The 72,089-nt window shown below is 38.0% G+C and overlaps 1 long non-coding RNA gene across 4 annotated transcripts; it reads left to right on the forward strand.

Annotated features, from left to right (window-relative positions):
* The first annotated feature begins 2,508 nt into the window (after window positions 1-2,508).
* Window positions 2,509-47,213, forward strand: LOC103879337. Of its 4 annotated transcripts, XR_004178755.1 has the most exons (8): window positions 2,509-3,935; window positions 8,410-8,506; window positions 9,749-9,974; window positions 10,423-10,488; window positions 12,341-12,503; window positions 33,377-33,454; window positions 45,190-45,295; window positions 46,905-47,213. It is a non-coding gene; the product is annotated as an uncharacterized LOC103879337 (long non-coding RNA). The 4 variants fall into 4 exon arrangements; XR_002518431.2 differs by having other exon boundaries at window positions 45,190-47,213; XR_004178756.1 differs by having other exon boundaries at window positions 9,787-9,974; window positions 45,190-47,213.
* Window positions 47,214-72,089: the final 24,876 nt, after the last annotated feature.

Consider the following 72,089-nt stretch of genomic DNA (forward strand, 5'->3'; position numbering starts at 1 on the left):
GCTGGAGTACAGTGGCGCGATCTTGGCTCACTGCCACCTTCACCTCCCAGGTTAAGCGATTCTCCTGCCTCAGCCTCCTGAGTAGCTGAGATTACAGACGCCCGCCACCACGCCCAGCTAATTTTTGTACTTTCACTAGAGACGGGGTTTCACCATGTTGGCCAGGCTAGTCTTGAACTCCTGACCTCAGGTGATCCACCTGCCTCAATCTCCCAAAGTGCTGGGATTATAGGTGTGAGCCACTGCACCCGGACTTCACTGCTTTTCATAGAGCTCGGTAAGGATTTAGTAATGAAAAATGTCAGCTACCTTAAAAACAGTGTGTTGTCGGTAAATTATCAGCCTACTTCCAGAATCCAATCAAATATATCAGTATAACTGGAGACTACTACGTGTTCCATGAAAACATAGCGTCTGAATGATGAATGGTCTTTGCCTTCAAGAGATTTATATTCTACTAACAAGAACATATTGAAAATAAGAGCAATAATAATTTTCTTTAAATTATCTTTATTAATTGAATTGTTTAAGCTATTTAGGTACACAACGGGGGCAGCTGCTTTAATTTGAACTTCTCCAGTGGGAAACCTGAACCACAAAGTAGATAGGTGACCTGCTTCAGTCTCCTGGTGGGATCAGGCAAGATTCACTGCTGCTGAGGCCTCCTGCTTTCTGGCAAGCTGGGCCTGTGTGCCTGGCCATATCTCATTTATGACAGATCCAAGGGAAGATTGTGAAATATTTACTCCTAGGAATCTCTATTGACAATTGATGAACTTCTTGGGAATTTTCCCAAATTTGACAACTACATTAAAGGACACAGTAAATTCAATAAAATTTTAAATGAACTATAACACCTTGCACTTATGATTAGATGACCAGGTTTATTTTTATTTATTTATTTTTTTTATTTTGATGCCCCAGACTAGCTATGCTATATGGACAAGTGTTTCAAGTTAGTCTCACAATAAGAAATCATCAAGCAGTTCAATAAGTATTTCCTGAGGGCCTATAAGGAGCTAGGTACAGTGTGAAAAACACAGGCAAAATCTCTGATCTCATAGAGCTTCTATTCTAGTTGAGGTGGGGTAAAATGGGGAAGATGGCAATCACCAAGTAAACTATTAAGAATTTGCCCTAAAGGAAATAAAATAAGACTATGTGATAAAGGAAAAATAGGAGACTAATGTAGCCAGAGTGGTTGGGAAGTTCTCACTTAGAGATATGCCTTGTGAGCTGAAACCTGAGAGGAGAAAGAAACAAGCCATGTGAATACCTAGGGGTACTCTTCTAGGTATTTAGAACAGCAAGTGCAAGGGCTCTGTGGCAGTGAGGAACTTAGCATGTGCAGAGCAAAAGGACAGTGTGGCTGGAGCAAAGAGAGGGGAGAGTAGCAAGAGAAAAGGAAAAGGACTCATTATTGGAGACATGATTTTGGCTCTTGTTCAGTGAGAAATAAAGAATAGGGTTTAGTGGAGAAGTGTTTTGTTTTGAGAGTTGTTGTACATCGAGAGGATCATCTGTCTCTTGTGTTGAGAATAGACTGTAGAGGGGTAAATCAAAAATAAAATTCTAAACCCCTCAGCTGACTGAATGGATCCCTTCTGTCAGCCAAGGACATTCCAAGTAAACCTGAAAAGCTAGTTCTGGCCATGATGGGAAGCAGGGGTTAGAGATGCCTCATTATACCCTTCTCCCTCTGGAATTCAGGCCAACTGCCCAGCATTAACATTAAAACAGAGATCTTAAGACTGGCAAAACAGACTTTTTCTAGCAATAAGATACCAAAATCCAACCTGACCAGTATAACATCACATGACAGATAGCAGACCCTGAAAAAAATCAAAGTATTTTACTCCAAAATACTTTTCTTGAGAATGACCCTGCAAAGCTGTCTCTTGTAGGGAAAATCTACATTCTGCAGAGAATCCCCTTCATCTTCCAGGTCTTCTACTAATCCAGGAGAGAATTAACTAAGAGGCTGGAACCTTTACCGTTTATTCTCTGAAGCCTGCTATCTGGAGGGTTTATCTACATAATAAAATCCTTGATTCCACAATCTCTTATCTTAACCCAGATACTCCTTTCTGTTGGTTCCAGGTCTTTAGATAATAACTTAACTCTTTCAACCAATTGCCAATCAGAAAATCCTTGAAACCGGCCGGGCACGGTGGCTCAAGCCTGTAATCCCAGCACTTTGGGAGGCCAAGACGGGCGGATCACGAGGTCAGGAGATTGAGACCATCCTGGCTAACACAATGAAACCCCGTCTCTACTAAAAATACAAAAAAATTAGCCGGGCGTGGTGGCGGCGCCTGTAGTCCCAGCTACTTGGGAGGCTGAGGCAGAAGAATGGCGGGAACCCGGGAGGCGGAGCTTGCAGTGAGCCGAGATCGTGCCACTGCACTCCAGCCTGGGCGACAGAGCGAGACTCTGCCTCAAAAAAAAAAAAAAAAAAAAAAAAAAAAAAAGAAAATCCTTGAAACCACTTATTTCCTGGAACCACAACACCATCCTCCTCCACTTCAAGTTATTCCACTTTTCTGGATTCAAACCATGTGTACCTTTGAGGTACTGATTGATGTCTGCCTGTAATTTCTGTCCCCGTAAAATGTATAAAATCAAGCTGTAACCCACTAACCTTGGGCACATGTTCTCAGGACCTCCTGGGGCTATGTCATGGGCCTTGGTTACTCATATTTGGCTCAGAATAAACCTCCTTAAATATTTTAGAGTTTGACTCTTTTCATTGACAGAGGGCCAAGGAAAGGCAGGACATAACACTTGTTGTTTAGGATATTACTGAAATAGCTCAGGAGAGGGAGAGGTGGCTTGGATTTTATGGTAACTGTATTAAGATGTGGTCAGAGTCTGGACTTGCTTGAATAATATCTTCATGTAAAAGAGAGATAGGAGTCAAAAAGTATTCTAAAGTTTCTGGCTTAAACAATTAGAAGTTGGATATTGCCATTGACTGAGATTGTAAAGGCTAAAAGTGGAACAGTTTGGGGGGATGATCAAGAGTTCAGTTTTGGGCATGTGAAGGATGAAGTGTCCAAGTGGAGGTATCCAGTAAGTCACTGGATATAGAATTCTGGAGTTTGGGGAGAGATCTGTCCTAGTGATGTGCATTTGGGCATTGATCGCACATGGGTGGTGTTTAAAGCTATCAGACTAGATGAGATTGCCAAGAGAGTACCAGGTCATGCGGAAGGCATGGAGAACAGATGAGGAGTGTGTCTTCATGTCTTACTTTCTAGGATGTATCTAGGAAGATTCTGGAGTCTCTGGCTTGTGAGCCTCTCCTTTCCTCTTGGTTGATTTGTTTGTATTTCAACCACTTTTCTTGAACTAGTCTGTGGCTTTAGTATCAGATGACAGTATTCACTAATTCCTGAAATAGCATGAATAATTAACACCAGGATAAAAAAATAGATCATAAGTGATTGGGACCCATCTAAGTATTTGGAGGAATCACCTAAATGGAATAAGATATATATATATATATACACACACACACACACACACGCACACACACATACACACACACACAATGTCAGAGGACAAAATTACAACAAATTGTTTAAAAATCTCAATTGGCTTTATTGTGATTCCAGAATTCTATTCTATGATTCCAGAATTCTATTCTGTGGAACAGAGTAAGTGTTCCAATGAGTTGACCAGTAGAGATTGGCTTTATAGACAAAGAAGGCCTGAAGAAAGCAGAAATAAGTGGATTGGTCATTTCAAAGTTACTTTCCTTGTAAGGTGGGGACAGGGAGACAGAATAATAGAAAAATAACTGATTGGTTAATGTCAGATTACTTCAGGTTATGGATTAAAAGAGAGGAAACTTCATTATCATGCCCATTGAAGACTGAAACTGATCTGTTTGGGAAATTGGCTGTTACCTCTCTCTCCTGATTTTTCTGAAGGTCAGACAAAAGTTTAATTTAGGTTTGGTGACATAGAACTTTGGCATGGGTGACTCCATTTTGACCTTTAATCTGTTCTATTGAGGCCTAGCGCAGGAGCTTGGTATGAAACAATGTTTTCCTATAACTTGTATTCAACAATGTTCAGTGGAGCCAGGACATCTCTTCTACTATGTTGTTAATAGAACATTTTTGAATTCGTGGAATCTAGGAGTAAAGACAGTTCTGCTGTAACATGTCTGCTTTGGCTTTGAAGTTGCTTTCTTGGCCCTGTCAATTATGGAGTCCCCAAGTCCAAGTTTTATTAGGCTTGGAAGATGGTAGTCACACCTGTGGATTTTTAAATTATGGGTTTGAATATTTCAATGCATTAAAAATTGTGCTTTCTCGGAGCCAGCGAACACATGAGTTATTTCTGTTTTAACTGTAAAATGATAATGTAAGGATAAATTCAAATTAAAGATAAGAGGCTTAATTATCCCTGTTGAAAAATAAGAGAAAATATTTCCCTCTTTTCCATTTTCTTTGAGCATTTACTTTAGAAAACTTGTAATTGTACATACTTGCTCCTCTCTTTGAAATGTGCATAAATCATTTTGAAGACTATATTGGCATATTGTCAGCTTTTTGACCTGAGAATGTCTTTCTCAGGGACCTGGGAGCCATCTCTTTAAAACGTGAACATCAAGGGAGATGGCACCCCTACCCATTTCTGTGGAAGGGTAGAATCCTAACTTGGAGGTGAATGGGGCATCTTACTACAAGTTACAAAACTACCCTCTGTCATAAAGATATGAGAAGTTCCTTTTTTCTCTGGATAAAGTCAATTAGCTAACCCAGATGGCCACTTTAATTATCAGGTAAAGTTAGAACAAGCTATGTGTGACAAATGGTGCTGTCAAGTTCTATTACTTGAGGACTAGTTATTGTTTATCTTGATAACACGCATGCAATGGGTTTTTATCTGGGTAGCTATATAGAAGGTGACATTTCGTTCTGTCTTTGCAGTCTCTTAGTGGATTGCCTGTGATGCACATCACATTCTGCTTTAATGCATATTCAATAATAAAACTGTTTTCTTTCTGTACTATCTTTGTGGAGAGGATTTATGAACTGGGAGATTTTGCTTTTAATTAGATTTTTCCAATGTTTGTTTATGATACATATCCAAATTACTGACATGTTTTGGTTCTCTAAAATCTCCTTTCAAACATTCATGCATGATTCATTTCCATTGGATAGTTTAACTGACTTTTTGCCCCCAAAAGTAGCATTAGTGTTTGAAGACTGGATTCTTTCTTTCTGAGGGATAGCTCTGATCACTGTATTCTTGGTATAATTAATTTTTGGTTCTTTTAAAATATTATGCTTATTTTCTGAAAATAATCACTAAATAATTGAGGGCCCTATTAAAGGGTGTTCTGTAGGTACACATGTTAATGCCACAACAAACTACCACAGACTAGGTGGTTTACATAACAGAAATATATTTTCTCATAGATCTGGAGGTTAGAAGTCTAAAATTAAGGTGTCAGTAGGGTTGGTTTTTTCTGAGCATTCTCTCCTTGGTTTGTAGATGGCTGCCTTCTCTCTGTGTTGTCTCATGGTCTTCCCTCTGAGCATGTCTGTGTCTTAATCTGTATCTGAATTAGTCATACAATATGACTAATGTTCTTTTCACAAGAACATTAGTATTAGAACCATATTGTATTAGGGCCTACCCTAATGACCTCATTTTATCTCAATTACCTCTTTAAAGGCCCTGTCTCCAAAGAGTCACATTCTGAGGTACTGGGGGTTAAGACTTCAACATAGGAATTTTTGGCAGACATAATTTAGTGTGCACCTATTCAATTTGTTATTTAAATATGTGCAAAAGTAGTTTCATCAAAATGCCCTAAACCACAGAATGTGACTGTCACTTAAACTAGTTTTTATGAGCTTAGCATTCAGCATTCTAGTTGTCTTAGTCACTAGAACCAGTATGTCCAAAATGATGCCCTATATTTTGTTTCTTGTTTGTTTCTAAGAATATAGAATTGTTTTTGAATAACAATATGTATTGCTGACTAGTTCCTTCAAAGAAAGAACAAACTGTTTTATGGAAAATGTGCCCCAAATCTTAAATTGAACTTCAGTAATCTGAAAAGTATTCCCAGGTCTCTTTTCTGGCCTTAAGTTGGTAGAGTAAATTTCCTCTTAAACATAAATAAAAATAAATAAAATGTCTTTATGGTCAGCTCCACCCTAAATGACGTGCATGCAATGTTTGCCCCCCAAATGGTACTTATGACCATTAATTAAAATTCAATTCTCTCAGTGTTCACTATTGCATGTATAAGGGAAGAGATAACACATGTCCACATTTTCTGACCTTTGCATACACTTGCATTTATTAAGAGATTAGTGCCCCCCTACAAGCACACTTTGGTGACCCACAAAGTAACTTGCCACCAGACCTGAGCCTTGGAAGTAGAAGAAGGAAGAAACATTAAAAGGTGGACATATTTTCTCCTTAGACGTTGTATTTGTCTCCTTCTATTAGATTTATTTTTGGCACACAGAAGAGCACGTCCATATGGGGAACATTTTAAAATTGCTTGTGAAGAACAGGCATATTTCCAAGAGGAAATGTAACCTTGCCTTCATCTGGTGTATCAGATCAATGCGCTGTAAAAGATCATGTTCAGTTACCTCATTTTTTTTTTGAATTAGAATTAATGGCTCATTAGTCTTGATCATATCAATATTATAACACCACTTACATTTGATAGAAAAGGGAAGAAGGCTGATAGAGTGCACTTATTCCCTTTTACTCTTAGTGAGTAGATTGTGTGCCAGCCTCAGGGAAAACCAGCAGGATCACGGAGGTGGCCCTTTTCAAATGGGCCATTTAGGGTAAATGTGGATTCTTTTGTATGAGACTCTTGGAAAAAGAGTTAAAAGGTTCTCAGGGTTTGGGTCACTTGGGACATATATCAGTGTCTCCACCCCCTACTTTGGGCAGCTGGCCAGAGTGAGGGAACCAGACACCCTCAGCCTTTCTTTGGCCACATGTTGGACCATATGTTGGAAACTGAAAAAATAGACATTAAGAATCTCTTGAACATCTCTCCAACGAGGAATTCCATCTACAAAAAAGCACATATTTATTCAGGGCTCAGAGAGAGATGCAGATGTACTCTTTTGAAATAAAAATAAGAAATATTGCCAGGTACTAGATGACATTAAGATTTATCTCTGCTCCCATCCCTACATTTTGCCAAAAAGGAATAGTAATGAAATAGACTCTCAAATTAAAGCAAACGAAAGCAAACCAAAAACTAACCTTATGGAAGGAAACACTAGACTAGGAGCCAAGGACTCTAGCTGCATTGTTGATGGCCATGATCTCATCATGTGGCTGTGGGTAGTGAGTACTCCTTGGTTTTTATCTGCACAGCACTTTTTTTGTCTTGGGAACTGCCGGCTTCCCCCAGTCATAAGCATGCCTTACTGAGTTGTGAATCTATACGATATAAGTTAGTATCTTATCTCTTTGTCCACAGGGATTGGCTTAAAGATGAATGACCTTCATGCTAATTTAGTCTAATTAACGACTTCCCTGGGACTTTGCTGAGACTATCAGGAAACTGGCACTTGCTTTCCATTGGGTTTATGAATTGAAATGATAATCTAAATTGGTAGCTGCTGGTCTTCATCTTTGCCACATAAAGGCAACACCAAGAAAGGCAGCCTGAGAAATGCCCAGAGAGAAGCAGAGCTGGATGACACATATTTGAATCTTTGACTTCTACTGGGCCTGGAGCTGCTCACCCTTGGAGTTAGGCAACACATTTCCCTAGTTTTGGGTGGGACCTTGCCGCTGGGAACCTGATGATTATACTTTGTATATTCAGATTCATTGAGTTTCTTTTTACTCATTTGTGAAGGAACAATCCATTTAGTGTATTTCAACGTTTCTATCTCTGAACTTTTAAAGACTAAATCTATATATTTTGGCACACTTTACATAGTAATTTATTGTGAGAATCTTTATCCTAAGGCAGAGTGTAAGTCTCAGAAATTTCCAAAATTTATCTCAAAAATTTCTTCCAGTTATTTGGAACTTATATGTGGAGTTAAATTTATCTTCATATTAACAATGAATGAAATATTTGATGAGAAAATTGATAGTATAAACAGGATCAGAGAGTAATATTTAAAACCTTTTTAGGAATATAAACAGCTTTTAGAAGAGAGAGAGACGTGAAAATCTAACATCTATTAATTAAAGTATGCTCCAGTGTTAAATATAGCTATTACCTCTACTTGAAAGCAATAAAACGAAACATTTTTCTAAAATCATAATGAATAATTAAGACTGGGCAATTCCTCCAATTATTTTAACTCTCTGCACCAATCAACATATAGAGTCAAAATTCCATTATGCAAATGTCCTAAATTTTTTTTTTTTTTTTTTTTTTTTTTCCAGTGACGTGACTACATGCTGGCAAAGAAATACCTTTTCGGTAGAGAAGGGAACACACAATTTGCCTTGAGAAAAGACAGTCAAGAACTTTGCAGTGTTGGTAAATATTAATCAACATGATTTAAAAAGTAAATAAAAGGAGGTGTCCAGAGTTCAGACTTCTTTCATTGCTTCTTACCCAGCCTTCTTAAACTTAGGCAAGGAAAAAACTGAAATAAGAAGTAACTAATAGGCTGGGTATGGTGGGTTATGCCTGGCCTGTAATCCTAGCATTTTGGGAGGCCAAGGCAGGAGAATCACTTGAGCCTAGGAATTCGAGACCAGCTGGGCAACATAACAAGACCCCATCACACACACACACACACACACACAGATTAACCAGGCCTGGTGGTACACGCCTGTAGTAACAGCTACTCAGGAGGTTGAGGTGGGAGGATTACTTGGAGCCCAGTGTTTGAGGCTGCAGTAAGCTATTGTGTCACTGTATTCCAGCCTGGGCAACAGAGGAAGACCCCCCAACTCAAAAAATAAAAATAAAAACGAAACGACCTATATAAATATTCTTTTCTCTCTTAACCCTTGGAGAAGCTCACGAAATTTTACTAAGCTAATTTTTAAATGGAATTCAATCTCACTAGAAAAGTCATTTTGATAGCATTGAAAGTATGGCATCACTCTGCAAAACAGGCTCAAAAGAACAGTAGCACTTAGCCGTTGTAGTACTTGAAAGCTGTTTACCAGTATACTTAGCACGCCTTCATGATACGAAAGTGTGGACTGTGAAATAAGGATAATAATAATCAGAGTGGAGGAAAAAAGGCTTGAATAAGTAGGACCAGTTTTAAAACTCATAGCTTTTGATAATGTGTTTGTACTGTATGTTGGAGATCTGCTGTTTATTTAGATGGGGTCTTGCTGTGTTGCCCAGACTGGAGTGCGGTGGTACGATCATGGCTCACTTCAGTCTCAGACTCCCAAGTAGCTGGGACCACAGGCATATGTCACCACACCTAACTTATTTATTTATTTATTTTTGTAGAGATGGAGTCTTGCCATGTTGCCCAGGCTGGTCTTGAACACCTGGGCTCAACCATTCCTCCCACCTCATCATCTCAAAGTGCTGGGATTACAGGCATGAGCCACCTTGCCCAGCCAAGACTTACTGTTTTGTATTGCCCTGTGAGCACTTTGCCTGAGGTTTTGGGAAAATGGCCTTGCTTTAGCTGTGGGGTCTCTAATGTATTATTAGGAGCCAGAGGGAGAAAGATAATCTATCTTCTAATGCAGAAGTGACTTAGGAAATCCCTAATGGGTAAGTTCATCTCTTAACTATTTTTGAAAGTGTTTTCCAGTGCTAATTTATAAAAGTAGACTATGTAGTTTGAGTGCCTCTGCAGAAAATATCACAGACGAAGCATCTGAGCAGTGAATGGATATTTGTGCATTATAAACTTTCTGTGGCTTTGTGGACGCAAGCAGACATAAAAAGAAAAGTGACCATGTTCAATTCCTAACACACATCTGGCAGGCTTCCTCTTCATAAGCAGAGAATGCATTCATCCAACAAGGTTAGTGGCTCTTCAACTTTGATGTAAATGAGAATCACCTGGGGAGTTTATTAAATTATCTATTCCTAGGTCCCTCCCCAGAAATACTGGTTCATCCAATCTGGAGCAGAGTTTAGGAATCTGATTTCCATGTGAGAGGTTCACAAGCAGGGTTGGTTCCCTAACACCACTGCTCTAAGTGCTGTGGGGAGAGTGTAAATTCCTTGATGAGAATCACTTAGTCACAATGCCCACATGAGGACCAGTGGAACATACAGGTGAACCACATAATGGCAAAAACCCAAAGACCAGAAGGGGCTATTACCCAGGAATACACAGCTTCGGGAATTTTAGGTTATCATGGGCTAGAGTTGGACATGAAATAGTTGTAGGCTGGATTTAAAAAGTAACCTGGGCTTTAAAAGAAGTCAAATCTGATCCAACCTTTCTATCTTTTTTTTTTTTCTAGATAAGATAAAGGAGATGCACAGAGGTTAAATGACTGGCCTATGACCACTCAGCTAAGAGTTGAAAGGTGAGAATTGGAAGCAAAGTCTTCTAACTGTATCCAAGCTACTTGTGGCTACAAGCAGCCCTTTCAGTTTGCCCTGGATACAATGCCAGAAAGTACACAGGACAATATCCTATTAAAGAGACATGGGAAAAGATGGCTAAATATTGATACTGTTTTTAGATTTGAGTTTACACAGCAGAGGAGATAGTCAATAATTTTCAGCGACATGCAGATTGTGTTCCACCTGGAAGAAAGGGATTCTATTCCATACATTTTCCTCACTGACTTTGATACACATAGATGATATATTAACTAACAATTATTAAATGCCATTAGCTTTTTACATGAATAAAATTATCTAATCTTCTTAAAAACAGACTGTACAAGACAGATAGTATTATCCTTAATTTTTAGTGGCTAAAACTGAGATACAGGGCTAAGAAGCTTGTTGAAGTTTGCACAGCCAGTAATGGCAGAAGTGTGGATGCAAGTAAAGGCTGTTTGCCTTCCCAGCCCTCTCTAAACCACCACTCTATACAGAAGCTCATAAATCTACATACAATTACTCCATGCTTGCAGGAGTGGCCAAATTATTAAATGACAGGATGAAGATTTTGAAAAGGTTCTGTTCGATTGAAACTAATGATGTAACTTAATAGGTATAAACGTACATTTCTACATTTGAGTTAAAGAAATCAGCTGCATATATATAAGGATGCTAGTAAGACCTGACTGAAACACCAATCCTATGGAAGTCTTAGAGGTTTCCTCTGACTTTACACTCCTATGAACATGTAATGAAAAGTGGCTGACAAAAGCTTATGTAATCTTAGGCATAAGCCGGAACAAGGTAGATAAGAGTCCCACTGCATTTTAGGTATGTTAGATCTCAACAGAAGTTAACTGGAAAATAAAACAAATCTGTTCTGTTTTTTAATAAAACACAACAACAAGTTGAGTTCAGACGTGGAGGTCTTTCATGTGGTAGAGATTTGTTAATTTTGGTGGCTCAGTATCTACTGTCTCAATTCTCTTTTCTTCTTCTTTCTCTTGATAACAGCACTGTATTTTCTTATGTGTAGGACATGAGACACATGTCCTACACCAGATTACATTGCACACACTCTTTCTCTCTTCTACTTTTGCTTTCTAATCAGTGTCTCCTGGGCCTGGTCTGCTATTCATGTAGATTTACTGGGTGGAAAATCTGGAGTGCTCATAAACTGCATCACTTGTCAGTCACTAACAGCCCTCTCAGCCAACCAAAATGCAGGTGGCTATGTTCTGACCAGGTCTGTTGTTCTTCAACGTGAAATCAAAGCCCACCCTCACTGCATCTTGGTCATCATGATTCAACTCATAGTGCCCTTGCGCTTCATCGTCCATTCCTGCCCTTTAGCCAAGGGGCAAGTCCATGGTCCAAACTGGCCATACTTTATCTTTTTGGGGATTGTATTTTATTTTTGAACAAAGTGATACATGAGAAAAAGTGGTTGGAGCAGAATGATTCTGATATTGGCATCTGCAGGAGACTATCGGTGCACCCCTCACTGGATTTCTGTACACCACTACCCTGGTTCCTGTGTTTTCTGAGGCTGAAAGCCCAATATGAACCTGGGTACTTTTGCATAGTTCACTCTTTATGAGCTATCAGCCCATTTATTGAAATGACATTAGCACTCATCATAAAGTCTCACAAATATTGGCTTCTACTTTTGCTTCTTCTCATCCTCTTCATCCTCTTTCTCTTCCTCTTTCTTCTTTAGAAAAGTGCTAGGTTCCAAACTTGTGTATAGAGGTGAATATAAATATGAAAAGTAATTTCTTCTTAGTAAATTTAATAACACGAAATTGTGTTTCTGAACTGTTTCAGATATAAGAGGTCATGTGTCTGGCCCCAGGTGGGTGATGGACTGATCGAGAAAAGCCTAACTCATGTACCAATTGAGGAAAGAAAGAAACAATTTCCAAGGCTGACATAGAGTTCTGCATAAAAACTCCCACCCTAATTGAAAAGAAATAATCAAGAAAAAGAGGTAAAATTATAAAAAGAGAAAGGGTAAGAGAGTGATGATGACAATGATGATGACTAAAAGTGTGTTTTTAGTTTGTCAACAACTGTCACAGATTTCCTTTCTTGCTCCTTGTGAACTCTTTAAGGTCCCAGTTTTCTAGGCTAGCATCCAGAGGGCTGGACAATTTGACTTGCTTAAAGCCCTAGAGTGATGAGATTTACATGGTTAAATCACCCACTCACACGCACCCTCCTATCCTCCACCATATCTTCCTGCCAACCCCTTTCCTTTTCCCACCTTTCAACCCTTCTAAGTGTGACTGCCTGTTAAAATAAAACTATTTTAGAAATCCCTGAGCTTCCTCTGTCTTTCCCTCTTTGAACATGCTCTGTGCCTCTCATTTTGTTTCGGACCAATTACAAAATTTATCTTTCACTCATGAAGCACGTATCCTACACCAGATTATACTGCACTCACTCTTTCTCTCTTCTACTTTTGCTTTCCAATCAGTGTCTCCTGGGCCTGGTTTGCTACTCTTGTAGATTTAATGGGTGGAAAATCTGGAGTGCTCATAAGCTGCACCACTCGTCAGTCACTAAGAGCCCTCTCAACCAAGCAAAATGCAGGCGGTTGTATTCTGACCAGGTCTGTGGTTCTCCAACACAAAATCCAAACATTGTGATACTGTGCCCCTGTGACTGAGCTTTCAGGGGCTGAAAGAAAGGAAATGTTTTTTAGCAGTAGCTAGAGATGTTTCTGAAAGCAAAAGACCTAAGCAAAGAGATGGTGTTCTGAGTGGAGTTTGTATTAAGTACCTGATTCCTGCTGTAAACAGTGAAATGTGGTTGTTTTATAAATTAGCCACATTTGAATTCTAAATCACTATAGGTGCAGCAGAGCCTTTGATATAAGACTAAGCTTATTTTTCAGCCAACAAAATAATTGCTCAACATTGGTGAGTTGGTTGGTGGGGGAGGGGAAAGTCAGCTTTTTGAAAAACTATACCTGCAACCCAGATAATATTCTAAATACCTGACAGTACAAAATAATGGTATTGATAAGATGAATAAATCTGATCCTGGCTATTTTATGTCAAATGGGTAGAAGACAAATTTTTTATGCAAGTATGCAGAAAAGTAATAAACCTGCTTAAGGAACAAATTTAATGGTTTCTAAGACAATATATTTCTAATAATTGTTTATATTTTTAATGTAATACTACTATTCCTAGCAGGAAGCTTGTTTCAAGTTGTGGAGAGATTGGAATAAAACGGAAGAATCAGAATTTTCCAGAAGGCAGTTTTTCCAGAATTTTCCAGAATTTTCAAAGCAATTCAATGTGATTAGATCCATTTCCTGTCATGTTCAATTCTTCTTTGTCTCAAAGATTTTTTTTTGTAATAAACCATGGACAGTCTCCAGTAGCTAGCTCTCCCCTGTCCTCCCTCATGGATGTGAGAGATGAGAAAGGAGGGGTGGGTATTAGATGATTTTTTTTAAAATTATTTTTTTGCTTCTTACTAAAGGCATGTCCACAATTCACATTCATACATTTTGGGTCTATTTTAAGATGTTAAAAACATCAAGCCTTAACCTGATGGTATTTTCAAAAATCCCATGAATGTTTGGCAGCAGTCAGCAGAGAGCTGCTAAAGGAAGTTAAATGAGGCATCAGGCAATCAAGATAATCATTTCTGGGTTTTCTTTGGTTCATGAGAAATTAATTTGGATTCACCTAGTTGTACCATCACACCTTCCAATTCAAATCACCTCTCCTGGCCCTACAATTAAAAGTAAAAAAGTAAGCTTTACAAATCAAGCTGGAAGTCTCTTGGCAAGCCTTTGTGGAAAACTCCTGCTGCTATTGCATAGCTTCTGTCTCTTCTGGGGATATTTAAAACCCTCTGTGTCCAGGGTTGCCAAGTCAGCACTTTCCAGGAGCACTTAGAAATGAGGCATCCCCACCTCTCCATCAACGACAGCCGAACGCCCCAGCTACTAGTAATAGCATAAGGAGGAGCAAGGGGGAACTTTAGAAAGGGTCTCAGGAAATAGTTTCCTAGAGCAAGTCAATACAAATGTGAGGTTGTCTTTCAGAGTGAGCAGTGAAGTCCTATCTTTGGGATTCTGCCTACTTGCACTCTTAATACTGCTACTGCTCTTTTGGCTCTGCACGTTGATCAAGCACCACTCCTGCATTAGGCTCCCATGGAACAGGCTTAGACAGAGTGTCTGCAAGACGAAGCACTCTGAAATGTTCCACAGGAAACAGCCTCACGCTGACAGGGAGAGAGGAATGGATGGTTTCCTTCTCAAGTCTCTGGTTCTATTATAAATTAGATGCCTACTTAAAAAATGAGCCAAGTATAAATAATTTAAAACAAATCAAAGGCCTTTATTACCACCATTGTACCCAGGCTTCTGAAGATGACTCATATACCCTGGTACATTTATGGATGCTTGCTCTGCTTTGCTCTCCCCTATTTCTCTCATAAGGACTCGTCTGCTATTAAAAACAAACAAACAAAACGTAACAAAAAGAATGAACAGAAAACACCCAGTACTGTCTTTAGTCTAATATCACTTACAAGTCCGAGGCTCCAAGGGAGCCAGGGTTTATTCTTGAAATAGTCCACATCTGCATCTAACGTAAGTCTATCTCCCCTTTACTCCCCAAAGGGATGGGAGATCCCAGGGAAAGCCACCAGGAATTTCCTGGGAAGCATTTAGAGTTGAGTATTCATTGGTCCACCTCTTCCCATCCAGCTTTGTCACTTATGCCAGCTCTGGAAGTGCTGAAACTTTGTCTACCTCCTTTCCTTTCCTTTTTTTTTTTTATTTCTTGTAGTGATGACCACATCCCTGTTTATCCTATTGCTGATATTTCATTATTTAACTGTTTAAATTATTATTGTTTTCTGACAAAATGATCTGACTCCCATAGAAACAAAATGCAAGGATAGTTTTTCAGTGGGAAAAAAGGAATCCAATAGAAAATTAGTAAAAACTGCAGCAATACAACTCTCTCTAATATATAAAAATATTCCAGAAGCTTAAATGAGAAAGTAAGAATGGAAAACTGGAAGTAAGAATGTGAAAGTTTATAAGGCTGCTGCTTTTGTAAGGAAGAAAAGAGATGGATAGGGTAGGTAAATTTGAGAGCTCTGACTGAGGCAAAATACTCTTAGTTCCCAAACTCAGCTGCCCATTATACCACTTGGGGTCTTTATTACAAATTCAGGTTTCCGACTGAGAGTAGTGACTCACGCCTATAGTCCCAGCACTTTGGGAGGCCAAGGCAGGCAGATATTTGAGGTCAGGAGTTTAAGACCAGCTTGGCCAACATGGTGAAACCCTGTCTCTACTAAAAATACAAAAATTGGCCAAGCGTGGTGGTGAGCACATGTTATCCCAGCTACTTGGGAGGCTGAGGCAGGAGAATCACTTGAACCCAGGAGGCAGAGGTTGTAATGAGCTGAGATCTCGCCACTGCACTTCAGCCTGGGCAACAGAGGGAGATTCAATCTTTTTAAAAAATCAGGTTTCATAGATTTACACTGGGAATTCTATACTGAGGATTCTACATCATAAGATCTGGGTAGAGGCTTAATAATAGGCATTTTGGGAATCCCTGCTTTAAGAAGCAATAATATGTTACGTTGGTAGTTACTTGCACTGTAGCTACTAACCTTCTGAAACAAGTTAGATCAGACAAGACTAGTCTATTAGTCCCTTCTTACACTGCTATGTAGAACTGAGATTGGGTAATTAATAAAGAAAAGAGGTTTCATTGACTGTCAGTTCCACAGGCTGTGGCATGGCCTGGGAGGCCTCAGGAAACTTACAACCATGGTGGAAGGGTGAATGGGAAGCAAGTATGTCTTCACACAGTGGCAGGAGGGAGAGAGAGAGAGAGAGAGAGAGAAAGAAAAAGAGAGAGAGAGAGAAAGTACTACACACTTTCAGACAACCAGATCTCGTGAGAACTCAGTCACGAGTTCAGTCATGAGAACAGCAAGGGGAAAATCCCACCTCCATGGTCCAACCCCCTCCGACCAGAGTGCAGAGGCTGCAGTTATCCTGGCTCGCTACAGCCTTGACCTCCTGAACTTACTGATCCTCCTCAGTCAGCCTCCCAAGTAGCTGGGACTATAGGTGTGCAACACCACGCCTGGCTAATTTAGGTATTTTTTGTAGAGATGGCTTTTCATTATGTTGTCCAGGCTGGTCTGGAACTCCTGGGCTCAAGCAATCCTCCTGCCTCAGCCTCCCAAACTGCTAGGATTACAGATGTGAGCCATGGTACCCATCCTTAATTTCTTTGTAAAAGTCGTTAAGAATATACAGAGTAGCAATGTATTTATTTGCTAAAAGAGAGTCAATTTTGGGATGCCCGTTACCAATATGAGGATCTCCCTACAAACCCCAAATGTCAGTTTTTGTAGCATGAGTGTCTGAAGAATCTTTATCTCTTAGCCAAGATGAAATCTTAGCCAACATGGAAAGCAAAACAGATGACATCCTTCTAGGATAGAGTATCTCAAACTTTTTGAGGATCCCTTATCACTCTCAAGAATTATTGAGGATCCAAAAGAGCTTTTGTTTTGTGTTGGTTTTTGGATGGTTTGGATGGGTTATTTCTATTGACATTAACCATATTTTCAATTAAAACTGAGAATTTAAAAAATATTTTAATTCACTTAAATATAACACAATTAATTCATTACATGGTAGCATAAATGTTTTTTTTTAAGTAAATGTATTTTCCAAAAAAATTTGTAAAGAACAGCCTTGTTTTACATTTTTTGCCAGTCGTTGAAAAACGTCTAGCTTTACAAATGACAGTTGGATTTCCATATCTGTGTCTATGTTCAGTGTGTTGCAAGATGTCCTTTTGTTTGTTTTTTATAAATAAAGTCTTGCTGTGTTGCCCAGGTTGGAGTTGAACTCCCGGGCTCAAGCGATCCTGCTGCCTCAGCTTCCTGAATAGTTGGGACTCACTGTAGGTGTGCACCACTGCACGTGGCTTGGAAGATGTCCTTTTGACTGAAGTGTGTAAAGAAAATCTTGCTTCACATTGATACATAGTTGGAAGATGAAAGAGCTTATGGGTCTCAAGAAAGGATCTCAGGGGCCTGGGTTCCATGGACTATGCTTCGAGAACGACTTCTCTGATGGTGAGCCCAAGTCATCAGCAGAAGACAAGAGTTTCAGATCTAAGGACCAAAACTTGTCTACATAATCCAGGTTGACCAGGAGGCAGCAGTCAAGAAGAAAGATGTGTGGTCCCTAGAATGTGGTAAACCAGGGATGTTTATTGGCAGGGGTTGGGGATGGGGACGAAGGGTACATCTAGTGGAGGTGTCTGAAGTGGTTGTTGCAAAACATTTCTGCTGTTTTATAGGCCCACTGTTTTAGGCATTAAAAATATTTCTGTGTAGTCTCTCCAGGACATTCAGATGCCTCCTGAAGCCTTGTTCAATGTTTCTGAAGTGTCTTTGTGAGATGATCAGCAGTTAGGCCCTTTTGTTCAGTAAAGTAAGTTGTTCTCCATAAGCTTTATTCAGAATTTTCCCTAAGGAATTTTTTTCCCCTGTTTTGCCTTTTTCAGAAAGCTCATAATCTCCCCTGGTTTTGAGCAATGGTGTCTCTTGTTGTCTCATCTCCAGAGATTAGTCGATTTAGCAGTCTGAGGAATCGTCTGTAGATTCAGATCTTTTGCAAGTTGTCTCATTTTCCTGGGAATCTGGCTGTAGAATTGATTGAATCTCATCAGTTCTGTGACCGTTTTTCCTGGTGCCTACTTCAGCTTTCTGAATCCAGTCATTAAAATGGCCAACAGGTTGAGCAGCAAAGTCTATTAAGGAAAGACCCCTGTTACCCCCTGCCTTATGGCATGAGGCTCCATGACCTCTCTCAAGTGGGTTTAAAATCTATTGGTCCTTTTCTACATTTTAACTTTATAGTCCAGATTAGTCACAAAGTCATGTGAAAAATTTTAGCATGTGGTCAAAGACATCTCCAAGATGTTGACTGGTGGTTTGTGAAGGAACTTTGCACAGAAGGATCATCCCCTATTTAGCATGCCTTCACGTTGAGCCCTGGCAGAATGTCCGCCCCATCACAGGGCCAAAGAAACTTCCCTTTCTCTTCAAACATCTTCCTTTCTCTCTCCCTTTCTACCCAGCCTTGCCTGGCAGATAGAGACAGAGATGTGCATGGAGCCAACTCCAGCCTCAGTCTCTGCTTCTTAACTCTCACTTCTCTTCAAGTCCCCTGTGGAGTTTCTAAAAACAGAGCAACTTTGGCCAGAGGAGGAGAGGTTAATTCTCTGTACTAGCATCTTTTCCCTCCAGTCTCCATCCTTTCTCCTCCTCTCTTCTACGCTCACTGACCTTTTCAGCAAGAAAGGAAATTAATGTTAGTTGAGTGCCTCCTATGTCCCAGCCACTTCTGAAAACATTGTCTATTTCATTTAATCTAAAATCACCCTACAGATCTTTACTTTTTAGATGGATAAACTAATACTGCACAAAGTCACCCAAGGATCTGTCAGATGACATTTGTGCTCTTGGATCCCTCAGTGCTGTGCTGCTTTAGCCCAGGAATGCCCTGAATTGTCTTCCCTCCAGAAACAAGGTCTGCTGCGTTTGAGTTCTCTTTCTCATTTTCTTGCCATGTGAAATGAAAGTAATTCCTTAGTCCTGTCAATGCCACCCTTTTCATAGTCCTCATGGTTGTCTCCCTGCACCACAATTCTCCTTTGATCGTTTTATACTTCAGGCCTTGTTCAGTCTCAGCTGCACTCTGATGATGGCTGCCTCACCAATCCCCCTCACTCTACTCTCACCTTCTGAAGCAGCAGAACCTGTGACTAATGGTCAAGGGTATAGGTACTGCAGCCAGACTCCCCATTTCATACCAAATAAAGATTAAACCCTTGAGCTTGGCCTTCAGCGCTCTTATATTATCTTCCTCCAATCTACTTTCCAAACTTCTTTTCCATTAAATTGCCACATACACCTTCCAGCAACCAGAGCTGCTGGACATCTCTGTCTCATATTTTTGCTTCCTTGTCTTTATGCCTCTGCAAAGCCAATTCTCTGCACGTTAAATTTCCATTCTTTCTTCAAGATTCAAAAACCAGTGGAATTCTTTCTCAAGAGTGCTTTCCTGATCTTCCTGGCAGACAGTAATCTATTTGCTTTGTTGACTCTGACAGTGTTTTATTAGACCTCTCTTTGGCACTTCATTGTGTTTTATTATTGATTATAGTTATTTATGTATCCATCTACCCAACTGGAATGTAAGCCCCTCAAAAGAGGGAATGTGTTGTATTAATATTTGCATTCCCCTAAGCGTCTATACAGTGTCTTGCTCATAATGAGAATTCAATAAAAATTGTGTTTAAATGACTGGGATATGAGTTTTATCTAATAATAATAGCTACCATTTATTGAGCTCTTCCTCAATGCCGAGTACTGTGGAGGAGAGCTTAATGTGTATTATCTCATTCAATCTTCACAATTTTACAAGGTACTTGTTTTCATTCTTCCCATTATTCAGATGAAGATATTGAGTCACAGATAGGTTAAGGAATTAGCCCAACAACACACAGCTGATAAATGACATAACCTGAACTGGCCCCTAGTGTAATCAACTCCAAGCCCAAACTGCATTAGAGTACCTCCTCTGTTGTTAAAGGAAGACTTTATGGAGTTAGATCAATGCACACACACATATACAGTCATGGGTCAGTTGACAACGGGGATATGTTCTGAACAATGTCTTTTTAGACAATTTCATCATTGTATGAACATCACAGAGCACACTAATACAAACCTAGAAATATAGTGTAGTCCACCATATACCTAGGCTACATGGTATGGACTATTGCTTCTAAGCTGCGGACCTAGGCTACATGGTATGCCCTGTTGCTGCTAAGCTACAGACCTGTACAACATGTCAATATACTGAGTACTGTAGGCAATTGTAGTATAATGGTATTTGTGTATCTAAACATATCTAAATATAGAAAAGGTACAGTAAAAATATGATATGAAAGATAAAAATAGCACCCCTGTGTAAGGCACTTAACATTAATGGAGCTTACAGGACTAGAAGTTGCTCTGGGTGACTTAATCAGTGACAGGTGAGTGAATGTGAAGGCCTAGGACATTGCTGGATGCTACTGTGACTTTATCAGCACTGAAGACAGGCCACACTAGATTTATAATGAAATATTTTTTTTTCTTCAACAGTAAGTTTAAAACCTTAGCTTACTGTAACTTTTCTAACTTTAGAAACTTTTAGTTTCTGAAACTTTTTGACACTTTTGTAACAACACAGCTTGAAACACATTGTACAGTTGTACAAAAATATTTTTTCTCAATATCCTTATTCTATAAGCTTTGTTCTAATTTAAATGTTTTATAATTTATTTTTACTTTTAAATATTTTTGTTAAAAATGAAGACATAAACACATACATTAGCCTAGGCCTGCACAGGTCAGGATCATTGAGTTATCACTAGGTGACAGGAATTTTTCAGCTCCATTATACTCTTATGGGACCACCAATGTATATGTGGTCCATCGTTTACCAAAATGTCATTCTGTGGCAGGTGATTGTGCTTTCTGGTACCTTCTGGCATCTCAGCAGTCACATTCTGAGCACTCATAGCTCTGTCTTAGCTAAAATGCACTTCCTTCTTTTTGGGAAGGATAGATTCTAAGAGCAACCGCAGGGAGACCTCTCCTGCCAGTTGTGCTCCCAAGCACAGGAATTGAGCTCCACTAGGTGGACTGACTGCAGTGAACTCTCCAAAGGATATGTCAGCATTTACACAAGGCTGATTAAAATGCAGCAAACAAATCATTCACTGCCTAATGTGCAATGCATTATAGCTTATTTGATAGCATATTTATGCACACATCTTCAGAAACAATATTCTTGTAAATCTTGTATCAAACCCTTGGGGAGATATTGGTAGTAAGCAGAAAATCAGCAACACATTGATCCTACATGCTCTGTGATGTTAGCAGTAGTCATGAAATTGAATTTCATCTTAACATATTAAAATCAATATACAGCATTCAGTTTAATTCAGAATGTAAATAGCATCAAGGGTTTTCAAGACAGAGAAAATTATAGTTCCTAACTTGGATATGTATGTATTATTGTACAGGCAACTTTCCATTATTTAGAACAAGTATGACCCTGAAATAGAAAAATACCTTGCTCAGCTTATCAGATTAAACAGGAACTCAAGTTCTCAATTGATCAGAATCAGTGGCTAAAAAGGGGTTCTCATGTTAAATTAACATGGAAGGTTTAGTCATTTTTCTCTGCAATTATATTTCAAAATAAAATTTTGCCCCAAATGGCACTTATCACTTCTAATTCTCTAAACAGTATGTTACTGCATTAGCTTGTGTAAAACTCCAGTGGGAGAGTGTTGAGAATATTTTTTCAGCATGATACAAAAGAAAACAAAATTCTCTTTGTCATTGGTATGGTTTGGGTCTGTGTCCCTACCCAAATCTCATGTTAAATTGTAATTCCCAATGTTGGAGGTGGGGCCTGGTAGGAGGTGATTGGAACATGGATGTGGATTTCCCTTTTAGTACTGTTCTAATGATAGTGAGTGAGTTATGGCAAGATCTGGTGGTTTAAAAGTGTGTAGCGGCCGGGCGCAGTGGCTCACACCTGTAATCCCAGCACTCTGGGAGGCTGAGGTGGATGGATCACGAGGTCAAGAGATTGAGACCATCCTGGCCAACATGGTGAAATCCCATCTGTACTAAAAATACAAAAATTAGCTGGGCATGGTGGTGCGTGCCTGTAGTCCCAGCTACTCGAGAGACTGAGGCAGGAGAATTACTTGAACCCGGGAGGCAGAGATTGTAGTGAGCCAAGATGGTGCCACTGCACTCCAGTCTGGTGACAGAGTGAGACTCCAACTCAAAAAAAAAAAAAAAAAAAAGTGTGTAGCACCTCCCCGTTGTCTCTCTTCCTCCTGTGCTGGCCATGTAAGACATGTCTGCTCCCCCTTCACCTTCCACCATGATTGTAAGTTTCCTGAGACCTCCCAGCCATGCTTCCTGTACAGCCTGTGGAACCATGAGCCAATTAAACCCTTTGCTTTTATAAATTACCCAGTTTCAGGTATTTCTTTATCACAGTGTGAGAATAGATTAACACAACCATTATGAGGGATGTGGGCCCAAGTGATGCCCCTTATTTTGGGATCTGGGAATCTGAAGTTCAGAGTTTGAGGACTCCCAGATTCTCTTACAATATTCTTCTGCTTTTCCTCCACACATCTCTAATACCATGGAGAAAGTGGGGAATAGCAGTTATTGTGATTATTACTGTATGATTAGTGTATGCTCATTAAAGACATGAAAATATGCCAGGGATGACACTGAGTTCTCTACACGTGTGATTTAGTTAATACCCTTACTACCCTCCCCGAAGTAGGCTTATTATTTCTATTTAATTGATGAGAAATAGAGACTTAGAGGAGTAAAACGACCTGTCTGAAGTCATATGGTTTTAAGGAACAACTGAGACTCCCACCTGTGTTTGTGTGACTCCACCTCTCTCAGGCTTTTTTCCATGACTGGACTGGAGGAGGGATTGCTGCTCTCTTGGACAAAATTGTATCCAACTTCAAATAAATAAAGCCTCACCTTTAGTGAGACTTGAAATCAGAAGATGAGAGAACGGTTTATGACCTGAGCATGAAAGTATGTATTTTCCAAAGCCCAAAGGTAGGAAAGGGTTGACACAGGCAATGTTCAGCAGCAGTGATTCTGTGGCTAACATATTCTTCTATTTTCATCATTGCTGCTGGCCCTGATGGATGTGATACTTCTGTAGGATCTCTTTTAAATGTCTGAAAGGTTAAATAGGAAGTATGTAGTCTACCGGCTAGTTTGTCAAAGTGCCTGGCTGTAGGAGTCAGGCTTGTGGAGCACATTCATCTTTTTACTCTCTCATACTGGTATGTGTGATGTCCAAAGTACACGTAATCATCCAGTCAAAAATGCTTATTGCCTGTATTACCTAAGCACTCTGAAAAAAGTAAAAAGCTCCTCAGTGGTATTTAAGTAGTCCCGCTTTTATCCTTAAAAGAATATATATTACCCGCTGGTTTCTAGATTTCTTGTGGTGATTGAGGAGCACTGCACTTTTAGGAGCCACTTCTCAGGTTAGAATCACAAGGATGTTGTGAGGTAATGTCTGGAAAGCACTTTGAGCTCCTTTGAGAAAGGTGCTACATCAATACCATGTATTATTATTTATTATCAGCCTAAGAGAAAAGCACGGGCAGGAGATGCCTTTTTGTTCCCTTCCCTGGATACAACAGTGCTGTGGCTTACATAGATTTCAGCCGGGGGATGTTCCAGCATTTGCAGTCTTTGACTGGAAAAACGCAAGCTGCTCAGGAACACTCTAGGGACAGAAGTTCAGTTTAGTGCTACAGATGAAGAAGGACAGACTCTGAGGTTGTGCAGGCCAATCACACTCTTTCTTAATAAGCAGAAACTGTTTCTCCTGTTGGGAAATTTAATTCCCAGAGTGTGTGTGGGATGGGGGAAGGGATGGGTTTTGCATATCTGGCAATTCTGAAGCACTCTCTGAAAAGAAAAAAATCAAAGTGCTCAGTACAGTATCCTGTGAGCTGGGTTATGTTGCTTCCCACCCACTCTATTTGTAAAATGAATATGCTCCGTGAGTTGAATAGCTTGAGCTCACATAGTCTCCTCAGTGCCCTAAAATAAAAATAAATCTCATCCTTCTGGCTGCAACAAAATTCAAGTCAATTTTAAAGTTCCAGGTCAGATGCCATTATTTCCTCTTTAAACTTTAAAAAATAGTTGTTACGGATTGAATTTTGTTCTCCCATAATTTACATATTGAAGTTCTAACACCTAGTACCACAGAGAGTTACTGTATTTGGAGGAAGGGGTTTTAAAGAGGTAATTAAGGTTAAATGAGGTCCTTGAGGGTGGACCCTGATTCAATGTGGCTGAGGTTCTTAGGAGAAGAGGAGATTAGATCCCAGACACACAGAGGGAAGATCATGTGAAGACAGAGAAGACAGCCATCTGCAAGCCAAGCAGAGATCTCAGAAGAAATGGGTCCTGATGACGTGTAACTCTCAAACTTCTAGTTTCCAGAATTGTGAGAAAATAAATTTCTGTTGTTTAAAGCCACCCAGTCTGTGGTACCTTGTTGTGGCAGCCCTAGCAAACTAATACAATAGCCAAAAAGTAGTCAGTATAAAACATCGTGTACTCCAAATTTTGCCACTCAAAGTGTGGTCGCCAGGCCAACAGTTTTGGTGCCACCTTGGACCTGGAAAACACCTTTGGAATGATCTGCCTTTTAACAAGCTCCACAGGTGATCTGTATGCATATACAGGGCTTTTGTTTGGGTTTTTTGTTTTGTTTTGTTTTTTGTGGATTTTTTTGAGACAGAGTTTTGCTCTGTGACCCCTGCTAGAGTGCAGTGGTGCAATCTCGGCTCACTACAACCTCCACTTCCTGGGTTCCAGCTATCCTCCCAACTCAGTCTCTCGAGTAGCTAGGACTACAAGCTCTTGCCAACACCCCTGGGTAATTATTGTATTTTCAGTAGAGATGGGGTTCTGCCATGTTGCCCAGGCTGGTCCTCAAATCCCGGCTCAAGTGACTCACCTGTCTTGGCTTCCCAAAGTGTTGGGATTACAGGCATGAGCCACCATACCCAACCCATATAAAGGTTTGAGGAGAGCTATCTTTGAATGATTCAGCTTGCCTTAATGGGCAACAAACCACTCCAAAACAAAGTGTTTAAATTAGCAACAATGTGTTATTTCTCAAGATTCTGTGAGTTGCCTAGGTAGTCACTCTTCCAGTTTCATTGGGGCTCTCTCATGTAGTTACATTTGTGCAACCTTTGCTAAGCAACTTTATCTCACAAGACTTTTATAACATGTTTTTTTCATTACATGTGTTGGTATGGCTACCTTATATTTATGACTAATGGCACTAAATAGTGCCATTATTAACTGTATGTTGTTCAGGGAAGGGCAGGGCCAACGGATTGAATGGTATGGAGAGGACTTGCTGGACCTGAATCCACGACCACTGCTTTGCCATACCAGTGTCCTTGGTAGCCTTGCATTATGATATTGGTAGAGGCATTTAATAACTGCATTTATGGTGGGAATAAGAAATTTTATTTTTAAGTAAGTGCGTTTTTTAGAAAGGGAAGTCAGTGCAAAGACCATTACTAAGTAAATTATGTTCTAGGCTGTATGAGACTATAGCAAAAAGCATGAAGCTAGTATGTAAACTATCAAAGTTTGCAAAACACTCTCTTAGTTCACAATTTGCAAATTTTGTAAAAGGTCAAAGGCCCACCTACTACTTTCGATATATGTGGGGGTCTTTGAGAAGATGATAGGAAAATAAAAAGATGTGAGGTCATTAAGATATTTCTTCTTCCTTCAACCCCAGAACAGGATGGAAGTGAGAAAGTATCTCCCTACTTCCCTTCTTAGCTGTATTTCTTCTCACCCATTATTATCATTATTATTTTATTTTTTAGTTTTTTGAGATGGAGTCTCGCTCTGTTGCCCAGGCTGGAACACAGTGGCGGGATCTCGGCTCACTGCATGCTCTGCCTCCCAGGTTCATGCCATTCTCCTGCCTCAACCTCCCGAGTAGCTGGGACTACAGGCACCCACCACCATGCCCGGCTAATTTTTTTTGTATTTTTAGTAGAGACAGGGTTTCACCGTGTTAGCCAGGATGGTCTCAATCTCCTGACCTTGTGATCCACCCTCTTCGGCCTCCCAAAGTGCTAGGATTACAGGCATAAGCCACCGCGCCCGGCCTCACCCATGATTATTATGGTAATATCAGCGCCTGACATTTATGTGGTATTTTATGGTTTGAAAAACTCTCACACACGCTTGATGTCATTTGATCTGTAAAGTATTTGATCTGTATGGCCTTTTAACCTATATAGAAAGTAAGCAGAGTGATTGCTTGTCTTTGAAGGGAAAGAAGGTCTGGGTATTGTTGGAATCATTCTCTCATAGGGGCAGAACTTCCCCTATATGCATAGTTTTCTATAAAGCTGATCCTATTTGTTGGAGGCCAACAGTGCCTTTGGTCTTCTGGGAATCACTGGGTAAAGCACAGTCAACATTAACCGCATGTTTTCCAGGGAAGGGCAGGGCCAATGGATTGAATAGTATGGAGGGCTGGCTGGACCTGAATCCAAGACCGCTGCTTTGGCAAATCAGTGTCCTTGGTAACCTTGCATCATGATACCGGTAAAGCCATTTAATAATTGGCAACATTGGCACAAAGTAGTGTGCCATCTACAGCATTCCTGTTCTTCAATTTCTACTTCAAATTGTCATTTCTTTCTCAGGTCCTTTGATGTGGAATTTCTTTCCCTCTTTACTTGCAATTCATAGAAATTTTAAGGTTTTTCTACTGTATTTGTCTTAAATGACTTTGTTTGGAGTTGTTTATGTTTGTAACAACTTCCAGTGCAAAAAGTGGGTCCTTAAGAGCAGAAACAAAGTCTTACCAATGTTAATGGTGACCGCAGCCTCCAGTACCATGCTTTGTATATAGCAGGTGCTGAAGGAAGCTTATGGGCTTGAGATTAAAACATAAGACACAAAGTATTACCAAAAAGAGAAAAGATTCTGATAGTATGTTGTTTTGCATCAATATTCTTTTGAGACTTTTGTATTTTGTAAATTGTAGCCTAAGTATAAATTTTTCATGGTCCAGTTCACCTTTTTAAAAAAACTTTCTGTCATCCTTTCTAGATGTGAGATTTAGGTTCATTTAGGAGCTGTGGCAGAATCAAATGCTGCTATCCTGGGATCTTTGAGCAGACTTTTATCTTTAATTTTAAAATATGTAATCCCTATTTCTCCACTGAATTTTGAAAATTAAGGGCACACATTTTGTGAAACATTCCTACTTTTCTTTTGTTGCATGTACATTAATGATTATTTATACACATGTGTTAAAATTATCTCAGATAATGTCACTTGAATAAGATTTTTATAGGTAGAACTAATATAGCAATTTAATAATTTACATCAGCATTAAGATTGACTTAACATTCAAAATAAAAGCTATTTAAGCAGGCACAGAATTTAGCGGTAGCTTTTTATGTTTTTACGTAACCTATAATTAAAATTATTAATGGTAGAAATCTTTCAGAAACTCTACAGAATAACAACTTGAATTCTCATGAACACTTGGTTACTGTCTCTAATATTGAGGATTGTACTGGCTCATTTCATCCCAGGTCCTAAATTTACTAAGGAATAGTGTCACACCTTTATTTAAAGGCTACACAGTTTTCTGATCATGTGCTAACCCCTGAGCATATTTTGTTTGTTTGTGTAATTACTCCTCTTAGCTGTGAGAATTTGGAAGTGCAAGTACAGGAACAACATCTGTATACCATATTGTATTTGTTCCATATTTTCATTTAAAAAACCCACACACATTCTGCAGTAAGATGATGACAAGCTAGAAATAGTCCCTAATATAACCTTTTCCAGCTTCCCATGAAAATACTTGCAAACAGCACAACATCTTTTAGAAAACAGAGGCTCTTGGAAAATTCCAAAATGTCTCGTGGGGTATTGAAATGTATAGACAGGAAGAGTTAGTGAAGAAAATAACCATTGATTGATGCTTCAAAAAGCGAGGGAAAGAAGGTCAAAATGCATGTATTGTAAAATTAAAAGTATATTAAAGAGAATGAAAAGGTTCGAATGCTCCTGAAAATTAAAGCAAATACTAAACCACGTGAGAGAGTGTGAAGTGTGAAGGGGTTTAGCATCTGTGATTTGGAGGCACTGGTTTGAAGAATCCAGTTGTAGCCTACACATGCATTTGTACCTGAACAGCATGGCTCTCTGGCATGCAGGATGGAGGACGTGTTGACTCATCAGTCAGCCTCTTGGATGAAAGAGTAGGGGCAGGTAACTGGACATCTATCACCTATGTTTAGGACACATCTTTTGCATTGGCCAACACAGAAACAGCCTTTATTTTGTGTATACCGTTACTTACAGACTCCAATCATTCTGAGTTGGATGGTAAACAGATGCATACTGAAATTCTAGAACATATTTTGTTATTAAAGATCAAGCCCAGACACACATACACAGACACAGACACACACACACACACACGCACCCATATATATATATATATATATATGGATGTGCGCATGTGCCCTTGGTAACATTTTAGAGAATTTGGAAACTATAATTTGTAAGGTTGTATAGGCCAAATTTTCTCACCATAATAAATGAGAAATTCTATTTTAAAAAATTTAGATAGAAATGTTCAGGCCCTTAAAAGCTAAAAAATACCGTCCTAAAACTTGGTTAACAGAAACCAACCATGCAGTTGTCGATTAATTTAAACAGACAAATATGAGAATATTATACATCAAAATGTATGGCATATTTAAAGATACGCTAAGAAGCATATTAACTATTAGAAGATAAAAAATGTAAGTCATTTAATCGTTAAATTCAATACTTAGAAGAAAGCAAAGAAAACCCCAGAAAGCAAGCAAAAAGATAAAAATGATAAAACTGAGACAGGAGCAATACCAGGTAGTCGCAGGAGAACAGAAAATTCCTGAAGGCAGTTTCACATGACTGGCAAAAGGGAACTGTTGGAATAGCTGCAGAACCTAGGGGTTGATAAGACCTGAAAAATCCGGGTGTGGGCCAAATTCGCTAAGACTGACTGGACCCAACATGTTACTGGAGTTGACTTAGGTTTCACCTAGGACCTCATTAGATGCTCATGAACATACTAAATCACACACACACACCAGTGCCATGACAGTACTGGGAACACACATACTTGATGCAAAAATGGGCAGCACCACAGTTCCAAGAATCCTCCACCTATTTCCAGGAATTTTTATGAATATTTTATCCCTTGGTTAAAGAAACCCATAAAGGTAGCAGCCCCAAACCCCTTTGTGTGACTCTCTTGAGTACACTCATACTCTCCTTTCTTGAATGTGTACTTTTCATTTTGCAATAAATCTCCACACTTTCACCATTTTCCAACTTGTCCTTGAATTTCTTCTTGCAAGATAGTGTCAACAGCCTGGACTCTGGCCAGGGTCAGAGGTCCCACCAACATTTGGAGACCTCCCTTAGCCCACCGGCATCAAAACTAATTGTAGAAACTGGTAAATTAGAAAGTAAAATGTGTGATTAGGAAGTAAATCTGGCTGGGCGCGGTGGCTCACTCCTGTAATCCCAGCACTTTGGGACGCTGAGGTGGACGGATCACAAGGTCAGGAGTTCGAGACCAGTCTGGCCAACATGGTGAAACCCGGTCTCTACTAAAGATACAAGAAATTAGCTGGGAGTGGTGGAGTGTGTCTGTAATCCCAGCTGCTCGGGAGGCTGCGGCAGGAGAACTACTTGAACCTGGGAGGTGGAGGCTGCAGTGAGCCAAGATAATGTCATTGCACTCCAGCCTGGGTGACAAGGTGAGACTCTGTCTCAAAGAAAAGAATAAAACAAAAAGTGAATCTAAGAACTGCTTTAATTTTTAGGAAATTCAGCAAGATAAATGTTTAACAAAGCTAATTCATAATTAGATAAAATACATAAAATTAGAAATAAAAGTTATAAAAACTGCTTATATTAGCATATTATGTACAATTTTATATTAATAATTTGAGTCTAAATGAAATATATGATTATTTGGGGGGAAAACTATATATGCTCAAAATTAACCTAACAATTGAAAACCTGCATAAATTTTTTAAATAATAAAAACCCAAGGTATTTGTACAATCAATAATTTTAAAAATATCTGCAAAACTTACTGAGAAAAAAGTTACAAAGCAAAAGTGACATGCACTTGGGCAGACACAAGCACAGCTTCACTCATCTCTGAAGCAAGGTGGACATGGGTCCTCCGTCAACTGTCAGCCAAAGTCCTTAGGAGACTTTGATAAGCAGAGCCCCCTACTGACCCACACTAAACATATAACGCGAATGAGAAATAAACGTCTGTTTTGTTAAGTCACTGACATCTTGAAGTTTTTTATTACTACCTATTTTGTCTGATATTGACACTAATATAAAAATATATTCAACAATGTAGAATAAATAACCAGAAAACAGCTCCATTATCTAAAACAACATAATATGCAATAAAGAGAGGCTGGGTGCAGTGGCTCACACTTGTAATCTTAGCACTTTGGAAAGTCAAGGTGGAAGGATCACATGAGCCTAGGAAGTTGAGACCAGTCTGGGTAACACAGTGAGACCCTATCTCTACTAAAGATTAAAAACATTAGCTGGGCATGGTGGCACATGCCTGTAGTCCTATTTACTTGGGAGGCTAAGGTAGGAGGATCTGTTAAGAAAAGTAGGTCAAGGCTGCAGTGACCTATTATTGTGCCATTGCACTCTAGTCTGGGAGACAGAGAGAGACCCTGTCTCAAAAAACATACAGCAATCCAACAAAAGTAAATAAATAAATGAGGCATCATAGATAAGTGGGAAGGCACAGAGATAACTTGTTATATGGAAAACTAGAGATTTTGATTCTTACATTATACCATAGAAGAAAATTAATTTCACACAAATTAGAGATAAATTTGCATGAAAAGTCAAGATATAAAAGTAAAAGGCATCATGAGGGTGAATACTGAAACTCTGAAGAGGGCTGTAGGCTTTTGAGGGGATTTAAAAAAATTTGGAACTGGAAAAAAAGCTAACTCCAAAGAAAGTTGCATAAAATTTAAACTAATAAATATTAAATTAAATATTAAGAAACCAAAACCTAGTCAACTGCCACTCAAGTCTTACATACAGTAATTATATGAGTTCCATTCACAAAGATAAAATCAAGCAATGTCTTCTTAGCAAAACTCATAATTTAGCTTATAAGATCTTATGATCAACATTGAATTCATCTTGGAGAAGCCCAAAGCAACATTGGCCAGACTTAGAGCTTGGGTTTTCAACTTGGCTCTTCTGCTTATCAGAGATGTGAGCTCTGATAGTCACGTAACTTCTTGAAGACAGCTTCTTTTTCTGTGAAGGCATTGAATCAGGTGATCTTTAAGGTCTCTTCCAATTGTCAAATACTGTGATAATGTAGTTATCCGTATCAATCAAAATATTTTAAAATATTGTTAAACAGAGATATAAAATAACATAAAGATTGTTTAAGATTGGCTTAAAAGAAAAAGCATATATTTATAAAAGCATAGCCTTTTGGCCAGAACCACCATCTTTCAGTAAATCGCCAAAATGATAAACAAAAGGGAAAGAGGAGAGGCACCTGATATATGTTCTCTAGACCATCTAGAAAACATGGAGTTGTTTCTTTGGCCATGTACATATGAATCTATAAGAAAAGTGATATTGTAGATATCAAGGGAATGGGTACTGTTCAAAAAGGAATGCCCACATGTGTTATCATGGCAAACCTGGGAGAGTCTACAATGTTACCCAGCATGCTGTTGGCATTGTTGTAAAGAAACTAGTTAAGGGCAAGATTCTTGCCAAGAGAATTAATGTGCGTATTGAGCACACGAAGCTCTCTAAGAGCTGAGATAGTTTCCTGAAGCGCGTGAAGGAAAACGATCTGAAAAAGGAAGAAGCCAAAGAGAAAAGTACCTGGGTTCAACTGAAGCCCCAGCCTGCTCCATCCAGAGAAATGCATTTTGTGAGAACCCATGGGGAGGAGCCTGAGCTGCTGGAACCTCTTCTCTGTGAATTTATGGCATGATAGGTGTTAAAAAAAAAAAAAAAAAAAAAAAAGGCCTGTGGACTGTAAAAAAGAAAAAAAAAAAAGCATGTATTAAATAAGTTAGTCTTATTTTCCTCTTGGAATTTGACAATTTGATGCATGTGTATACTTAGATGAGATACAAAGAAGACATGTGAGTCTTTTACTGAAGCAAAACTCCAGAATTCCACAGTCATAAATTCAGTCTTATGACCTGGTGACCTACTTTTGATGCACAGATTTTTTGCGAATTACCCAGTAAGCAAGTCAACACACAAAGTAAAAGGATAACATATCATGACAAGTACTTAGGTCATTTATTTTGATATGCAAGGTTTGATTTTAATTATTTATACAATTTCATAGTGCAGGACTAAGTGTCTTGTGGTCTTTTTCTAAAAACTAATGAAGGTGTGTAAAGATGAGCTCTCACTAGAGCGCTTTTCTGTGAAATTCTTACAGAAACATTTATTTAGTGAAACTTGCCAAATTTAGATTAAATTACATCAAAATCAGTGCGATTTGGACAAACTAAATGTGTTTTTAACTTACAAAGTAATAGAAAGTAGATATGTGCTTAAGAATCGGAAATGAAGTCACCAAGTAATAGTTCTGATTTTTGCCCATTCAACCACTACTGCCCCTTTTCAAGTCCAGCAGTCAGACTGGACTGGGGGATGAGATCCTAGGCTTTCTTTTCACATTCAAGAGAAAGAATAGCTTTTTGCCAAAGGCTATGAAATAGTAGATGATGTCAACTTCTGTCACTGATGGGAACATGATTGTCTAAACATTTATGAAGAAGATACTCTGTGCTAAGCACCGTACCAGATTCTAGGAATATAAAGGTGAACACAACCCAGTTCTTACACTCAGGGAGCCTGAAGTCTATTGTAGAGATAAACACATGTATTAGTAAGGATGAAAACACTATTCCCTGTAATATACAAACACCCAAAGTTCATATGACTCAACATAATGTAAGTTTACTTCTTACTTGTGAGTGGCCTCCTATGTTGTCATTCAGAGACTTGAGATTTTCCCATTGTTGGCTTGCTTTCTCCTAGATCTGTGGGGTCTTCTGCCGGATCTTTGCATCCAATTAGAAGAGAGAGTGTGGAGAACTGCACCAGAGGAGTTTATGGGTAAGGACAGGGAGTGATATACATCCCTTCTGCGCACCTTCCATTGCCCAGAACTTAGTCACAAAGTCATACATAACTGCCGTGGAAGCTGGAGACTGGGGAACATGGGCCAATTTTGTACGCAGGAGGTGGGAGAAACGTGTTGGTTTGCTGTACTATGTGAAGAAAATGGATCACAATTGTGCTCATTATTATAACAGAGATGGAAAGCATTGTGCGGTGGAGGTCAAAGGAAGGAAGAAATGACCTCAGCTGGGATAAGCTCACACCGGATAGAAATTAGTTAAGGGCACCTATCAAGTTGCAATTGCAGTCATAGACTCAATAAATCCTTGTAGAATAAATAGAATTTAAAGTATTCCTAAATCAGGTTAAATGAAACCTTGAGAATTTTATAATAGAAATCTATAGTGTTCATTATGAAATTTTTAAGGAGGTAATTGTTGATTTTTACACTGTTGTAAGATACAAAGGATTTCTTGTACACTCTAACCAGTTTCATCTAATGGTAATATTTTGTAAAACTATGGTAGAATATCACAACCAGAGTACTGACATTGATGAAACCCACCATTGACATGGTCCCCATTTGAATAATTCAAATTATTCATATTTTCCTAATTTTACTTGTACTCATTTGTGTGTATGTGTGTATTTCTATCAATGTTATCAATTGGGCACTCCCCACCACATGATACAGAACAGGACCTCTCCCCCTCTGCTAACTTCCAGCAACCCCTCTTCTTTCCTCTATTTCTAAAATGCTGTCATTTAAAAAATGCTATATAAGTAGAATCATACAATTGTAACCTTTAGTGGTTGGCTTTTTTTACTCAATATGATTTTCTGCATAGTCAACCAAGTCCTCGTGTTTATCAACAGTCCACTCCTTTTTATTGCATGATATATTAATTCCACCGTATGAATACATCACAGTTTGTTTAACCATTTGACATTTGAAAGACATCTGGACTGATTCCACATTCTGACTACTGCAAGTACACTGCTATGAACATTCATATACAGGTTTTTGCAGGAATATAAATTTCCATTTCTCTGGTATAAATGTCTAAGACAGAGTGAAATTTGCTGGGTTGTATCATATGAAAATCACATATTTAATCTTATAAAACACTACCAAATTGTTTTCCAAAGCTGCTGTACTATTTTACATTTTCATCAGCAATGTAGAGAGATCCAGTTCATCTGCATCCTAACCAGCATTCTATGTTGTCATTATTTTTTATTTTAGTCATTCTTAATAGGTGTGGTTTTAATTTGCGCTTCTCTGATGGCTAATAAAGGTGAACATCTTTATCAGTGCTTATTTTCCATCTGCATATCATAACCATATTGTTTTTTATTTTAAAGGAGTTTAGAGGTTTTCCAGTTCTTACAAATAATTTCCCCTTCTTTTTATTTTAATTTTTTAAAATTGCAGACAATTCCTATTCATCTTTGTACACCCCATCTGAACGTCCTGTTTTCTTTGAAGCCATCTTCAACTGTCGAGCCTAGTTAATTAAACCTTTGTCTGGCTTCTACAGGCAAAATGAATCTCTGGCTTTTCTCGGTTCCAGTTTGTTTTTCTTTCTATTGTAGCGGTTATCAAAGCATATTTTCAGGAGGATGATTACCTGTCTGTGCTTCCCACTAACCTGTGTCCTGAGGGAAGCGACTGTCTTACATATTTTTGTCTCCTCAGCACCTAGTGTGATATCTTGTGCACTTAAATCCTTAATAAACATTTTCAATGACTTTGGGTACTTTATGTTCTGCCTCTTTCCCCAAAGGATTTGAGGGTCTACTTTTTTGGCAGGCACCATGCCGGACACTTTCACAAATGCTATGTCATTTAATTTTCAGAACCACCATGAGGTATAAGGATTATCTCTCTATTTTGCAGCTAATGAAGCATAAACTCAGAGGTTTAAGTAATTTGAAAGTTAAGACATCAGTAAACAGGGGAGCTAACTCTTGGCTGTGGATACTTTTGTTGCTATGCCATAATTGCACGGAGGGGGCGCAACAGAGCTGTGTTCGCTCCCCTGCACTATGGCGCCCCCGCCCCGATTTCACGCACTGTCTGCTCTAGCGCTGGTTCGTGCATCCTACTGACAGTCTGTGACTCTCTGGCCCACCACCTCAGAATGGGCATTGGCCATTGCTACATTGCCCTTCCCTGACCTACCTTTCCCAGAACACTTTCTTCCCCACTAGCTCCAAGGCTTAAGACTTCTATTAACTTCACTAAACAACTCTGCCAATGTCATCATGGCTCTCCATTTTCTGTGGTGACGCCTGTGCCTTTAGCCTTTGAGTTTTTCCTTCCAATTTCACCTCTAACCTCCCCATGGCATCTTCCTAGTTTCATACCACTTATTTCTCAATGGAATTAGATTCCAGTTAATTGGATGTTTTTGAGGGCCTATTGTGGAAAACCCGCAATAGGATGTATGAGGAAGACAAAGATGAAGGCAGTGTCTTTTACTCTCAGAAAATTACCATCTAAGGCAAGTACAAAAAATAAAACCCCTATTCTTACTATATATGGCACTTAAAGTGCAGGCACTCTTTCTTTAGTTAATTCTGCTCTCAAATGCCCCAAATTTATAAAAACGAAAAGCCAAAGTGGACAGGGCTCTGGTACTAACCTGAAACCTGTCCCATCACCGAGACAAGACTGTGTTCCACCATGCTCCATTTAATGATGCTAACCTCACTTTTTTCCCGTAATACTGTTTGAATACTGAGAGTTTAGTGATTTTTTTCATGTGAAGGGAGCACTGATGAAAAACAGACTCCAGATAGAAGGAATTACTATTATTTATGTATCAATTTAATAAAAAACATCTTGTACAAAGTTTATAGTATACTATGACTAAAAGATAAACTCTAGAACATTATACCTTGAAACAACCTAATAAAAGCAACAAAATATTAACATTTCTTTTTTTACTTTTTCTGGGAACAAATTGGTATTAATAACACCTCATCAATTCTATGATGAACAGTTTTACCTCTGAAATTGAGACCTGTCTTAGAGGTAATGACACTGCATAGTTTAATTGGCACCATTTTTTCCTTCTCAGTGTTACAAAAATGGTGCATCTTGCAATAGATGGTGTCTTGGATTCTATGATATACAGTATCTGTTTGTCAGGTCCTAAAGGAAAAGAGAACTAACCCCATCCTATTTGATCTTATAGCTCTAGTGGGGGAGACAGATGTGTAAGGAGATAAATTATTAGGTAAAGGGACAAATGCAGACAAGTGTGGCTGTGCAAATATCAAGAGAAGTAATGAGGTGTCCGATTCAAATCCATTCCTTTCTTCTTTCTTGTCGGCAGCAGGTACTCTCAGAGGGGAGGAGGTGGGTGGAAATGTCTTTTACAAGCTGAGGGAGACTGCAAACACCTGCAAAGATGTTTAGTCATCTGTCCTTGCTGGGTGCCCTGCTCCAATTTTTAAATTTTTATTTATGTATTTATTTATTTTTAACCAGAGGCCAAATGGATTCTCAAAACCATGGCTGGCAGAATCAAATTTCATTTGGGTGTTTCCCCTACCTCTTAGGCTACAGTCTACTCATGGAAAGAGCTTCTCTCCAGCCCCAGGGGCACAAATCCTGATTAGGGAAGGCAATCAAAGTCAGCCATCCAGTTTCCTTTCCAATGACTGGTGGAGGCCTGAGCATGTGACTTCATCTTGGCCAATGGCATATGGAGAGCAGTCTATGGGATAATTTCCAAAAAATGTTTCCTCGGTGATAAAAAGATGCTCAGAAAGAAACATTCTTTTTTCTTTCAAAAAACTTGCTTTGAACCATTATACCCTTCATCCATATAACCAAAGCCACTTGTACCCCAAAAGCTATTGAAATACAAAATAGGTAAAAATATATTTCTTATATATATATGCTAGTGACTCTGTTAGCTACATTTTGTTTTACATCTATGATCATAAGTGAAAATGGTTTTACAATTTTATTTTTATATTATCATTATCTAATTTGAGAATTTAAAATTCTAGTCTCATTTTAAAAAAGCCCAAGTGGTGAGGATTGCGGAGGGGAAGACTGGTGAGTGTGTATCCTTGATCTTAGATGTTACTGAGCTCCCGGGTTAACCTACCTGAAAGCCCAACTTCTTCTTATGTGAGACTGTATGTTTTCCTCATTGTTAGGACCTTTCAAGTGGATATTTTCTTCATTGCAACCTAAAATATTTTAAGATTGTGGCTAACACTGCCTAGGGGTATTGGGAAAACACTATTCAAAATAGGTAAAATTCAAATCGGCTCTTGTAAAATAAATGAAGACAAGCCATGGGGAGAGGAAAGAGTACTTGCAAAGGCAAGAGAACAGTGCTTGCAAACGTAAGGTGTGATTGACTAGGCTATGTTGGTGTAACAATAAGAAATTTCATTTTGCCATAGAATAGAGATAAGGCCAGGAGATGCCAGAGAAGGCTTTTTTTGTATCATGTTGTGGAGTTTACTTTTTTTTTTTTTTTTTCCTGTTGGCAACATGGAATCAGTGGAGCTTTAAAATAGGTGGACGCCTTTAAAAGATTTATGTATTAGTCATCAAACTCTGGTGGCAGAGTGACACCTGGAGTGAGTAGAAGCTGATGGCAAAAAGATTAGGGGAGATCAGACTCTTTTAAGGTGTTTGTTTTTGTAAATGAAAAAACCTCTTCACATATCTTCCCATAAACTTAAGCAAAAAAAAAAAAAAAAGTCCTATGTCATTGAAAATGTGGAGATAGAACTTGCTACAGAGCTGACTGGATTCAGCTGCTCCTACGGTGTTGTCAGGATTTTGCCTGTCTCTCTCTTGCTCCTTGCATTTTCTGGTTTGCTTCTCTCTGGGTTGGCTTCATGCATAGCCAGTTCCCTGACTGCATTAATTTTCCATCATTGTCAGAAAATCATCCCAGAAAAAAAGAACACCTATTTCTCAAGAGCTCCAGCGAAAGCCCTGCGATGCATTTTGTTGGCTTGCCTTGGGCTCCATATCATCATCCTCAAATGAATTACAATGGCCAGAGAATTGGCGCATTCTAATTGTTCAAGCCTAGTCATATATCCACACCTGGACTCAGGGGGAAGAATCACTGAATGACAGATTGAGAAAGGGAGTGATTCCCCCGAAGGGAAGAGAAATGTAGAGATACAGAGCAGACTTAACTAGTAGTTATGCTCCATGAAGAGAATATAGTCCATGCCAAAAAAAAAAAAAAAAAAAAAATGATCTGCACAAAGGCATGGAACTAGGAATTGAGAAAATAGGCTGACCTTCAATGTGGCAGATGATACTATTTGTTGTTAGTTTTACAGTTGAGGAAACTGAGGCTTAAATAAGAAAAAAGAATTTGCCAGTAGTCCCATAGCTTGTTATTTTATTTTTTATTTTTTAAATTAAATTTAATTCTTCTTTTGATATGGAGTCTCACTCTGTCTCTCAGCCTGGGGTGCAATGGCACGATCTTAGCTCACTGAAACCTCTGCCTCCCAGGTTCAAGTGATTCTCCTGCCTCAGCCTCCTGCAGAGCTTGGATTATAGGTATCAGCCACCACACCTGGCTAATTTTTGTATTTTTAGTAGAGACAGCGTTTCACCATATTGGTCAGGCTGGTCTCCAACTCCTGCCCTCAAGTGATCCGCCTGCCTCAGCCTCCCAAAGTGCTTGGATTACAGGCGTGAGCCACCGGCGCCTAGCCAGTCCCATAGCTTGTAAATGGCAAATCTAGGATCCAAACCAGGTCTGTGTGACTCCAAAGCCCATGGTTCTAACCCTTAGGCAACAAGGCCTCCTAATGAACAGCTGAAGAAGGGGAATGGGAGTGGAAACCAATTTACTGGTATGCTCACTCCAGCTGCCTAAATGGGAAAGGAATAAAAAGGAAATCATGTGCTGTCTCTGTTACCCGACTTCATCCTCAGTAAGACTGAGGGAAGTTGGAGAAGAAAGGTGTACAGGGAGGTCCTACCCTGAACCGAAGTTCTTCAGCCTCAGCCCCATTGACATATTAGGCCAGACAACTCCTTGTTGGAGTTGGGGAAGGATGTCCTGTGCATTGTAGGATGTTTAGCAACATCCCTGGCTTCTACCTGCTAGATGTTTGTAGCACCTTCTTCCTTTGTGACAACCAGAAGTATTTCCAGAATTCTCATATGTCTCCTGAGGAGCAAATTCTGCACCCCCTAACTGTATATCCTTCCTTGCCCCTACCTCCACTGGAAAAAAACAAAAACAAAAACCTCCACCTTAGATAGAGGCTGAGGCCTGCCAGGCTACCCTGAGCTGTGCTGTCCTCTGCCTTAATGGAGGCCCTGCCCCACTGTGAGCTCCAGTATTTTCAGTGTGCCTACTCTCTCCCCAGAGGGGACTCAGACCACACCATCCTTCTCCACCCTGCAGACAAGGTAGATTGCATCTATTTGCTCTTGGCCTTTGGAACTGTATGATTTCTGGGAATGTTTTTGGGTAAGAAATTCATAGTTCCCAGGGTCCTGATATTTTCTGTTTCTCAATGACAAAGACCACATAAAGAAGAAAGACCACATAGACAGTAGGTCAAAAGCAAAGGCAGATTAGCCATCATTAGTTAATTCAACTGAGTATTGCCACTTAGATTGGCTGCACTATACTGGAGGCCACAGAGTGAGAAGGGAACAACCTAATTTCACCATTTACAAGAATTGTGACCCAGGGCAACTTAACTTCCCTATGCCTCAGTTTTCTACAACATGAAACAGATAAGATGCCCATGCCTCTGAAGTCATGATTTTATGGAGCAATAGTGCTGAGCAATTACAAATTTGACTATCTTCAAAAGGCCAGATAGTCGATATTTGCTATTTTACATATAGAGGAGCGTAAGAACTGTGCTTCCAAATGAAACAGCTTCTAAAGATGACCACTGATATGATTTGGCTGTACCTCATCCAAAATCTCATCTTGAATTGTAACAATCCCCACGTGTCAAGGGAGGGACCAGGTGGAGATAATTGAATCATGGGGGCAGTTCACCCCATACTGTTTTCATGATAGTAAGCGAGGTCTCACGAGATCTGATGGTTTTATAAGGGGCTTTTCCCCGCTTTCGTTCTGCACTTCTTGTTGCCACGATGTGAAGGGTGTATTTGCTTCCCCTTCTGCCATAATTGTAAGTTTCCTGAGGCCTCCCCAGCCCTTCAGAACCGTGAGTCAATTAAATCTTTTTCCTTTATAAATTACCCTGTGTCAAGTATTTCATCATAGCAAGATGCAAACAGACTTAATACAACCACCATCAAAAAAAAAAAAAAGAAAAAAAGAAAAAAGAAAAGAAAAAAAGGAAGAGAAGACAGAAGTAAAGCATTTAAATATGCTTCTGAAAAAAATCACTTCTGTGGAGTATTTGTTAACCTATGTGGGTTAAATAAGATATTTTTCTATTTAGTTTCTGATCTTTTCAAGTCCTAAAAGAGGCTAATTTTCAAGTTTTGATATTATCTTACATAAGAAAAGTTAATATGGAAAGACAATCTATTACTTTTATTATTATTTTATTATGGAGAACTTGGGCCTCTGAATCTCCAACTAGAGAAGGAAGAGACCTCTCAAATTCAGATGTAAAACAAAAGCTGGTGACTTTCTGAAATAGAAAAGGAGAGAGAAAGGGGTAAAAACTTGAATGCTTTTGTCCTTATGTCTAAACTGGTAACATAAATAATGTTTTCTTCTAAAATATTTTTTAAGTGTTAATGCTCTCACAAAATTTTAAATTTTAAACTACTTTGATATCAAGTAACAGACTAAGATACTAAGACACTTGAGTGAAATTCACTAATCTGTTTTTGCCAAAGAGTAGACCGGCTCTCTTTCCGTATGGACCACAGGGCTCCAACTCTCTAGTATCCCCTGGCTATTTTTTCACTTGGACTTCAATAATTACCCCTCTACTGATTTAGTACAGCTTTCTTAACTCCTTGTAAATCTCAGTGTCTTTGCCCTCTTTGCGTCCTCTTTTTATTCTGGTTAGAGATTGTGTGTTTTGCAATTAGACTACGTTTATTTGGTATCGCCAGGAAGTGAGTTCTTACTAATAAGAAAATTTCAGAAACACTATGACTTTTTAAAAATATACTATTGATAAAAATCTTTGCAAACTATATAATTCATTTTCATGCCTTAGTTAACAATGAATTGACCAAATGTGAATTTTGCTTAAAAAGCAGTCTGGTGGAAATATACATGATATCCTAGAAACTGAGGTTTATAGGATTAATTGACTTTTTAAGTATTTATTTCAACAAAGATTTATTGAGAAATCATTATATTTTATACACTCTCCTGTGTCAGTATTGTATTCTTCCTGATTGCCATGATATTGAAATTACACAAAATCTAATATGTAAGAGTCAAGCGTTATACAGTTTTCCTATTTTACTTTTTTTAATTTACAGAAAACAAGAGATAAAAATCACAAAATGCAGTCAAAATGCACTAAAATTTGACATATTTATATATGTATTCAAGCAAGTTTTTTTTTTTTTTTTTTTTTTTTTGGTTCCAGCAACTTTCACCTTTCTGTGAGATCAAACAGAAATGCAAAACAGAAGAAAGCAGAAAATGTAACAGTCTGATAAAATAATTGTAGCAAAGACCTAGAATATCACTCTAATGAGATGAAAGGACCAATACCCTGCTTTTATAAGAATAGACAACAGTTGATTGAATTTAAACACAGATGAGACTATGCTTATACTTCACATCCTTCAGTTCTAGGAGGAAGCAAACAGCAGCGGTTACAGATTATGATAATAAGACTAGTGATTAGTATGACTGCCAGGGAGGCTGAGCAGCACAAAAGCCCACTGATAGACTGCAGCAAGAATTAACTGAAGTACAACTATCAGTTCCACTGATAAAGGCTCTATTTTAACGTGAACTTTGAGAAATTACAAAGAGCAACTGAAAAATCTTCAAAAGTTATTATAAAGTCCAATTAAAGAAAAATTGGTTGTTGATCACGGAAATGGCAAGGGCACTGCATATACCAAAGGCTTAGTGAAAAGAGCAGTGTGTGGAACAGAAAGTAATTCTATATGATTAGGGGAACAGTATGGTTAAAAGATGTGGCTAAGAGAATTCAACAAAAGTCAAATCAAAAGGGCCTCTAAGCAATCTTACAGGTGGGTAATGAGAGCCACTAATGGCCCAAGTAAAGGAATGACATGATCACATTTGTGATTGAAGAGATGATGGGCAGTAGTGTGAGAGCGAAAGGGAGAGGGTGAACCTAGAGGCAGGAGACATTTTTAGAGAAAACAACTCAGGCAATAGGTGCTGGTGGGTTGCATGAAAATGGAGAGAAGAGGACAGGTTGCAGAGACACTTAGGAGGCCAAAGCATTACAACTTGATGGCTGATTGAATGTTGTATTTAGATGATATGTCATAAACAATGCCTTAGTGTTTTCCTTGGGTAACCAGGTAAATGGTGAGACCATTCCCAGAGATGGGACAGCAAAAGAGCAGGTTTGGGGAAGAAAAAGATAATGAATAATTTGAGACAATTAATTGGGGAACATCCACGTGAAAATGCCCAGGAACTATACACAAGTGTTTGAAGCTCACTGGGGAAGAGAGTTAGGCTGATGGTAAATATGCAAAAGCTATAGAATTGAAAACACTTTAGTGCAGGCTACATTCCATTATACATATTTTTCTTTCTAATTTAACTGCTCTTAAGAAACTGCACAGAAAGCACTTACAATTCCATCTTCTGTCCCTGAAATTCAGTTGGGTCTGCATTAACTTGAAATATTGATCAGCATATTTGATTTGCAATATCTACTTCCTATTTGGAACTTTAAAAAGCAGATAGGAATGTAAAAAATGTGTGGAACTTGTGGAAATTGACATCTAAGGCTTAAATTTCACTGTAATTTAATAGTGTTTTAACTGGGAATCAGTCTGTATGGTGTTTATAGTTTGCATGTCATGGAAGAGTTATTTTTAGGGACTTAAAACTTCTCAAAATTGTCTTCTTTCATTGAGAAATAGATTGCTGGTGGCTACATCCTGTATAACTGAGGTCACAAAGAAATAATTTGATGAAATTAATAAAGAAACTTGATGTTCTCTAGGCAATTGTATGCTGCCAATGTGCTAAATCTTTGTTAACTTATTAAATTATTGTTTTATGAATCTTTTGCAAGACTATATCCAAATTGAATGTTTTGCCAATATCAATCCCCCACTGGTTGTTCTAACAAAGAATTGTCTTTCAGGGACAGGTCTTTTTCCTTGGGGAAGTAAATAGAGCCAGTGATTTACTGATAAATCCACCCAGTATATACATCATTTCTGTCCCATATATCAATGTCACTGGCAACAGCTTGCTTTACTAAGTGATTCTGCGGTATCTTCTCAAAGACTATTTTGTTTAGTAATCCGATCAAAGTGCCAACATGAATACTTTTTAGCATTGTATGAATTGTTTTTATCTTTAATAGCACAATTGGTTCTGAGACACCTATATGAAATGATTTCTACTGAAATTTTAAGTAGACCATATTGGTCTAATTCTTTAAAAAATGTTAGTTTGTGTATCACCCATGTGTATTTGAGCATGGATTATTTGCTACACACTATATTTAAAACTGAAATGTTATTCTTGTTTCCAATTAGGAGAATTTTCCCATTTGCAGCTCTTCTAAGCTGCCCAGTTTTCAATTTCAGGTTTATTATCTAAACATTTTGGGAGACTAGACAGCCTCCTTGTTTCATGCTATTAAATGGCATTAAACATTCTCTCCAAACCTTGAAAATGGATTGTGAAACTAATGAGTGATAGCTTTGTGAAAATTTACATGGGGGTGAACAGAAAACCATAAAGGAAAAGGGCTTCTTTGATGATGACTGACAGATAGTGACAGAGCTTTCCATCTTGGTTTTAAAAAGGAGGTTTTACTGAGTGGGTAGTTCAGTTTAACATCTTTGTAAGTTGATCCTGGAAAGGACTTTAGGAAGACAATCAGAAGGACACAGATTTTTTTTTTTTTTTGAAATGAAACATTAAGACAAAGAAAAGTTTTTAAAAATGGTACTTAAAAAACATGCTATTGATTTTCTTCTTGTGTTTGGGATGCAGGCATTTTAGCATGTTCCATTTCAAACTGGCTCTGTGAAAGTGTGTTGTGCTATGTACATAATCTTCAGTAAGATTCTACTTGCAGCATATTTTTCTTCAAAGGCTTTGCATTTCTGCATAAAAAGCTTATTAATTATTTGTAGCTGCTTGTCATCGTGTTCTGATAATAGAAGTCTGGTCAAGGATAATAATTACCACTTCACCTTTTTGGATCATATATATCCACTATTCCTAGTGCAATATTACCCAAAGCATCTCTTCTCTCCCTGTACACAGGACCAAAAGTGCAGGCACATCATTTATTGATAAGACAAAAAGAATGTAATGAAATTATCAATGTTCTTGAATTAATTATGAACATGATTAAGAAAGCTAAAATCTCAGGAGCCAGGATCTCATTACCCATTCAGTCTTAGGGATTGCTTTCATTCAGCGAGGCAAAAAGGCTTTGAGCAGCCCCACAATTGCCTTTCTCTCATTTATTTGTGCTAGAATTAAGGTTTATTTGTTTTCTGTTTTCTTCTTCTTCTTCTTCAGATTGTTTCTCTGTCTTTATCCATTAACAAACTGTTTCCTCCTGTATCTCAGAAGGATGCACCTTCTAGGGCCTACATCTCTGTCTGCAGTCTGAATACCTTCTTTTGAGTGCATTTCTCTCAACTCATTTTGCTGGAGCTCCTAAATATCTCTCAAGGTAAGTCTGAGAATGTAGCCAAAAAGTTCTTTCAGATTTATGTCTGCAGCTATACAGCAGTTCTGTCTGAATCCCATTCAGCTAGGAGTCTTAATGACATCATTATTACGCTGTCTGGACTGGGCTAGATTTTGCTTGGAGCCTTCACTGTAATTTTACTTATCTTTCTGTGTGAACGTACAAACAATACATGTTTAGGGTGGGGGAAATGATTCAAAACTAAGAGGGAAATACATTTTTATTCAAATCAGGTTTCCAAGAGTAGTATAAATGATAAGCAAAAAGTAAATCCATTTTCAATTTATGTTTGGTGTACAGATATTCTGATATCTCTAGAATGCTTACCCTTTCATCCTTGATAGTATAACTGAATTGAGAAGGACAACGGCAGTCTAATACCATGTTTGGGTTTATTTCTAAAATTTCCAAAAGTTCCTTTTTAAAAGACATTCTGAATTTCTGGTAGTATAATGTCCAATGCAAAGGAATATTAAATTACTGTCTGTTAAAAAATGTCTTGGAATTGTCCTAATGGCACCTCAATGAAATGATACTTTTTGTAAAATTAATCAATGGTAATTTGGCAGCAAACTTTTCTGAATTGGATAATAGGTCATTTATAAACAAGGTTATTGGCAAAGCAGGTAAAATCCTGTCAGTATGCATTTAACAGGCAGATACAGAGTGATTAAAAAAAATCACACGGTTGGATGTTATTTTGGTTTAAACATATTAATAAGGGGCACATATTCTTCCATAAGCAAATTTAGTATTGCAAAGAGAAGAGAGAAGAACTATAGCTTCAGGCCATTGAATAAATACAGTATATGTGATACTAAATCCATTGATTCTGCTTTTCTTTAAAGTGGTGATTTGATAAGATTGCTAAAACATCCAGGAATCTGAATGCATAAAATCATTGAAAATCCAAAGCATGTTAGAGCAATAAGTGACAAAGTGATTTGATTATAGCACACAATACATAAAAATGATCCTCCCTCTAATCTTAGGAACAACCTTCACATTTCATGATTTTTTAGAAAATGTGGTTAAATAACACAAAGGGAGAAGGCTGTTTGACTTTTTCCACAAACCTATAGCCTGTGGATACAATATTTAGTTAATTATGTATTTTGCATAAATTTTTTTCATATTAACTAAATATCCAAGATATTGAAATATACTGCTGGAATATGCTATGGTTTATGAACACCGTACTTTTAAATTTGGGGACACTTTAGAGATTTTTGTCCTTGTATATGTTCTACTGCACTTTTGAATGCTATTAATTTAATAAGCAAATGGTTATTAGAGCTTACTAAAATCACAATTGTTAGGCATTGTTCATCTTAGTTCTTAACGTTAACTAAATTAATTGAGATAGGCAATTTAATTTGACAGTGTTAAAAATGCAATGAGGCATGGAATCTTGTTTTCAGGCATCAAAGAAAAAAAGCAGTAAAGATAATTTTCTCACTTCATGAAGCGAGAATGTCAGGGAGAAAAAAGCATGTTTCTTAAGTAGAAGCTCCCTGTACTTCATCTCATTCTGAGAAAATGGAAATATCTCTGAATTTCTTTTGATATTTCTTTCATACTTATCAAAAAGGGAAAAATGAATCATAAAATATCCTGCATGCTGTTTCTACATGAAAGGAATGAACAGAAGTCCCATGCAGTTCTCTCAAGGGGAAGCCCGTTATTGTGGTTGTCTAGGTGGTCGCCGGCACTTCAGCAATTGGACATGATCAGGCAAAACAGTTTGGAAGCCGAAAGACACAGATAGCAGAGGCTGAGGTGAAGGAGACGGAAGTGCATCACTAGCAAAAAAGTTGGTAAAGAGTACTTTTCCTTTAGTTTCTTAGTGTCTAAGTAGTAATATATTCCAAACAACAAAATAAAAAAAAATCAATTATGAGTGCCATAGTGGGCTAGATGTGACTAATTAATAAGCTGTTAATAAACATTTAAAAAGTGTAGTATAAGTAAAAAGTACGTAAATGCTGATCTTAGAAAATCAAAAAGCATACTCCCGTTTTACCAAGTAACTGTCAGAAGCTTTGTGGTTTGTGTTGTCGTTAATTTTTAATCTAATAAAATGTAATGATAATTCCGTGTGTCATCACTAACTTCACAGAGTTCACGGAATTTGAAAACTAATAATTGTATATCAGTGGAGAAGATTGAATATTTATTCCATTTTTTGAAGGTAATGTTATGTGGAAAAAAGTAGGGATAGTATTTGAAATCATGCACAGCTGGTACCGGGTTTTTTTCTTTTTGAGTTTATCTTTGACACTTCACACTTCTGATACTGAGTGAAAAGGTGAATGTATTCAAATCTAATTGATATGGAAATAAAACTTCAACTGAGAGTCAATATAAGTAATCTTAAATATTTAATATATGAATACTGCTTCGCTCATCGTTTGAATGAGTTCTGAAATTCAGAAAGTGCTGAAACCCCCTATGCACGTGAGTTATACACATTCACAAAGACTTCTCTTTTAAAGAAGCAAGCTACAGGAGAAAAAGCATTAGCAGATGTTAGGAGATTTCATTTCTGTCAATTTCTACTTGTGACCTTGGATAAGTTATTGAAGCTTTTCAAAGTCTCTATTTTCTCTCAGCAAATCTAGTGGAGCAAATTGATAATATTTAAGACTCCTTCACACACTAAAATCTATTATTTTGCATCTATATTTGTATTTGTGTATGTATTCATTTGACTGTATAAGTAAGCCTAAAATCTGCCTTTAGCATTTATTTATCCAAGTCTTAAGATATTAGAGAACATTTTTCCTTTAGAACATGAAACTCTAATATTGTATGCCTGTATGTCGCTGGGACTTTAACATCTGAAGTCTCTGCTAACTTAATTCCTGAAATGCAGGGCTTAATTTGCTCTTAAACATTCCTCCATTCGCATTTAGGCTGATCTGTACCTCTAAACAGTAGGACTTTGCTTCCCAGCAAGTATGTCTTTAACGAAATTCCCCTAGTGTAGAAAGAGCGAGTTGTTTCATCTTCACATTCCTCACAGCAAGTTGTTGGGTCTTTGCAAATTGCTAATAGGCTCATTAAGCCCCTGCTATGTACATCTACTGAGTGAACACGGAATTGATAATTGTTACTAAAACTGAATTTCAGTTGTTGGTCAGTAGCCTCAATTCTGCAATTTTTCAGAGCAGCAAGTTTTTAAAAAGATGCTTAGTATAGAAGATGAGAAGCAGTGTTTTGCAGTTTCTTCCTCGTAAGTTTCAGGACTGGCAGTTTCCAGAGAGAGTTTGAGGGTGCTCTGTGGTGGGGCTTAGATCTGCTCCGAATGGGTTAAGGAGAACTACCTGCTTGAGATTGATTTAAATCAGTAATGGATCATCTCATAAAGCTGCTGTTACTAGATATTAGCCTGCTATCTCCGTCCTCTGATAGCACAGATAAGAAGTGCTTACCGCAGAGAAGGTTCCTAGAGGACAGATATTGTTTCCTGTACCTCAGGGAGTAAAAAGCCATACTGCTGGATCAGTGACTTTTCCTAACAGCAAGTAAATTCAGGCCTTATCAAGTTACAGCACAAACTGCACTCATGTTTTATTATTCTCATTAGAGATTTAAGGACTAATTCCAGTTGTTAGCGCTTAGCAGTTTAATGTTTTCCATAGATAAGAATTAAGATTCTTCTGGGGGATTTTTTTATTTGCTAAAGCTTGCAAAATATAATGCGGTGATGCACTTACTGTGATGTAATGCGGTTGATTTTCTAAATGCCCTGAGTGTTTTCAAGGCATACATTTTAAAAATTTAAATCTAATGACGGAATTTTTCTGAGTTGGACATGCAGTCATTTCACTGAAACATGACTTTCTTTGTCTGGGATCCCAAATCAGCTCTCCCTCTGGAAAGAGTACCAAAGAGGCTGAACTTGACGCTTCCAAAGCTTGTACTTATTGCTGTGTATTTTCTCAAAGTAAACTCACTTAGTTGAGACTAGTAGGGTCTGATTCAAAAGAAAACCTTGAACAAGATCTATTCTGTAAGTAAGCTGGGCTTTAAATTACTTCCTTGAAGTGAAACTGACTTTCCTTTCCTAACCAGGTGGAGAAAAGCTGTGACTGTCATGTTCATTTTGTTTCTGTTTCAAAGAGGTTACAAAGTTTGAATTTACAAGTAAAAATCCAGGCTCCTGTGAGCTTGGATACTAACATTGAATCAATGCTTTAATGAATTCCCAGTAATGGGAATCTGCTGTTGCCCCACGTCACTCTTCCTAATGTTCTTGAAGGGGGAAAAAATCATTTATGAATACAAAAGTTTAAGTTGCAATGTGATAACATTATTACTGGAATTAAAGCTCAATGATTAATGATATTTTTGATCATGTTTATTGAAATTCTTCTTTTTGTATAGACTGTATCATGAAAAACTCTATTTCCATCACCCTTGTTTCCTTGGGTTTGTCTAAAGATCTTTCATTACATGTAGTATGTGGCTGTATGGTATTTAAGAGGTGGCTGAATTTCAATAACGTAAGTCACGGATACTATAGTTGTCAAGTTTGGGGATCAGGTCACTTAAAAGAAAATGTGATACATATAAATAAAATTTGCTGTCATTATGAGATATTCATTGGCTGACCCACTTTGATATCCATTCTTGGAAAACCATTTTCCTAAGGTAAAAACAGTTCTAGAATCAATGACAGAAGAATGGTGTACTTTGTGGCAGTTCAGGAATCCTGAGTATACTTACTAGGTAGGATTCATCATGTAGTAACAATAATAAGAATAGCAGCGATCATTTCTTGTGTGCTGGATGTTGTGACAGATGTTTTAAATGCCTGCTTTTATATATCGATCATTTTCAAAGAAATTCTCAAAGTGTCAAATTTACCTTTTTAATTTTTTTTTAAGACAGGAGGACCTATCCTGGTTAATGTTTCAATTATTCCTGGATTCGCAGGTTTTGTGCCTGTTTATGCCCCAGATTGTTTCCCTCTTTTTGGCCAGTAATCCTCTAACTGCCAGAAAAATGTAACATGCTTGTTCCAGTTACGTTACTGGGTGCAATCCTCCCTTATACAGGAAATAAATTTATTATGAAGAACTCCCAGTAGAAGCCTTGGAAAACTTACACAGAGCTGTGCTGTGTCCAAAATGCTGTTCAGTAGGTTTTCCAAAGCACCCAGGTAACAGCTGGTGCAGGCCATGTGCCAGCTCTGACAGCCCATATGCTCTCTTTAGTGCAGTAATTATCTCAACACAAAACTCTGATAGCCTAGTCTACTGGGTCTAGTTTCCCTAGGTTAAATTGACTCAGTGGCTTTGTTAGTAAGTTCCTTTGGCACGGTAAGAACTTCATCAAGAGTTTAAGTATTGGGATAGGCTTCAAAGACCAACATGACTGCTACTTTCAAGACAGGTGGCTTATTAACCCTCAGAGATTCTAGGTGGCAGTTCGTTAGGCTATCACCCCACAGCAGCAATCTAGCTAAAGGTCTGCAGTTGTTTCTACCAGATATCCAGCTTAGGGGCAGTAGTAATGCATCTATTTTGGTCACAGGCTAAGAGTAATTTTGGTATTTCAGTTCTCAGGCAGATACTAGGACTCCTGTATTTCAGTGGTAGTGTTCATAGTGGAAGAGTTGGAGTGAGAAATTGTAAGAGAGAAGAGTCAAAAAAAAAAAAAAAAAGAAAAAGAAAAAAAATAGGTGAGCTGGATCAAAATGTGTATAGCTGTTCTTATTTACAGTATCACAGAGAACACTTTTTTAAAAAAAGTTCCCGTGCCTCTGAGATGTTAACAATCCATGTCTGTGTACAAAATTCACTTGTTGGAGGCTTGAAGTCTGTATTCATAATCTCTTTTTTTCCTTCTGTCCTCCTTCCCTCCCTCCCAACTTCCCTTCTTTCTTCTTTCCTTTCTCCCCTCCTTTCCTTTTCCTATTTTTTCCACTTTTCTTTCTCCCTTCTTTTTTCTTCTGAGAAATACAATCATTGAAAGGACCAGCTGCAATAAAACTATAGATGCAGTCCTGCAATTTTAGTACAGACAAAGCTGCTCATAAATTGAGTAGCAACAATCTTGATGTTGCTGGTATATAATTGAGCCATAGACATTTGAAACTAAACAAAGGTGATAGGATATTATCACTTTCACTTCTTTCTGTCCCCTGTTCTCATGGAATTTAGTGGAGACCTTGAATGACGACTATGTTTGTCCTCACATGATTTATGTCAGGCACAAGTTTAAACCTCACTTCTGATCTATTTATAAGATGATACTGGGCTTGTAATCTTAACAAGAAGGTTGAGTAGCTAGATCTTTTGGCCAACATCAGCCTTCCCTGTACTGAGATCATCTGCTAAGATGGATGGGAGCAACATAAATGGCTGCTTCTCCACCGGATCTTTTGTGGGGAATAGTTTCAGATACCCCTGAGAAGAGAGATGGTGTTCCGGCCCATTTTAATCATCAAGTGGTGTGAAGTAATTAGAGTATCTTAATTATTACTGAACATAAAGATGGATTCAAGAAAGTGCTATCTCCTTTGTCAGTATAGCTTTAGTTTCTAGAGTTGAAATGGAATTCTGAAGTAGAGAGAAATGCAACAAAACAAGTGGAATGTAAGTTCCAAGAGGAACTGGTTATGTTTTATAATTCTACGGCATCTGATTTATTTCGTCTTTCACCCCACACAGGTTAATCTGGTTCTGGCCAAACCTTGCCAGTATTTCTCACTACTGTTACTTCAGAGTAGTGCCTGGCATGTAGTCAATACCGTAAATATTTGCTGGATGAATACAAAAATGGATGGATTGGGGCTTTTTTTTTTTTTGTGAAGATGACTCTGCTATAAATGGAAGTATATAATGTGGAGTAGGTTGTGGGGATGGAGGACAGTGTGGTCCTGAGTGTTGGACTATCCATGTAGGTGAGAAGATCTGACTCTCTTGTTGATAATTTCTGGTTTAAATGATCCCAGGGGATATCCAAAGCCCTTTACAGTGACCAAGGTCTAGGGGTAGGGAGGTAACCAGAACTGGTTTATTTCAAGTCAGACTCTAGGTTGAAATAGATTCACTAGTAATATAATCTCATTGCATTACTGTGTTTTCTATTTAATAAAGCAAATTATAACCACAAAGAGCTCCTATAGAAAACTAAATCAGCTAGTTCATAAAAACCCAAACACGGACTCTTGTTATTTAGTTTTCAACTACAGGTAGTTATACTTCTAAAGTCATTATTTATATGTTGTCAGGAGTACTCACCAAATTTATTGACTTGTACATTATTCTTTGCAAATAAGTTCTGGCTGCTCTCTGCATATTATAATTAAAACGACAGGGACTTTAATCATTTATGAAATTTTAAACTACATACTGAATATAAATGTATCATTCAATGTGATAGAATGAATTAAATTTATCACTGTCAAATAACTGTATAAAAGATGAAATATCTCTCATCCCACATCATTAACTTATTAAAAAAAAAAAAAGACCCAGATCTGCAAGCATTGTTATAGTAATTTTATGGTATTTTAAGGACACTTTGAAAACTAAGACATTTGGCATATACAAGAAAAATGCTTTTGACCAAAAAGTTGATTTCTAATTTTATCTGTAAAAGCTCTAATTTGAATTTGATGATAAACAACTTTTACTTAGACAAAATCAAATAATCAAGATTAAAACACTTCTAAATGAACATAAAACTTTTAAAAATCATCATGATATAAATATGTGTACAGATAAAATACAGTTTTCTCAATCCAAATCATGAAGGCAAAAATGCTTTCTGTAGGTCGAAAGGGTGATTTGGGAAGAAGGGTAATTTAAATATTTATCTGGAGCAGGTAAGTAACTGACGTCTGATTATTTCTCACTCTTTTGTGCATGCCCAGACACAGTGTCAACACCTAGAGTTCCAAGGAAGTCAAAACACATTTGGGAAACAATAATTCTGAACATTATTTTCATTTTCTAGTTTGTTATAATCAAATTACTGTCTTCTGTTAATATCTATACTTGATAAATAACATAGAATTAAACTCAAAATAAATTTTACCAGATAATTTTACGTCAAAACTCTTCTTCAAATGTGAAAAACGTATTATTTATTATATTAGGAAAATATCTGCTTTAGCCTTTTTAAAAATCCTTCCCTAAATCTTTTGAGTCTTTGAGTTTCAATTATTTCACCTATGTTTCTTGATTTTCATCTCTTCTTGGGCAAGATGTTTATTCATTCATTCACTGAATAAACTTTTATAGAGCCAGGTGGGGAGTGAGAAAGTGGGGGCTTGGTTTGGAATGACATGAAAAGCTGAGTCCCCTTAAGGACTTTAACGGGGGCTACACAGTCTTGGAAGTGTTTCTATAAACTTATGAATTCTAATTTGGGGAAAACGTATAAATTAAGCCACTTACAACCATCTTACCATATCTCAATTTGTTTCAGTTCATAGTCACACAACCTTATGCAATTTTTCCAAACAAATGTAAGGAAACAGGACATGAATGGAAAGGAAAAGTCTATTGTGGTGTTCTAGGATACACATGTATTTTCACAGAAATGAAATTAGGAAAATCTCAAGCACAGACAAAATACGTTACTGTGGAAACCCAATCCATGAGTTTTCAAAATGATCAACATTATAATCAGTGATATAATTTTATCTTGTCAAGAATTTTAGATTGCTTATTTTGGTAGTATAGATAATGGTATTAAATTCCTCCTAGTCTCTGTCTTCTTGAGTTCTTGTCGCATAACATCAAAAAACAATGCAATTTAGAATCTTATATATTGTTATATTTGCTACATGATATCTGATTGTCCTGTAGTTATCTGAAAAATAAATTTTTTAAAGTAAGAATTATTTTGGGTGGAGGAGCAGAGTGAGGAAGTGTGTATAAGACTTGGGGGTGTATAGCAAAAACACATATTACCATTGATCAACATACCCTGTCCTGAAATAGCTTGTTAAAACCTATCAACCAGTGTAGCTTGGTTTTCATGTTATGAAACTAACTTTACCTCTATTTTAATTAGCAAGTTTGAATAACAACAGCACTACCAAAATGTAGAATTAAAAAGAAAACACACACACATAAAAATCTGGAAATCGGAATCAATAAATTGAAAAAATTTTAAATTTAAAAAATTTGTTATAAAAAGTATTTCTATGGTAGTAGCAATATTTTTTCCCCAACACATGGGTTTGTATCTGTGACATGTATTCCATATGCATTTTCCTTGCTTTTAAAATTGGCATCACTACTTCCTTTGTACTTTTGGTTTATACTTTTTTTCGTTGTGTGTGTTTTCACAAAGCAGTGCTTCCTCATTAGCCTGCTTTAGGAACTTATAATGGACAAGTTTTCGTACCTACCTCATTGTTAAGCACCTGATGTGAAAATCATCAGTCTGTTTGAAGGCAAGAAGCCCTGCTGAAATGCTTTCCCAAGATTTCTAACAAGGCACAGCTACATGATTAGACCTGTAACTGTATATGGTGGTAGTTGGTATGAAGTAACAAAGCATGGCCCCGGATAAAAAGACACGTGCAATTTAAGCAACCTTTTCTAATAGCTTTATAATAAAATCTCTTTGTATTGAGAGATTTTATTAGGTTTGAAATATAATTTTCACAAAGTTGCCACAGAATCGGAGTAAAGTACATTCTTTAAACCCTTTACATTCTGTTCCCGTGCTTCTCAGTATTGTTTCAGTATAGAGGTGAAACTGTATTCCTTGGTGTGCAGTTTAAAGTCAAGAGCAGCAATATTTAGCACATGCTTGGGCAACCTTGTTTGAAATCCATGCCGCCCCTCTCTGGTGTTCTGATGTGCCTTCAGGGGATGCTTGCCTGTTTGTAGTTTGTTTTCTTTTGTTTAAGGTTTCAGCTACTGCATTGACTAATGATTATATAGCAGTAAACTCTCATCCCTGCTAAATTCAGTAGTGATGCCTCAAAAGCATTTTTCCCTTGTGTGACATAAAACAATAAAAGAACTAGACAAACCCCTTTTGAGGAAGAATAATCCTTTGTTTAAAGAAAAAGAAAGAAAAGGCATTTCCTTGACGCCAGAGGGTGGAGAATTCAAATCAAAGGCTTAGCTAATTGATAAAAAATAAAACAAGTGTTAATCTGACAATTTTTTTACTCAGTTACTATTTGTGGAAAACTGTTAATATAACGTTTTATCTATCCATACCTCTTTAATGATAGCAACTACACAATATATATTTAATACATAATTACTTGATTGACTCCTACACTTCGATATAATGTCTAAATAATAAATCTGTTTCTTCAGAATGCTGTTACCAGCATACTTTATCAGCAGAATTTTGGTCAGACAGTTATATTTTACATTGATGATAAATAAGTATATCATTTTCCCCCTGCATTTGTTGTTTAATACAAATTAAAACAGTTTATTTTGAAATATAACACACATTACAAATTTGACTTTAAAAAAAGCAATAGATTTACATAATGCATATGCTTAGCCTTTAGATTTACCAATGCCAAGTCCAAAGAATTCGAACATGCCATTTAATTGTTCTCCCTGCAATTTTTTTAATGAGACTTATGGCCATGATTCCAAGTGATAAATTCTTCTTGATTTGCCTCCAGTTGTCACTGGCCAAACCTTAGGGAATGAAAGATTAGTTACGGTTGCAAAAGACTTATTATTTTAAACTGGAGAATTTTTAATGTTCTTAACCCAATTAAGCAGAAAGTGAAGAATCTATCAATATTGTTGTCAGTTTATTAGAGGAAAAAAATCACCCAAATTTTAATTTAGCTGTAGACGATGTTGAATTTCTGCCTTTAAATTAGAATAGAATAAGATTGTATTAAATTGGAGTTGGCTCTGGTGCCTAAATGTCGCATGCCTAACAGGAAAATTGCCTTGTGATTTAAACAAAGATTTCAATCGATGAGCAGGGTTTCAGCGCTCATCCAATTTTTAATAGCATTTGTCTTTTATCACCCAAGTCCTTGAATAATGCAAGCAAGCCGTACAACACTTTGCATATGCTTGGTCCTGTAATGAGACTAATATGTGTATTCATAACTTAATTTTTTTAACCCCCAATTTTAAAACTCCAAGGGAAAAAAAAAAGTTTCCTTGTTAAGTTTAAGTAATGAATCTAAGAGACCACTTTCAGGCCATAAAATAGTCCAAGTTGGCCCCAAACACAGGTGCTCCCAGTTTGAACATTGTGCCTGGCTTTTCTGCAGAGAAACCAAATGAAAGAGCAACTTCAAACACAGGTGCAAAATCCCGCATCTGTGAGGGACAGCCCGAAACCATGGCTTTCCCCTGACCGTTTTCGGCTTGTAAACCTCATCCTCCATGGAGCACCTGTGTCAGAACCAATCAGGGCTGTGTATAAATGTTATCAACACCTACACATCATTACTTATTCATCAACATCAGCACCAAATATTGATGCAAACATGGGAGGGTGGTTTTTTTTGTTTTTGTTTTTTCCTATGGAGCTGCTCTTGTCTGGAGCTTCAGTCCTTTTACCTGATGGCTGATGGGAAGAAGTAAAATACACAGATAAGAACATTCGGAGTATCTCAGGCTCTAAGTCTGACGATCGTTTGTGTTTGTGTCACTTTGTAATCTTTGCATCTAGTTCCTTTGGTGTGAAAAAACGGAGAGCACACAAAAGGTTCGGACACGTTGACTGCCGAAAGGCCTAATTGCAGTAATTCCATACTTTGTGGCGTACTTTCGCGCAGCCACCTCCTCCCTGGTTGTCTGTTGCCTTCTCGCTGTTTGATTAGCACTCAAAGAACCTACATTTGAAGCTGTGTAAGATTTTGTTTTTCAATAGCAGTAACAAGCAGCAGAAGCAGCAGGATCTGGCTTTCTGGCAAACTCCACAGGCATTTGGGTTGGTGGCTTTGTATTTGCCTCTGGGCCTTTCCTGCACAGGGCTGAGGAGGGGCTACCAGGCTGTTAGAAGCTTTGGAAACCATTTCTTCTTTGACAATTTAAATTTATGTGGTTTTTAATTGTCTGTAAACAAAGCCTTTTACATCTAGCACTAAATCTCCATCCGAGGTCAGCTGGCATCCAAAGGGATGGTTGCTGATTTAGTTTGTCTGCTTTTCTTTTCCTAAAAAAAAAAAAAAAAAAAACCAAAAAAAAAACCCTCTCAATCAGTTTATTGTTCTCCAATAGAGATACACAAAACACACAAATCACTTGGCCCCTCCCCCCCACTTTGAATGAAAAGATAAAAATCCATCTGTTTTTTTATCTGCATGTTTCAAGGGCCAAGTCTGTGTCCTTTGTAAAAAATGGCCTCAGCAATACAATGTCCTAGCAAGCAGCTAGGAAAATTGACCAATACTTGGGTCAGCAATGGTTGTAGTTGAGAAACTTTCAGTATAGTTTTGGCTCTAAATGGTCATTAGATCTAGATCATTTAGGCTGTGAATAATTAAGAGATAAAAATGTAGCACAATACGTATATACTGGTTATTTTGGTTCACAGTTAAACTACTAATTACATGAGTTTTAAAAAGAAAAATATTTAAAAATTGGGAAAAAGTAGACTCGTTTAAATGTTTGGTTTCCTATAGATTGTCACACAACTGACTACGGTCTTTCAAAAATATAATTTAAGACACATACAGATAAATATCTGGCTGTCGGTCCCTGGCTCCTGCGAGCTCCAGAAAACCTTGGACACACTTCCTGTTTGCGCATGTTGAGCTCCGGCTGCGGCTCCTCTTCTGCCTGCCTCCTACCTGCAGAGTCAGGGCTGCAGTTCTCCCATTTCTCTAAGAGCCTGCTCTCTCTGTCTCTGCCATCAAAGTGAGAGGAAAAAAACACTGGGCCATTACGAATGACGAGAGACATAGAGCTCTTAGGAAAAAGGGAACATAGAACCCACAGAGTTTAAATAAAAGCTGTCACTGCTGAGTGAACCGAATACTCCAACTCTGGCACAGATCGCTTTTTAAAGCAGCCCTGGCTCAGTGAGGAATAAAGAAGAGCTTTCGAATACTTATTTCTTTGTTTCCTACAGGTCTTCTATTTCTACTTTGAAAAAGAACCAGAAAGCCAAAAATAAATACTTTGGATTTCTTTTTCTAAATCTCTGTCTATATGAGTTATCGCATATGGAAGATTGATTTTATTTTTTCCAAGTCTATCTCCAATGTACAGTGATGCTAGGTAAAACAGAACTTGCCCATGCTTTTAGAAGACAGTGGATTGGTTCCCTACTTTGCGCGTTATAAAGCCTTGGACAAATTATTTAATTTTTAGGTCCCCTTTTCTCATTCACAAAATGGAAATAATCATGTCTACCATGAGGGAATGAAATATAAATTAAGATAATTTGAAAAACAATTTTTTACATTCCCTAACACATAGTTACACCAAAGATATTTTTGGCCAAGGAACAATTTGAAAACAAAACAGTAGAAAGGAAAGGAAAAGAAAAAGAAATTAAAACACTCAAGTAAATAAGAATATTCTGAGAGGGAGTCTCAAAAATAAAAAACTATGGGAAGGAAGTTAAGATTAGAAAAAGTCAGGAACTAAAATAAAAACTGCATGTCATACCATTGCAGGTTTAGATAAAGTGAATGAAATTTGGTGTTTTAAAAATAGTTTGTGGCCAGAGGCAGTGGCTCACACCTGTAACCCCAGCATTTTGGAGAGGCCAAGGCGATTGCTTGAGGCCAGGAGTTTGAGAACAGCCTGGGCAACAAAGGGAGACCTCTGTCTCTACAAAAAGTAAGAAAGTAAAAAAAAAAATTAGCCAGGCATGGTGGTGCATGGCATGCACCTGTAGTCCCAGCTACTCAGGAAGCTGAGGCAGGAGGATCACATGAGCCTAGGAATTTGAGTTTGCTGTGAGCTATGATTGTGCTATTGCACTCCAGTCTGGGTGACAGAGTGAGACACCCTGTCTCTAAATGAATAAAGCTCATTATGGAGAACAGATGCTTGAAACGAAATAGATTGCCCTGCTGATGCAGGGATGAAGTTTGAAGCATGAAAATTGTAGTAAACAGAAGCTAAAAGGTTTAACAGCTCTGGTCACCCTGAAGACAGTGGGCTGCAGTTCCTACCAGTGTGGTTCTCGCAGTGTCTTTGGGGAGGGCCTACGTCTTCACAGATTCTTGCCATCTGTCAGTCATCCTTGCTGGTTCTTGAAAAGCTCCATTTTGTGAGTTTAGATCCAAATCAAGCAAGTCAGGGGCTCAGCTAACTTTGAGTTCATGGACTTTAGTTTAACTGATCTGCAGCAAATTCATTCTAGCTAGAATTTCAAGTTCATTCAGAACTTATAATGGTATATAAATGGTAGCATATAATGGTAGAAAAATTATGGGGCTACAATTCATAGCCATGAATTTTCTCCAGAGCTGACATTCTCAACTCTGAATTTTGTCTCCTTCAACCATCCTGCCTCTCTTTCTTTGACCAGATTTAATAGGCAAACTGATTTTTATCTTTTTTGTTGTCTCTCTGGGATTCTTTCTGTCTTTTGACTTTTTCTTCAGAAAATTCCAAGCAAACAAAAACAAAAGAATGGTATAACAAACCCTGTATATGCATCAATCTTAGATTATCTTTACTTTCACCTGATCAATCATAGTTATCTTACAGATAAACCCTGAATTTATATCTCCCTGCTGATCTGAGTATTTGATTGTGGCATTCTTGATATTTTTACTGTACTCCAACAACCATGGTGGTTCAGAAGGACTGATCGAAGGATTTTTCTATGATGCTTTACCTCTAAGCCGTAAATTATCAATCATATGATCCTAGGGCTTCCCATCTGTTGAAAACTGTAGTGCAATACACAGACAGATCAGCATGTTAATTGCAAAAGGCAGACTCTTAATGAATGCTTTTTAATGAATTAATTAAATGAAACAGGGTGAAGTACTTAAAAAATTGTGACATAGAATAAAGAAGACATAGGTATGCTCTTAATTTTTGTAGTGAGGATAAAAGAGTTTGCACTTTTTCTTTCATGCACCAGGGGATTTTCTAAAGACGTTTTCTCATCTTAGGGAAAGATAAAGTCCATAACCTGTTCCTATAGAATAAGACTCCCAAGAGGAGGATTTTTCATGGCAGCATTTGTTAAAGTGTTGATAAGGAAGGGTTGGGAAGGGTTCTACTAGACTTCGATTTAGGAGGGATAAAATACTGATGGGAAATAACATGAGTGAAATTATACAGCAGGCATGAACTTGCAAAAGCACTGCCTTTGAAGTAGCCATCTCTTTCATGTTGTGTTGGTTGCTGTCTGAAGTGTGATCATTCCCTCCCCTCCCTCCCCTTCCCTTCCTTTCCTCTGATGAGTATTTTCAGTTCTCTTCAGACTCTATACATTAACCTTGGAAATCCCACTCACTCTGATGGACTAAATTAACCAATATATGGAGATGATTCTTAAATGTCTAATTCCAGCCCTACCTTTTTCTTATCTCCAGACACATTAATTCAACTGCCTTTTGGAAATTGCCACTTAGATGTTCTCACAGTTTTCTCAAACCTAGGATGTCTGAAATAGAATTCATCATCTTCCCATTAACCACTCCTCCTGCCATTTTTCCTACCGTACAAGATGATGTGCCCTAATTGCCTAAGCTAAAAACCTGGACTCCTCATTGTCTCTTCTTCTCCATTTGCCATTAATCACCATGTCCTGTTGAATCAGCTTTCTAAATATATCTCCAATCTGTCACCTCTCTTCATCCTCACTACCACATACCAGGCCTCTGTCATCGCAGTATTAGAGATTACTGTTAGAGTTTTCTAATGACATCTTTCTCTAGTCTTGCTTCCCTCCACTTCTTGCTCCTTCCCACCAAAGTGTTACTACAAAATGCAAATCTGCCTGTATATGGCCTTCTTAAAACTCTTCACAGAGTCCACATTAACAAAGTCTAAACTTTTCAGCTTAGCACATCACTCTAAGGCCTTCTTCCTGTATGTTTCCTTGCACCCTGGATTTCAGACATATTAATCTGTTTGTAGCTCTCAACACACACAGATGGTTCCTCAGCTTTGTACTTTTGCTCTTAATCTTCCTTCTAAAATGAAGCCTTTAGCTTTTCTCCTTCTTCATACCCCTATGAATGACAGCCGACTTATCCTTCAAGACTTTCCAGGTTCAGCTCAAGGGGTCCTTCCTCTGTAAAGCCTTTCCTGAACCACTCCAGTAGTTTCTACCTTGAAATTTGGTCAAGGGTAGAATTGAACATGTGCTCTACTGTATTCATTAGAACCTAAAACACATCTAACTTTTATTTTGCTGACATTTTAATATATCCATACCTATTTATGAACAGTGTTTTGTTTCTTCTACACCCAGCACCATTTCTGGCATCGAGTATACTAAAAATATATTTTGGTTGTTTGCTTGATGGACAGATTGAATAAGTAAATGTGTACTCCTGAATAATTTTCTCTTATTATGAATAGGTTCTTATATTTTGTTTTCTTTTCATTATTATAAGTCTTTCCTATGTCTTTACTGCTAGATGCTGTTATGGAATTAACAATTTATATAGAACATTTATCTTGTTTTAGGTTGCTTCCTATTCTTTCTAATCACTGCCCCCCCCCCACCCACCCCAGATTTATTTACTTCAATTTGTTTACGTAGATAACACCTCAAAAATGTTAGAATTTAAATCTTTAAAACAATTACTACAATACTTTTTAAGGGAATTCTTACAGTTTTTGTTATTATCATCTTTAAAATATCTTCTTTCATCTTATTTAGACACCATTACCTCTTGCTAATTACAATAAATTTGTGGAGAGAGTCAACCTCTTATCACTTCTAATTTGGTAATTTCACTTGGTTCCTTTGGGCACTGTTATTAGAAACTGATATGAGATGAGATTTGGTGGATTTGATTGCTTACTTCAAGATGGAATCTTCTTTACTCTTTATGTTGGAAATTTTATTCAGAATGTATTGAGAGCTGAAGGTTTTCTGGGCTCTCTTAGTAGGCAGGAGTACATCATGAGTAAGCGGAGCTGCTTACCTGAAGGAGTTTATACTACTGAAGGAAGAGAAGACAGTTATAGAGAGAGCTGTAACACTGAGATGGGATAAATGCTAGGAGAAAAAGACAAAGTGCTGTGGGAGGAGAGAACAGAGACATTTCCAGTAAGGAGATCTAAAGAAAGCTTCATGGAAGAAGAAGGGAGCTTGCAAACTGAGCTTTGAAAATTGACTAGGATTTTAACAGGTGATGATTAGAAGAGGACATTACACACTGGGAAATATGTGTCTTTGATTAAGGTAGAGAAAATATATAAGGTATGGGGAACAGGGATACAGAGTACCCAGAGGCTGGGGTGGCAGTCCTACCGGACGGTGAAAACTGGAATGATGGCCATATTAAGGAAGCCCTTAAATACCTCACCATCAACCGAGGCCCACTAGGGGCTTTTGAATGGGGCAGTGAACCTTCTTTCCTTTTGTTATTATCTACCTACAGCAGCATATCATGCCCCCCATATCTTTTATGCTTTGCATTTGCAAAGAAATTGCCAGGCTATCACTTCTGTTTAAAGACCTTCTTCTCTAACCACATTAAATTATGCTAATTTTTCCTTACTCAATCTTTTGACATAATGTTTTGCTATTCAAACTTCAGGCACACTTTTTTGTTGTTGTTGCTTTTGGGACACTGTTATTAGGAACTAGCTGATTTGGAGTAAAGATTGTTCTGCAAGTATATTCACTGTAAGAAAGGATTCTTATCAAAACTTTCTAGCTCACTACATATCATTTAATTTAAATATTATAATCTCTACTTAATATCTGTTGTGTCATATGAATGATGCACACCAAGAAATGTTCTCTTGGGAATGTCATCTTGCTTCTTTTATCTTACTCTTTTTAAATTAAAGATTTAGATTTCATTCACTTTTTGGGGAGTACAGTACAAGTCCTGTCAGACATACATATCGTGACTCTTTCCTCCCGGTTTATGTCTTGCTGTTTAACTTTCTAAGCTGCTTTATTCAGATATGATCTATATGCCATAACTTCATCCATTTCAATTGTCCAATTTAGTAGACTTTAGTATATTTACAGAGTTGTATAACTATCATAATATAATTTTGGAATATTTACATTTCTCTAAAAAAAGACATCTTGTGCCTAATTACAGTTATTTCCCGTTTTTTTCCTCCCAGTCCTAGGCAACCACTAATCTACTTAGTTTCTCTTATTATTTGCTTTTTTGGACACTTTATGTAGGGAGTTATACAATATGTGTTCTTCTATGCGTGTGCTTCAGTTAGTAGAATGTTTTTGAGGGTTATCCAGCTTGTAATATCTGTTAGTACTTTTATTTTTTATTGCTGATAAAATTTCATTATATGGATATAACACATTTTATTTATCTGTTTGTCAGTTGATGGACATTTAGGTCATTTCCATTTTTTGGCTATTGTGAATAATGCTGCTATGAATACTTGTGTACAAGGTTTTGTGTGGACTTATTTTCATTTATTCTGAGCAGATTCCTAAGAGCGAAATTGGTAGGTGGTATGATAAATTTATGTTTGACCCTTTAAGAAAGTGCCAAAATGTTCTCCAAAGTAGCTGTACCATCTCAGATTCCTGCGATAAGTATTTGAAGGTTCTAGTTTCTCTGCATTCTTGTCAATACTTGTTATTGTGTGTCCTTCTGATTATAGCCATTTTAATTAGTGTGATGGTATCTTATTGCGATTTTGATTTGCATTTCCCTAATGATTAGTGATGTGGAGAATGTTTTCATATGCTTTTGGTCTTTTGTATATTCTCTGAATAAATGCTAATTCAGATACTTTGACCATTTGTAATTGACTTATGTGTCTTTTTGAGATGGAAGAGTTTTACATATGTTCTAGATATGAATCCCTTATCAGATATGTGCTTTGCAAATATTCTCCCACATTCTGTGGGTTATCTTTACACTCTCTGGATAGTGTCTTTTGAAATACAAATTTTAAAAATTTTGACAAAAGTTAAGCTGTTCATTCTTTTTCTTTTATTGCTGTGCTTTCAGAGTTCACCCACTTTTTCTGAGGTGTGGATCAGATTAACTTATAAAAACTCTATTTGCTACGTTTATGATTACATAACAAATGGAGGCGTCTATCACCTTAATTGCAGGGTGAGATTGGGCCTGCTTACCCTGAAGCATCAGTTGATTTACTGTGGATATCCTGAAATCACAGCAGTGAATTAGAAACTACTTTCAGCTTTGGGGATTCACTGCCTTCACAAACTTCTCCTTCTTCCTCTTGCCATCCTGCTCTTATCCTTGAAGTAGTAAGCACTCTCTGTCCTGAGAGATCCAACACACATCATTTGCTTACCTCCTGAAGGATCTAGGCCAGATAATCATTTGTCGTTAAAACCTGTCCTGTGCTTTGTAGGATGTTTGGCAACATCTCCGGTCTCTACCACTACATGTATTAGTGTTCTCCTGGCTGTAACCACCTAAAATGTATCAGTCAGTGCAAATGTTCAGGGAAGTGGGGGTGGAGGCAGAGAGAAAGCGGGAAGGGAGGAAATCACCCCCTACTGAGAACTACTGCTTTTATCATCCACAGTATATTCAAAGATAATCCATGAGCCTGGTATTGTTGGAAACAGACTATTCCAAACCTGCTCTCTTTGACTTTGTCCAGGTCTCCAGAACTCAAAGCAGCATAACTAAGTTATAAAAGAGTTTGGACTGGGAGCCAGAAGACCTGGGTTCTACTCTTTGCATCTGCATCTTACTTGCTTTCTTTGACCAAATTACTTAATCTTACTGTAATTTAACTTTCTCATTGAGAAAATGAGGTTTGGGATGTCAACTATTTCTCCTTTAAGGCAATGGTTCTCAGTCAGGGGTGATTTCCTCCCTCCCCACTTTCTCTCCCCTTCCACCCCCACTTCCCTGAACATTTGCACTATCTGATACATTTTAGGTTGTTACAGCAAAGAGAACACCAATACATGTACTGGTAGAGACCAGAGATGTTACTAAACATCCTTCAAAGCACAGGACAGGTTTTAACAACAAATGATTATCTGGCCCCAGTTGTTAAAAGTGTTGAGCTTGAGAAATCCTATTTTAGAGCATAGTTTTTGTTGCCGTTTTGTTAGAAAAATTTCCTATCTTGTTTTATACAAGTACTTCCTTTCTTTCAAAGTTCAGCTGTACAGCGGGGCCTTCTTTGTCCTTCCTAATTCATAATAGTTATTTTTTAAATTTTCTGAATTCCTGTGGCACTTATTATCCTATTAATAAGTGTAATGTAATATACATTACACTATGTAATGCAGTATAGTAATAAAAAATTATACACAATGTTTTAAACCATAAAAGTATATATTTATAGGCTAATCAATTAAATATCAGAATTTGTAAGATTTTCACTTTTGCCATCAAACTAATTGTGGACATTATGAACTTTCTTTATCTCAGCTGGTCTCTTGAGGTACATGCATCCCTGCTACTCACAGCTAACAATAAGGTAGAGACTAAAGATTTTGCCAACTTACATGTAACGATTATTTGAGGATCTTTCCCTGGCCCAGTCCACTCCATGCTCCTCACTAGAGGGCCAATCCCTCAAGGAAAGTCTCAGATGGTTCCACTTAGGAGAAAAGAAAACCTGCTCAGGCTCTTCTAGAAACAAGTCAGCCAAACAAATGAGGGCAGGGCCTGGGTAGAGATTTTGTGCAGGACTGCTGCATTGTCTGTGCAGGGAATCTATTTTCTTTTTTTTTTTTTTTTTTTTTTTTTGGTTAATTATTATTATTATTTTTTTTTAATTTATTTATTATTATTATACTTTAAGTTGTAGGGTACATGTGCATAACATGCAGGTTTGTTACATATGAAATGTCCATCAGTGACAGATTGGATTAAGAAAATGTGGCACATATACACCATGGAATACTATGCAGCCATAAAAAAGGATGAGTTTGCGTCCTTTGTAGGGACATGGATGCAGCTGGAAACCATCATTCTTAGCAAACTATCACAAGAACAGAAAACCAAACACCGCATGTTCTCACTCATAGGTGGGAACTGAACAACGAGATCACTTGGACTCAGGAAGGGGAACATCACACACCGGGGCCTATCATGGGGAGGGGGGAGGGGGGAGGGATTGCATTGGGAGTTATACCTGATGTAAATGACGAGTTGATGGGTGCAGCAGACTAACATGGCACAAGGGAATCTATTTTCTAAAATAAATTTCCTCACACTTTCCCTCTGTATAGCGATCTGTTCAAACATCTCTCTGTTTCTCCACCATATCATGTGGGTTATGAATTATTATTTTTACAAGAATATGAGCCAGCTTAAGAAACACAATCTAAAGTCCATCATTGGAGTCATTTGTGAAAACATTAAACAGCACCAGGTGCAGGGCTGACCCCTTGAGGACCACTATTCAATATGCCCCCAAGGCTGAAATTTAACCATTGATGACTTCTCAGTAGGGCCCTCTGACCAATATTAAATCAATCAGTAGTGTTCTTCCAAATCCACATACTCAGAATCCCACTTCCTGTCTTTGGATCTGACTCCACGTATTAGTTATTCTACTCAGATAGGATAGCTAAAATGTTAAGGTACCTGCAAATGACTTATAAGAATGTGAGTCTATACTCATGTATGATTTTGTGTCAATGACTTACAAAGAGTACAGATTCAATTGCATGAAAGGCATCAGTTGGCTAGTGATATGGTTTGGATGTTTGTGCCCACCCAAATCCCCAATGTTGGAGGAGGGGCCTGGTGGGGGGTGTTTGGATGGTGGGAATGGAACCCTCATGAACGGCTTTGTACCATGCAGTTCTCGCTATATAAGCTCAGGCTAGATATCATTGTTTAAAGAGCCTGGCACCTCTTCCCCCTCTTACTGTTGCTCCCTCTCACCATGTGATGCACCTGCTCCTCCTTTGCTTTCCACCTGATTATAAGGTTCCTGAGGCCTTACCAGAAGCCAAGCAAATGTTGGTGCCATGCTTATACCGCCTGCAGAACTGTGAGCCAAAATAAGCCTCTTCTTTAGAAATTACCCAGCTTCAGATATTCCTTTATAGCAAAGCAAATGGACTAACACAGCTGTCAAATATTTAAAAAATGACTTTTCAGTTGTTATTTTACCTTAACGGGTTACTGAAACAATCTCTGTCTCCTCCTGTTTGTGAAATCTTCGTTCCTAATTGTCTTCATTAAGCCTTAACTCAACAATATGGACTCTGTGCGGGGGTCACGGCGGGGTAGTGGGGGCATGGAAAAGGGTTAATCTGTTCAATTAGTATTAGATTTTACATTGTATTCTCTCTGTAGAATATTCACTACTTAATTTTATAATTTTACCAAATAAATCCAACCAGGAGACTTTCCACTTTATTTATTTTATTTTATTTATTTTTCAGACAGAGTCTCGCTCTGTCGTCCAGTCTGGAGTGCAGTGGCGCGATCTCGGCTCACTGCAACTTCCGCCTCCCAGGTTCGCGACATTCTCCTGCCTCAGCCTCCCGAGTAGCTGGGACCACAGGCTCCCGCCACCATGCCTGGCTAATTTTTAAAATATTTTTAGTAGAGACGGGGTTTCACCGTGTTAGCCAGGATGGTCTCGATCTCCTGATCTTGTGATCCGCCTGCCTCGGCCTCCCAAAGTGCTGGGATTAGAGGCGTGAGCCACTGTGCCTAGCCTACTTTATTTATTAATATACTTATAATTCGATAAAATATTTTTAGAAATAAGTCAATAGACTTCATATTTGGAGGAGTTTGTTTGTTTGTTTGTTTTGAGACGGAGTCTCGCTCTGTCGCCCGGGCTGGAGTGCAGTGGTGCCATCTCGGCTCACTGCAAGCTCTGCCTCCCGGGTTTACGCCATTCTCCTGCCTCAGCCTCCCGAGTAGCTGGGACTACAGGCGCCCGCCACCACGCCCAGCTAATTTTTTGGATTTTTAGTAGAGAAGGGGTTTCACCGTGTTAGCCAGGATGGTCTCGATCTCCTGACCTCATGATCCTCCCACCTCGGCCTCCCAAAGTGCTGGGATTACAGGCATGAGCAGTTTTAAGTTTATAGAAAAGTTGAACAGAAAGGACAGAGAATTCCTATAATGCTCTCCTTCCCTGCTTCCCCCCAGTCTCCCCTATTACTAACATCTTGCATTGGTGTGGTACCACAGATAAACCGATACTTATTATTACTAATGAACACCCATAGTTTACATTAATGTTCACTTTTTGTGTTATACAGTTCTGTGAATTTTGCAAATGCATAAAGTTCTGTATCTAATATTATGATGTCAGACAGAATAGAGGCATATGAAGGCATGTTCAGTAGGGTTTGGTTTCAGGACACTGAAATAAAGTTAGTATCTCAAGCAAGTCGCAAAAAATGTTTTGGTTTCTTAGCACATATAAATATTACATTTACATGATACTGTGGTCTATTAAGTGTGAAATAGCATTATGTCTAAAAATGTGCAAAACTTATTTTAAAATACTTAATTGCTAAAAAATGCTAACAATCATTTGAGTCTTTAGCGAGTCATAGCCTTTTATGCTGGTGGAGGGTCCTGCCTGGATGTTAATGGCTGCCCACCAATCAGGATGGTGGTTGGGGTGGCTGTGGCAATTTCTTGCTGAAGGTTGGGGTGGCTGTGGCAATTTCTTAAAATAATATAACCATGAGGTTTGCTGCACTGATTAACTCTTTCTTTCATGAAAGATTGCTCTGTAGCATGTGATGCTATTTGATGGCATTTTAGCCACAGTAGAACTTCTTCCAAAATCGTCTTAAACCCTGCTGCTGCTTTATCAACTAAGTTTATATATATTTTAAATCTTTTGTTGTAATTTCAATACTGCTCACAGCATTTTCTCCAGGAGTAGATTCTATCTCAAGAAAAACCACTTCCCTCCCTCATTTATAAGAAGCATCTCCTAATTTGTTCAAGTTTTGTCATGATATTGCAGCCACATTCAGTCCCATCTTCAAAGCATCACTTCAAATTCTACTTCTCTTGCTGTTTCCACCGCATCTGCAATTACTTCCTCCACTGAAGTCTTGAACCCCTCAGTCATTCATGAGGGTTGGAATCAAGCTCTTCCAAGCTCCTGTTAATGTTGACATTTTGACTTCCCCTCATGAATCATGAATGTTCTTAATGGCATCTAGAATGGTGACTCCTTTCTAGAAGGTTTTCAATTTACTTTGCCCAGATCTATCAGAGAAAGTACTATCCATGGCAGCTATAGCTTACAAAATTCTTAAATAAGACTTAAAAGTGGATTTTTTTTCTTAATCCACAGGCTGAAGAATGGACGTTATGTTAGCAGATATGAAAAACCCATCAATTTCCTTGCACATCTCCATCAGAGGTCTTGGATGATCAGTTGCATTGTGAATGAGCAAAGATATTTTGAAAAGAATATTTTTTCTGAGAAATAGGTTTCAACAGTGGGCGGCTTCAATATTCAGTAAACCATACTGTAAACAGATGTGCTGTTATCCAGGCTTTGTTATTCCATTTATAGAGCACAGGCAGAGTAGATTTAGCATAATTCCCAAGGGTCCCAGGATTTTCAGAATGGGAAATTGGCTTCAACTTAAAGTCACCTGCAGCATTAGCCCCTAACAAGAGAGTCAACCTGTCCTTTGAAGCTCTGAAACCACGTTTTGACTTTTTCTCTCCAGCTATAAAAGTCCTAGACGGCATCTGCTTCCAAGAGATGGCTGTTTAATCTACATCAAAAATCTGTTGTTTAGTGTAGCCACCTTCATCAATGATCTTATCTAGATCTGAATAACTTGCTGGAGCTTCTACATTCAGCACTTGCTGCTTCACATTGTGCTTTTGTGTTTTTGAAGACGGCTTCTTTTCCTAAACCTCAGGAACGAATCTCTGCTAGCTTCCAACTTTTCTTCTGCAACTCCTTACTGCTTTCAGCCTTCATAGAATTGATGAGAGTTTGGTCGTTGCTGTGGATTGGACTTTAGCTTAAGGGAATGCTGTGGCTGGTTTGTTCTTCCATTCCAACTATTAAATTTTCTCTAAATCAGCAATAAGGCTGTTTTCTTTCTTTCTTTCTTTTTTAATCATTGGTGTGTTCAGTGCAGTAGTGCTCTAAATTTTTTCAAGAACTTTTTATTTGCATTCACAACTTGGCTAATTGGTGCAAGAGGCCTAGCTTTCAGCCTGTCTCAGCTTTTGATATGCCTTCCTTACTAAGCTTAATTATTTCTAACTTTGATTTTAAGTGAGAGATTTGCAACTCATCTTTCACTTGAACACTTAGAGGCCATTTTAGAATTATTAATTGGCGTAATTCCAATACTGTCATCTGTCAGAGAATAGGGAGACCCAAGGAGAAGGAGTGAGATGGTAGAAGGGCTTATTGGTGGAGCAGTCAGATCGCACAAAACGTTTATCAGTTAAGTTTATGGTTTTATGTGGGGATGGTCCATGGCATCCCAAGACTGTTACAATAGTAACATCAAATATCACTGATTACAGCTCACCATAACACATATACTAATAATGAAAAAGTTTACAATATTGTGAGAATTACCAAAAAGTAACAGAGCCATGAAGTGAGCATGCTGTTGGAAAATGGCACCTATAGATGCTTGAGGCAGGGTTACCACAAACCTTCAATTTGTAAAAAGCACGGTATCTACAAAATGCCATAAAGCAAAGTGCCACAAAATAAGGAATGCCTGTAATTCCAGTACCCTAAAAAATCCCCTGTGCTCCCTACTCACCACCCCATTTCCTGGCCACCACTGATCTTTTTATTCTCTCCATAGTTTCGCCTTTTCCAGAATGCCATGTGGTTAGAGTCACACAGTATGTAGCTTTTTCAGACTGACTGCCTTTGTTTTTTTGTTTGTTTTTGTTTTTTAACACAGGATCTGGCTGTGTTGTTCAGGCTGGAGCGCAGTGGCACAATCTCAGCCAGTTCACTGCAACCTCCACATGCTTGGCTCAAGCCATCATCCTACCTCAGCATTCTGAGTAGCTGAGAAGTGCACACCTTCAACGCCAGGCTATTTTATTTTATTTTTTTTTTGGAGAGACACGGTTTCCCCATGTTGCTCAGGCTGGCCTCAAACTCCTGGGCTCCAGTGAGCCCCCTTTCATCTCAGCCCCCCAAAGTGCTAGGACTACATAACAATATCCATTTAAGATTCCTTCTCTCTTTGTGGTGCAAAATAATATTTCATCTGTGGTGCATAGATGTACCACAGTTTGCTTATTCAGGTTTTGAAGGATGTCTTAGTTGCTGCCAGTTTGGGACAATTATGAATAAAGCTAATATAAGCATTCTTGTGCAAATTTTTGTGTGGATATAGGTTTTCAGTTCACTTGGGTAAAGATCTAGTGGTGCGATTGTCAGATTATGTGGTAAGAATACATTTAGCTTTGTAAGAAGGTGCCAATTTGTCTTTCAAAGAGGCTGCACCATTTTGCATTCCCACCAGCAGTGGATAAGAGTTCTTGGTGCTCCACATCCTTCTCAGGATTTGGTGATGCAAGTGTTTTGGATAGTAGTCACTGTATTAAGTGTGCAGAGACATTTCATTGTTGTTTTAATTTGCAATTCCCTAATGAAATATGATGTTAACCATCTGTATTAGTCCATTTTCACACCAATAAAGACATACCCAAGACTGGGTAACTTGTTTTTTTATTTTTTATTTATCTTTTATTATTTATTTATTTGTTTTTGAGATGGAG

The sequence above is a fragment of the Papio anubis genome, chromosome 15, assembly GCF_008728515.1.
Source record: "Papio anubis isolate 15944 chromosome 15, Panubis1.0, whole genome shotgun sequence".
Taxonomy (NCBI): Eukaryota; Metazoa; Chordata; class Mammalia; order Primates; family Cercopithecidae; genus Papio; species Papio anubis.